A 72,089-nucleotide genomic window follows, 5' to 3' on the forward strand; every position below is an offset into this window, starting at 1 on the left:
ACTGCGCCGCGGCCCGATGTGCGCAAGGGCGCGAAGGCCCGTCCAACGCTGCTTGCAGCTTTAATTAGGGCCCGAGCACCGACCGGTGCGAAGCCCTATTGAAACTGAAGGAGTTATTATTATTATTATTATTATTATTATTATTATTATTCCTCCGAAACAAACGCATTTTTGAGGGCCTAAACATGCACGAAAACTCATGAAAATTTGCACAGATGTCAAGACTGGCGAAAATTGCGATATTTTATGGGTCTCGAAATAAAGCGGGACAAAATGGCTCGACAGCGCCACCTAGAAAGTCAAGAAAATTGAGCCCCTCGATACAGATTGTCGTAGGAGAACGAAATTCGGTATGCATATGTATCATGACCAGACGCACCAAAAAGTCTCAAGGACACATAGCCTAACTCCAACAGGAAGTCGGCCATTTTGTATCAAAGTTGAAATTTTGCACCGATTTTGTCATTTCCAGCCCGCATACTTTAACGAACTCCTCCTAGAGATTTGACCCCAGGACTTTCAAATTCGGTCCGTATCATCTACAGGCATAGGAGATTAAAAGTTATTAAAACAATTCTCATTAGTCTTTCCTAGGGGGCGTGGCTGGGCGGCGAATTTCGATCCTTCGCCATGAAAAATGAAACGGCTATAACTCCGGCATACATGATCCTAAGAGAGCCAAACCTTTTGTGCTTCATAAGAGTCCCGCCCTGAACGGGTCCATGTGACAATACAGGATATGAGTCATAGCGCCACCTCCTGGCAACAGGAAGTTACATGTTTTACGCTCTGACGCCCTGTGGGCAGCACGGTGATGGAATCCAGCTGAAATTTACTGAGAATAGCCTCAAGACCTTGGAGATCTTATATTATGAAGTTGGTGACCCTTCGTTGAAAGGTGTTGCCATGGCGACGCGGCGAATTTCGATGTGACGCCATGAAATTTCAATGCCTTATAACTTGACTCCACGTGGTCTGATCTTTTCCAAATTTCATATGCTTGTTAAGAGTCCCGATCTGAACACATGTTCAGTCTCATATTTAGCGAAAGTCATAGCGCCACCTACTGGCAACAGGAAGTATCATGCGTCGTACTTTGTCTAATTACTCCTAGGAAATTTGGCTGATGCACCTGAAATTAAGTCAGCTAATAAACAAGACCTTGGTGATGCTACATTTGGCAGCTCATGACCCAAAACTGAATGCTGTTACCATGGCGACACATCCTTTGCCATGAAATACGATACTGTTTTTCAGGGAGAAGGGATTGCTCTACAGTCATGAAACTTGACACACATGTCTAGAGTGATGTCAGCTAAAATCCTATGTGGTCACTTTGAATGGGCGTGGCAAAATGGCTCAACAGCGCCCCCTTTAAAATTTCAAAATTGCAGCCCCGCCTTCCAGATTAACGTAGAAAGATGAAATTCACAGGGCACATGTATAATGTCAACACGCACAAAAAAGCCTCTTGAAGCTTTATTGTAAGTGGAACAGGAAGTCGGCCATCTTGACAAAAATGGTACATTTTCGCCTTTTCTTGGCCATTTCGCATACCTTGTATTTTAAAGAACTCCTCCTACAGAATCCATGGTAAGGACTTCAAAATCAGTGTGTGTCATCTAGACTAGTGTATGATCATGATGGTTTGGCCGTGGCGTGGCGTTGAGTTTTGATGTTTCGCCATGACAGAGGAAATTGATATAACTTGAGTGTACACGGTTGGATCTGCCTCAAACTTTACACAAGTCACTGACAAAAGCCCTTCGACTGAGCGTCACTTCGACATGCGCTGGGGTGCGAGGGCCCGATCATCGCTGCTTGCAGCTTTAATTAGGGCCTGAGCCCAAAGGGCGAAGACCCTATTGTTTTTCGTGTGTTTGTTTCTTTCTTCTTATTATTCTTTATTATTACGCCACTTTAACTCTAAATTTGACCCCCTAAACATGCTCAAAAACTCACCAAATTTGGCACGCACATCAGGAATGGTGAAAAATTTGATAAAATGTAAAAATTAAACCCCAAAGTGCCAAAATGTGCTCTCTAGCGCCACCTATGTATCTAAAACGGCCGCCACGGCCCGTAGGAATGTCGTAGAGAGATCGAACCAAAACTCAATTATTCGTCTCATCAAGACCTACAAATCATACGCTGACACCCCTGACCTAAATCCAACAGGAAATCCGCAATGTCAATTTCAAAGTATGATTTTTTGCCAATTTTGGACCTTGAATAAACGCTATCTCCTCCTAGGGCGTTAATGGTATCGGCTTCAAACTTTAATACATGACTTATCACACTGTGTTGAGCAAAAGTTATTAAAAACTTTGTAATAACTCGAACGGTTTAGATTTAGTAAGCCCTGAAAGTTGGAGTGCGACATTACACCTTACAATGTAAACCAATGGGGAGGCAAATTCTGGGCATGGACTTTGTGCCAAACTGGGGCATCTGGCGTCTAAACTATAAGTCCCACCACTTTCAAACCTGTATCAATGGATTCGCGACGAAAATTCCTACAAAAAAATGATATTTTTATGTAGGATTTGGTCAAAGTTATGGGATTTATGAGGATTTTTCACAAGAAGATCAGTTTAAAATCTGTCCTTCCAACTGTGAGGGAGAGAGAGAGAATGGGAGGGGGGGGATGGGTAAAGTAAACATCTACTCCATTTCCAAGGATGCTTTGCGATTTTCACACCTCAGCAGGGAGCAGTCAACATCGGTCCCTCATTGGCGGAGACGCTCCTGCACAGCCATGACATCACCACCCCTTTATAAGCGAGCACGCCCGAAATACACGTCTTTCCCATGTCACTGAGCTCGGGGTAACTCCTGTTCCCCTGTGAGTTAGCTTGACTACCCCACGAACATGTTTTCCCCTCATCGAAGACTCCCCTCGTCGGACGAGACGAGACTTTGCCCGTGTTCACCCGAACACATTCCTGGAGCCGAGAGAGACCGCTGCTGCAACCAGCGTCCTCAAATTCCCCCGAGAAAGAGGAAATGAAGTTACTTACATTCCTTTTTTCCGCAGGTTTCACTTCACTCAGCTGGCCGACAGACCCGCTGATTCTCTCCGCTTTAACCTAAATAGCAATTCGGGACTCGGTGCTCCGTTTGGATCTAAACAGAGACCCGGGGTTAGCTGAGTGGCTAGCAGAGGCTAACTGGTTGTGCTTCTTTCGGTCATGCTGCAGTTAACGCTCCGCTGCTGCCTGTTTGCTGCCTGTTCTCCGCTTTAACCTAAATAACAAATCGGGACTCGGTGCTCCGTTTGGATCTAAACAGAGAGCCGGGGTTAGCTGAGAGGCTAGCAGAGGCTAACTGGTTGTGCTTCTTTCGGTCATGCTGCAGTTAACGCTCCGCTGCTGCCTGTTTGCTGCCTGTTAGTTGTGTTCACCACGCTAGACTATTTTGTGTTTGTCCCGCTCGGGACTACTGTGTTTGTGCTGCCGTGAGTGAGAAAGTAAACTGATTTGTCGATCTGAAACCAGACAACGTGCGTTACAGACTGCCGTCCGTACGTGCGCTCTCTGTGGAAAAAGAACCGCTTCTCTCTCTCTCACGATCGCTTTCCCTCCTCCCTCTTGTGACTAACACTACACTCACGCGCGCACAGATACACGCACCGACATCGTTTTGCACATCTGATGGTCAGATAACGTCGGACAAAAGTGTCCAACCTGCAAGTGTCCAACCCTGTGCAAAGCTGTTTGTGTTTTGTTTGGTAGAATTAGATTTTAGAATAGCTATTTATTGAATGAAGCATTTGTTAACTTTGTTAATTTTGCTGAGTTTAATTAACACTGTTATATCTTTAAAGAGAAGTTCTTTAGTCATTATTGGTAACATATTGTGAAAAGTGGCTGATTGAAGGAGTCAGAGCTCGAATTCAACCCTTCTTTGTTCACCCTTGAATGATTATCTCTCAGATATTAACATTCTAGGTGAACTCCCATTTATGAGATTACCTTGTTCGGTTATTGGTCCCGGTTTCGGGATGGTGCTTCGTATTTGTTAGTTCATATTAATAATTCTGTTATTTGTTATAATTATTTATTATTGATAATTGATAATTATAGCAAATAATCAACTGTGTTCCTTGCAGATCCTACAGTTGGTGCCTGAATTATTGATTAAGGTTAACAATATTTTGATTTCATAATCCATAATTGTCTGTGAGCAGAGGGGTGGGCTCACAGAGAGACACTGGTTAGTATTATGTGTCAAAAGACTCTCACACTGATCATCTCCAAACGTTTTCTTGGTTCCCAGAAGCTCAGCTGACTGCGCCGCCGCCCGCCGTGCGCAAGGGCGCGAAGGCCCGTCCAACGCTGCTTGCAGCTTTAATTAGGGCCTGAGCCCAAAGGGCGAAGACCCTATTGTTTTTCGTGCGTTTGTTTCTTTATTATTATTATTATTATTCTTTCTTTCTTGTTACGCGACTTTAACTCTAAATTTGACCCCCTAAACATGCTCAAAAACTCACCAAATTTGGCACGCACATCAGGAATGGTGAAAAATTTGATAAAATGTAAAAATTAAACCCCAAAGTGCCAAAATGTGCTCTCTAGCGCCACCTATGTATCTAAAACGGCCACCACGGCCCGTAGGAATGTCGTAGAGAGATCGAACCAAAACCCAATTATTCGTCTCATCAAGACCTACAAATCATACGCTGACACCCCTGACCTAAATCCAACAGGAAATCTGCAATGTCCATTTCAAAGTACGATTTTTTGCCAATTTTGGACCTTGAATAAACGCTATCTCCTCCTAGGGCGTTAATGGTATCGGCTTCAAACTTTAATACATGACTTATCACACTGTGTTGAGCAAAAGTTATTAAAAACTTTGTAATAACTCGAACGGTTTAGATTTAGTAAGCCCTGAAAGTTGGAGTGCGACATTACACCTTACAATGTAAACCAATGGGGAGGCAAATTCTGGGCATGGACTTTGTGCCAAACTGGGGCATCTGGCGTCTAAACTATAAGTCCCACCACTTTCAAACCTGTATCAATGGATTCGCGACGAAAATTCCTACAAAAAAATGTGATTTTTATGTAGAATTTGGCCAAAGTTATGGGATTTATGAGGATTTTTCACAAGTAGAGTACACTAATATCCTTCTCTGCAGCTGTGAGGGAGAGAGAGAGAATGGGAGGGGGGGATGGGTAAAGTAAACATCTACTGCCTGTGACAGAAGCCCTTGGACTGGCCACACTCCACTTAGTGTTTCCACATATCTGACAGCAGTGTTCAATCCCTACTTCTTTTCAAGGAGTACATGTGCTCCTAAATGAAAGAAATTAGGAGCATATATATAACTTTAGGAGCACACTGAAAAATGTGCAAGTAAGAGTTTCTTAAAGAAAACAATTCATTATAACATATTTACAATTGATCACATACATATTTAAACTCTGTGTGTGTGTATGTGTGTGTGTGTGTGTGTGTGTGCGTGTGTATGTAAATCACAATTTGCTGTTTTTAGGGGTGCTTGATTATGGCAAAAAATATAATCACGATCATTTTTTTTCAATATTAAGATCATGATTATTTAACATGATTACTTTTTGACTGTCATCTTCTCCAATTGCTGTTGTTCATACATGCACATATTTTTTCTAACTTGGCTGAGGGGACTATTACATATGTGATCATATATTGTACTAATGATCAAGAAAGACTATAGCTGATATGAGGGAAAAACTCAGGGAGAGGGTGGCAGTAATGCACCCAATATGCTGGTTGCCAACCGTTGTTGCCAACCAAAAAGGCGAGGGTAAAATATTTTTCCTCATCGAGTGGTACATCCTGTCAGCCGAGGGATTTCCTATCTGTGCAGCTGAACACGGTAGTTCTCTACGGACTGTTTTACCGTGATGGTCACGGTGTTTTTTCCGCAGGTTTCACTTCACTCAGCTGGCCGACAGATCCGCTGATTCTCTGCGCTTTAACTTAAATAACAAATCGGGAGTTGGTGCTTCGTTTGGATCTAAACAGAGAGTCGGGGTTAGCTGAGAGGCTAGCAGAGGCGAACTGGTTGTGCTTCTTTCGGTCATGCTGCAGTTAACGCTCCGCTGCTGCCTGTTCTCCGCTTTAACCTAAATAACAAATCGGGACTCAGTGCTCCGTTTGGATCTAAACAGAGAGCCAGGGTTAGCTGAGAGGCTAGCAGAGGCGAACTGGTTGTGCTTCTTTCGGTCATGCTGCAGTTAACGCTCCGCTGCTGCCTGTTTGCTGCCTGTTCTCCGCTTTAACCTAAATAACAAATCGGGACTCGGTGCTCCGTTTGGATCTAAACAGATAGCCGGGGTTAGCTGAGAGGCTAGCAGAGGCTAACTGGTTGTGCTTCTTTCGGTCATGCTGCAGTTAACGCTCCGCTGCTGCCTGCTGACATCGTTTTGCACATCTGATGGTCAGATAACGTCGGACAAAAGTGTCCAACTTGCAAGTGTCCAACCCTGTGCAAAGCTGTTTGTGTTTTGTTTGGTAGAATTAGATTTTTGAATAGCTATTTATTGAATGAAGCATTTGTTAACTTTGTTAATTTTGCTAAGTTTAATAAACACTGTTATATCTTCAAAGAGAAGTTCTTTAGTCATTATTGGTAACATATTGTGAAAAGTGGCTGATTGAAGGAGTCAGAGCTCGAATTCAACCCTTCTTTGTTCACCCTTGAATGATTATCTCTCAGATATTAACATTCTAGGTGAACTCCCATTTATGAGACTATTTTGCTCGGTTATTGGTCCCGGTTTCGGGGTGGTGCTTCGTATCTGTTAGTTCATATTAATAATTCTGTTAATTGTTATAATTAATTATTATTGATCATTGATAATTATAGCAAATAATTAACTGTGTTTTTCGCAGATCCTACAGTTGGTACCTGAATTATTGATTAAGGTTAACAATATTTTGATTTCATAATTCATAATTGTCTGTGAACAGAGGGGTGGGCTCACAGAGAGACACTGGTTAGTATTGTGTGTAAAAAGACTCTCACACTGATCATCTCCAAACGTTTTCTTGGTTCCCACAAGCTCAACTGACTGCGCCGCGGCCCGCTGTGCGCAAGGGCGCGAAGGCCCGTCCAACGCTGCTTGCAGCTTTAATTAGGGCCTGAGCCCAAAGGGCGAAGACCCTCTTGTTTTTCGTGTGTTTATTTCTTTATTATTATTATTATTATTATTATTATTATTCTTTCTTTCTTGTTACGCCACTTTAACTCTAAATTTGACCCCCTAAACATGCTCAAAAACTCACCAAATTTGGCACGCACATCAGGAATGGTGAAAAATTTGATAAAATGTAAAAATTAAACCCCAAAGTGCCAAAATGTGCTCTCTAGCGCCACCTATGTATCTAAAACGGCCGCCACGGCCCGTAGGAATGTCGTAGAGAGATCGAACCAAAACTCAATTATTCGTCTCATCAAGACCTACAAATCATACGCTGACACCCCTGACCTAAATCCAACAGGAAATCTGCAATGTCCATTTCAAAGTACGATTTTTTGCCAATTTTGGACCTTGAATAAACGCTATCTCCTCCTAGGGCGTTAATGGTATCGGCTTCAAACTTGAATACATGACTTATCACACTGTGTTGAGCAAAAGTTATTAAAAACTTTGTAATAACTCGAACGGTTTTGATTTAGTAAGCCCTGAAAGTTGGAGTGCGACATTACACCTTACAATGTAAACCAATGGGGAGGCAAATTCTGGGCATGGACTTTGTGCCAAACTGGGGCATCTGGCGTCTAAACTATAAGTCCCACCACTTTCAAACCTGTATCAATGGATTCGCGACGAAAATTCCTACAAAAAAATGTGATTTTTATGTAGGATTTGGCCAAAGTTATGGGATTTATGAGGATTTTTCACAAGAAGATCACTTTGAAATCTTTCCTTCCAACTGTGAGGGAGAGAGAGAGAATGGGAGGGGGGGGATGGGTAAAGTAAACATCTACTGCCTGTGACAGAAGCCCTTGGATTGCACCACACTCCACTTACTTAGTGCTTTCACACATGTGACAGCAGTGTTCAATCCTTACTTCTTTTCAAGGAGCGCATGTGCTCCTAAATGAAAGAAATTAGGAGCATACATATAACTTTAGGAGCACACTGAAAAATGTTCAAGTAAGAGTTTCTTACAGAAAACAATTCATTTCATACATATTTACAATTTATCACATACATATTTAAACTCTGTGTGTGTGTGTGTGTGTGTGTGTATGTAAATCACAATTTGCTGTTTTTAGGGGTGCTTGATTATGGTAAAAATTATAATCACAATCATTTTTGTTCAATATTGAGATCATGATTATTTAACATGATCACTTTTTGACTGTCATCTTCTCCAATTGCTGTTGTTCATACATGCACATATTTTTTCTAACTTGGCTGAGGAGACTATTACATATGTAATCATATATTGTAGTAATGATTAAGAAAAACTATAGCCTATATGAGGGAAAAACTCAGGAAGGCTGGAGTTCCGGAGCTCCGTATTAAAACTGTAATGGACCTGCCATGAGCAAACTCCATTTCCAAGGATGCTTTGCGATTTTCACACTTCAGCAGGGAGCAGTCAACATCGGTCCCTCATTGGCGGAGACGCTCCTGCACAGCGGAGCGTCCTGAGGACGCAGCCATGACATCACCACCCCTTTATAAGCGAGCACGCCCGAAATATACGTCTTTCCCATGTCACTGAGCTAGGGGTAACTCCTGTTTCCCTGTGAGTTAGCTTGACTACCCCACGAACATGTTTTCCCCTCATCGAAGACTCCCCTCGTCGGACGAGACGAGACTTTGCCCGTGTTCACCCGAACACATTCCTGGACCCGAGAGAGACCGCTGCTGCAACCAGCGTCCTCAAATTCCCCCCGAGAAAGAGGAAATGAAGTTACTTCGGGATAACGTGGACCGGCTCTGCCCTGCGCGTCTTCGCCGAGTCATCTCTGCTGTTCTCTCCGCCACTCCACTCAGAGCCAGCTGCCGTGTTTTCGCCGACCTGTTTTACCTTGATGGTCACGGTGTTTTTTCCGCAGGTTTCACTTCACTCAGCTGGCCGACAGACCCGCTGATTCTCTCCGCTTTAACCTAAATAGCAATTCGGGACTCGGTGCTCCGTTTGGATCTAAACAGAGAGCCGGGGTTAGCTGAGAGGCTAGCAGAGGCTAACTGGTTGTGCTTCTTTCGGTCATGCTGCAATTAACGCTCCGCTGCTGCCTGTTTGCTGCCTGTTCTCCGCTTTAACCTAAATAACAAATCGGGACTCGGTGCTCCGTTTGGATCTAAACAGAGAGCCGGGGTTAGCTGAGAGGCTAGCAGAGGCGAACTGGTTGTGCTTCTTTCGGTCATGCTGCAGTTAACGCTCCGCTGCTGCCTGTTTGCTGCCTGTTCTCCGCTTTAACCTAAATAACAAATCGGGACTCGGTGCTCCGTTTGGATCTAAACAGAGAGCCGGGGTTAGCTGAGAGGCTAGCAGAGGCTAACTGTTTGTGCTTCTTTCGGTCATGCTGCAGTTAACGCTCCGCTGCTGCCTGTTTGCTGCCTGTTAGTTGTGTTCACCACGCTAGACTATTTTGTGTTTGTCCCGCTCGGGACTACTGTGTTTGTGCTGCCGTGAGTGAGAAAGTAAACTGATTTGTCGATCTGAAACCAGACAACGTGCGTTACAGACTGCCGTCCATACGTGCGCTCTCTGTGGAAAAAGAGCCGCTTCTCTCCCTCTCACGATCGCTTTCCCTCCTTCCTCTCTTGCTACTAACACACACACACACACACACACACACACACACACACACACACACACACACACACATACATATATACATACATACATACATACACGCATTCCCCTGCAAGTGTCCAACCCTGTGCAAAGCTGTTTGTGTTTTGTTTGGTAGAATTAGATTTTAGAATAGCTATTTATTGAATGAAGCATTTGTTAACTTTGTTAATTTTGCTAAGTTTCATAAACACTGTTATATCTTTAAAGAGAAGTTCTTTTGTCATTATTGGTAACATATTGTGAAAAGTGGCTGATTGAAGGAGTCAGAGCTCGAATTTAACCGTTCTTTTTACCCTTGAATGTTGATATCTCTCAGATATTAACATTCTAGGTGAACTCCCATTTATGAGATTACCCTGTTCGGTTATTAGTCCTGGTTTCGGGATGGTGTTTGTATTTGTTAGTTCATATTAATAAATCTGTTAATTGTTATAATTATTTATTATTGATAATTGATAATTATAGCAAATAATCAACTGTGTTCCTTGCAGATCCTACAGTTGGTGCCTGAATTATTGATTAAGGTTAACAATATTTTGATTTCATAATCTATAATTACCTGTGATAAACAGAGGGGTGCGCTCACGGAGAGAAAGTGGTTAGTATTGTGTGTCAAAAGACTCTCACACTGATCATCTCCAAACGTTTTCTTGGTTCCCAGAAGCTCAGCTGAGTGCGCCGCGGCCGATGTGCGCATGGGCGCGAAGGCCCGTTCAACGCTGCTTGCAGCTTTAATTATTATTATTCTTTATTATTACGCCACTTTAACTCTAAATTTGACCCCCTAAACATGCTCAAAAACTCACCAAATTTGGCACGCACATCAGGAATGGTGAAAAATTTGATAAAATGTAAAAATTAAACCCCAAAGTGCCAAAATGTGCTCTCTAGCGCCACCTATGTATCTAAAACGGCCACCACGGCCCGTAGGAATGTCGTAGAGAGATCGAACCAAAACCCAGTTATTCGTCTCATCAAGACCTACAAATCATACGCTGACACCCCTGACCTAAATCCAACAGGAAATCTGCAATGTCCATTTCAAAGTACGATTTTTTGCCAATTTTGGACCTTGAATAAACGCTATCTCCTCCTAGGGCGTTAATGGTATCGGCTTCAAACTTGAATACATGACTTATCACACTGTGTTGAGCAAAAGTTATTAAAAACTTTGTAATAACTCGAACGGTTTAGATTTAGTAAGCCCTGAAAGTTGGAGTGCGACATTACACCTTACAATGTAAACCAATGGGGAGGCAAATTCTGGGCATGGACTTTGTGCCAAACTGGGGCATGTGGCGTCTAAACTATGAGTCTCACCACTTTTAAACCTGTATCAATGGATTCGCGACGAAAATTCCTACAAAAAAATGATATTTTTATGTAGGATTTGGCCAAAGTTATGGGATTTATGAGGATTTTCCACAAGAAGATCACTTTGAAATCTTTCCTTCCAACTGTGAGGGAGAGAGAGAGAATGGGAGGGGGGGGATGGGTAAAGTAAACATCTACTGCCTGTGACAGAAGCCCTTGGACTGCACCACACTCCACTTACTTAGTGCTTTCACACATGTGACAGCAGTGTTCAATCCTTACTTCTTTTCAAGGAGCGCATGTGCTCCTAAATGAAAGAAATTAGGAGCATACATATAACTTTAGGAGCACACTGAAAAATGTTCAAGTAAGCGTTTCTTACAGAAAACAATTCATTTCATACATATTTACAATTTATCACATACATATTTTAACTCTGTGTGTGTGTGTGTGTGTGTGTGTGTATGTAAATCACAATTTGCTGTTTTTAGGGGTGCTTGATTATGGTAAAAATTATAATCACAATCATTTTTGTTCAATACTGAGATCATGATTATTTAACATGATCACTTTTTGACTGTCATCTTCTCCAATTGCTGTTGTTCATACATGCACATATTTTTTCTAACTTGGCTGAGGAGACTATTACATATGTAATCATATATTGTAGTAATGATTAAGAAAAACTATAGCCTATATGAGGGAAAAACTCAGGAAGGCTGGAGTTCCGGAGCTCCGTATTAAAACTGTAATGGACCTGCCATGAGGGTGGAGCAAACTCCATTTCCAAGGATGCTTTGCGATTTTCACACTTCAGCAGGGAGCAGTCAACATCGGTCCCTCATTGGCGGAGACGCTCCTGCACAGCGGAGCGTCCTGAGGACGCAGCCATGACATCACCACCCCTTTATAAGCGAGCACGCCCGAAATATACGTCTTTCCCATGTCACTGAGCTAGGAGTAACTCCTGTTTCCCTGTGAGTTAGCTTGACTACCCCACGAACATGTTTTCCCCTCATCGAAGACTCCCCTCGTCGGACGAGACGAGACTTTGCCCGTGTTCACCCGAACACATTCCTGGACCCGAGAGAGACCGCTGCTGCAACCAGCGTCCTCAAATTCCCCCGAGAAAGAGGAAATGAAGTTACTTCGGGATAACGTGGACCGGCTCTGCCCTGCGCGTCTTCGCCGAGTCATCTCTGCTGTTCTCTCCGCCACTCCACTCAGAGCCAGCTGCCGTGTTTTCGCCGACCTGTTTTACCTTGATGGTCACGGTGTTTTTTCCGCAGGTTTCACTTCACTCAGCTGGCCGACAGACCCGCTGATTCTCTCCGCTTTAACCTAAATAGCAATTCGGGACTCGGTGCTCCGTTTGGATCTAAACAGAGAGCCGGGGTTAGCTGAGAGGCTAGCAGAGGCTAACTGGTTGTGCTTCTTTCGGTCATGCTGCAATTAACGCTCCGCTGCTGCCTGTTCTCCGCTTTAACCTAAATAACAAATCGGGACTCGGTGCTCCGTTTGGATCTAAACAAAGAGCCGGGGTTAGCTGAGAGGCTAGCAGAGGCTAACTGGTTGTGCTTCTTTCGGTCATGCTGCAGTTAACGCTCCGCTGCTGCCTGTTTGCTGCCTGTTAGTTGTGTTCACCACGCTTGACTATTTTGTGTTTGTCCCGCTCGGGACTACTGTGTTTGTGCTGCCGTGAGTGAGAAAGTAAACTGATTTGTCGATCTTAAAACAGACAACGTGCGTTACAGACTGCCGTCCGTACGTGCGCTCTCTGTGGAAAAAGAACCGCTTCTCTCTCTCTCACGATCGCTTTCCCTCCTCCCTCTCTTGTGACTAACACCATACTCACGTGCGCAAAGATACACGCACCGACATCGTTTTGCACATCTGATGGTCAGATAACGTCGGACAAAAGTGTCCAACCTGCAAGTGTCCAACCCTGTGCAAAGCTGTTTGTGTTTTGTTTGGTAGAATTAGATTTTAGAATAGCTATTTATTGAATGAAGCATTTGTTAACTTTGTTAATTTTGCTAAGTTTCATAAACACTGTTATATCTTTAAAGAGAAGTTCTTTAGTCATTATTGGTAACATATTGTGAAAAGTGGCTGATTGAAGGAGTCAGAGCTCAAATTCAACCCCTCTTTGTTCACCCTTGACTGATTATCTCTCAGATATTAACATTCTAGGTGAACTCCCATTTATGAGACTACCTTGCTCGGTTATTGGCCCCGGTTTCGGGGTGGTGCTTCGTATCTGTTAGTTCATATTAATAATTCTGTTAATTGTTATAATTAATTATTATTGATAATTGATAATTATAGCAAATAATTAACTGTGTTCTTCGCAGATTCCTACAGTTGGTACCTGAATTACTGATTAAGGTTAACAATATTTTGATTTCATAATTCATAATTGTCTGTGAACGGAGGGGTGGGCTCACAGAGAGACACTGGTTAGTATTGTGTGTAAAAAGACTCTCACACTGATCATCTCCAAACGCTTTCTTGGTTCCCACAAGCTCAACTGACTGCGCCGCGGCCCGCTGTGCGCAAGGGCGCGAAGGCCCGTTCAACGCTGCTTGCAGCTTTAATTAGGGCCTGAGCCCAAAGGGCGAAGACCCTATTGTTTTTCGTGTGTTTGTTTCTTTCTTCTTATTATTCTTTATTATTACGCCACTTTAACTCTAAATTTGACCCCCTAAACATGCTCAAAAACTCACCAAATTTGGCACGCACATCAGGAATGGTGAAAAATTTGATAAAATGTAAAAATTAAACCCCAAAGTGCCAAAATGTGCTCTCTAGCGCCACCTATGTATCTAAAACGGCCGCCACGGCCCGTAGGAATGTCGTAGAGAGATCGAACCAAAACTCAATTATTCGTCTCATCAAGACCTACAAATCATACGCTGACACCCCTGACCTAAATCCAACAGGAAATCCGCAATGTCAATTTCAAAGTATGATTTTTTGCCAATTTTGGACCTTGAATAAACGCTATCTCCTCCTAGGGCGTTAATGGTATCGGCTTCAAACTTTAATACATGACTTATCACACTGTGTTGAGCAAAAGTTATTAAAAACTTTGTAATAACTCGAACGGTTTAGATTTAGTAAGCCCTGAAAGTTGGAGTGCGACATTACACCTTACAATGTAAACCAATGGGGAGGCAAATTCTGGGCATGGACTTTGTGCCAAACTGGGGCATCTGGCGTCTAAACTATAAGTCCCACCACTTTCAAACCTGTATCAATGGATTCGCGACGAAAATTCCTACAAAAAAATGTGATTTTTATGTAGGATTTGGTCAAAGTTATGGGATTTATGAGGATTTTTCACAAGAAGATCAGTTTAAAATCTGTCCTTCCAACTGTGAGGGAGAGAGAGAGAATGGGAGGGGGGGGGATGGGTAAAGTAAACATCTACTCCATTTCCAAGGATGCTTTGCGATTTTCACACCTCAGCAGGGAGCAGTCAACATCGGTCCCTCATTGGCGGAGACGCTCCTGCACAGCCATGACATCACCACCCCTTTATAAGCGAGCACGCCCGAAATACACGTCTTTCCCATGTCACTGAGCTCGGGGTAACTCCTGTTCCCCTGTGAGTTAGCTTGACTACCCCACGAACATGTTTTCCCCTCATCGAAGACTCCCCTCGTCGGACGAGACGAGACTTTGCCCGTGTTCACCCGAACACATTCCTGGAGCCGAGAGAGACCGCTGCTGCAACCAGCGTCCTCAAATTCCCCCGAGAAAGAGGAAATGAAGTTACTTACATTCCTTTTTTCCGCAGGTTTCACTTCACTCAGCTGGCCGACAGACCCGCTGATTCTCTCCGCTTTAACCTAAATAGCAATTCGGGACTCGGTGCTCCGTTTGGATCTAAACAGAGACCCGGGGTTAGCTGAGAGGCTAGCAGAGGCTAACTGGTTGTGCTTCTTTCGGTCATGCTGCAATTAACGCTCCGCTGCTGCCTGTTCTCCGCTTTAACCTAAATAACAAATCGGGACTCGGTGCTCCGTTTGGATCTAAACAGAGAGCCGGGGTTAGCTGAGTGGCTAGCAGAGGCTAACTGGTTGTGCTTCTTTCGGTCATGCTGCAGTTAACGCTCCGCTGCTGCCTGTTTGCTGCCTGTTCTCCGCTTTAACCTAAATAACAAATCGGGACTCGGTGCTCCGTTTGGATCTAAACAGAGAGCCGGGGTTAGCTGAGAGGCTAGCAGAGGCTAACTGGTTGTGCTTCTTTCGGTCATGCTGCAATTAACGCTCCGCTGCTGCTTGTTCTCGGCTTTAACCTAAATAACAAATCGGGACTCGGTGCTCCGTTTGGATCTAAACAGAGAGCCGGGGTTAGCTGAGAGGCTAGCAGAGGCTAACTGGTTGTGCTTCTTTCGGTCATGCTGCAGTTAACGCTCCGCTGCTGCCTGTTTGCTGCCTGTTAGTTGTGTTCACCACGCTAGACTATTTTGTGTTTGTCCCGCTCGGGACTACTGTGTTTGTGCTGCCGTGAGTGAGAAAGTAAACTGATTTGTCGATCTGAAACCAGACAACGTGCGTTACAGACTGCTGTCCGTACTTGCGCTCTCTGTGGAAAAAGAACCGCTTCTCTCTCTCTCACGATCGTTTTCCCTACTCCCGCTTGTGACTAACACTACACTCACGCGCGCACAGATACACGCACCGACATCGTTTTGCACATCTGATGGTCAGATAACGTCGGACAAAAGTGTCCAACCTGCAAGTGTCCAACCCTGTGCAAAGCTGTTTGTGTTTTGTTTGGTAGAATTAGATTTTAGAATAGCTATTTATTGAATGAAGCATTTGTTAACTTTGTTAATTTTGCTGAGTTTAATTAACACTGTTATATCTTTAAAGAGAAGTTCTTTAGTCATTATTGGTAACATATTGTGAAAAGTGGCTGATTGAAGGAGTCAGAGCTCGAATTCAACCCTTCTTTGTTCACCCTTGAATGATTATCTCTCAGATATTAACATTCTAGGTGAACTCCCATTTATGAGATTACCTTGTTCGGTTATTGGTCCCGGTTTCGGGATGGTGCTTCGTATTTGTTAGTTCATATTAATAATTCTGTTATTTGTTATAATTATTTATTATTGATAATTGATAATTATAGCAAATAATCAACTGTGTTCCTTGCAGATCCTACAGTTGGTGCCTGAATTATTGATTAAGGTTAACAATATTTTGATTTCATAATCCATAATTGTCTGTGAGCAGAGGGGTGGGCTCACAGAGAGACACTGGTTAGTATTATGTGTCAAAAGACTCTCACACTGATCATCTCCAAACGTTTTCTTGGTTCCCAGAAGCTTAGCTGACTGCGCCGCCGCCCGCCGTGCGCAAGGGCGCGAAGGCCCGTCCAACGCTGCTTGCAGCTTTAATTAGGGCCTGAGCCCAAAGGGCGAAGACCCTATTGTTTTTCGTGTGTTTGTTTCTTTCTTCTTATTATTCTTTATTATTACGCCACTTTAACTCTAAATTTGACCCCCTAAACATGCTCAAAAACTCACCAAATTTGGCACGCACATCAGGAATGGTGAAAAATTTGATAAAATGTAAAAATTAAACCCCAAAGTGCCAAAATGTGCTCTCTAGCGCCACCTATGTATCTAAAACGGCCGCCACGGCCCGTAGGAATGTCGTAGAGAGATCGAACCAAAACTCAATTATTCGTCTCATCAAGACCTACAAATCATACGCTGACACCCCTGACCTAAATCCAACAGGAAATCCGCAATGTCAATTTCAAAGTATGATTTTTTGCCAATTTTGGACCTTGAATAAACGCTATCTCCTCCTAGGGCGTTAATGGTATCGGCTTCAAACTTTAATACATGACTTATCACACTGTGTTGAGCAAAAGTTATTAAAAACTTTGTAATAACTCGAACGGTTTAGATTTAGTAAGCCCTGAAAGTTGGAGTGCGACATTACACCTTACAATGTAAACCAATGGGGAGGCAAATTCTGGGCATGGACTTTGTGCCAAACTGGGGCATCTGGCGTCTAAACTATAAGTCCCACCACTTTCAAACCTGTATCAATGGATTCGCGACGAAAATTCCTACAAAAAAATGATATTTTTATGTAGGATTTGGTCAAAGTTATGGGATTTATGAGGATTTTTCACAAGAAGATCAGTTTAAAATCTGTCCTTCCAACTGTGAGGGAGAGAGAGAGAATGGGAGGGGGGGGATGGGTAAAGTAAACATCTACTCCATTTCCAAGGATGCTTTGCGATTTTCACACCTCAGCAGGGAGCAGTCAACATCGGTCCCTCATTGGCGGAGACGCTCCTGCACAGCGGAGCGTCCTGAGGACGCAGCCATGACATCACCACCCCTTTATAAGCGAGCACGCCCGAAATACACGTCTTTCCCATGTCACTGAGCTCGGGGTAACTCCTGTTCCCCTGTGAGTTAGCTTGACTACCCCACGAACATGTTTTCCCCTCATCGAAGACTCCCCTCGTCGGACGAGACGAGACTTTGCCCGTGTTCACCCGAACACATTCCTGGAGCCGAGAGAGACCGCTGCTGCAACCAGCGTCCTCAAATTCCCCCGAGAAAGAGGAAATGAAGTTACTTACATTCCTTTTTTCCGCAGGTTTCACTTCACTCAGCTGGCCGACAGACCCGCTGATTCTCTCCGCTTTAACCTAAATAGCAATTCGGGACTCGGTGCTCCGTTTGGATCTAAACAGAGACCCGGGGTTAGCTGAGTGGCTAGCAGAGGCTAACTGGTTGTGCTTCTTTCGGTCATGCTGCAGTTAACGCTCCGCTGCTGCCTGTTTGCTGCCTGTTCTCCGCTTTAACCTAAATAACAAATCGGGACTCGGTGCTCCGTTTGGATCTAAACAGAGAGCCGGGGTTAGCTGAGAGGCTAGCAGAGGCTAACTGGTTGTGCTTCTTTCGGTCATGCTGCAGTTAACGCTCCGCTGCTGCCTGTTTGCTGCCTGTTAGTTGTGTTCACCACGCTAGACTATTTTGTGTTTGTCCCGCTCGGGACTACTGTGTTTGTGCTGCCGTGAGTGAGAAAGTAAACTGATTTGTCGATCTGAAACCAGACAACGTGCGTTACAGACTGCCGTCCGTACGTGCGCTCTCTGTGGAAAAAGAACCGCTTCTCTCTCTCTCACGATCGCTTTCCCTCCTCCCTCTTGTGACTAACACTACACTCACGCGCGCACAGATACACGCACCGACATCGTTTTGCACATCTGATGGTCAGATAACGTCGGACAAAAGTGTCCAACCTGCAAGTGTCCAACCCTGTGCAAAGCTGTTTGTGTTTTGTTTGGTAGAATTAGATTTTAGAATAGCTATTTATTGAATGAAGCATTTGTTAACTTTGTTAATTTTGCTGAGTTTAATTAACACTGTTATATCTTTAAAGAGAAGTTCTTTAGTCATTATTGGTAACATATTGTGAAAAGTGGCTGATTGAAGGAGTCAGAGCTCGAATTCAACCCTTCTTTGTTCACCCTTGAATGATTATCTCTCAGATATTAACATTCTAGGTGAACTCCCATTTATGAGATTACCTTGTTCGGTTATTGGTCCCGGTTTCGGGATGGTGCTTCGTATTTGTTAGTTCATATTAATAATTCTGTTATTTGTTATAATTATTTATTATTGATAATTGATAATTATAGCAAATAATCAACTGTGTTCCTTGCAGATCCTACAGTTGGTGCCTGAATTATTGATTAAGGTTAACAATATTTTGATTTCATAATCCATAATTGTCTGTGAGCAGAGGGGTGGGCTCACAGAGAGACACTGGTTAGTATTATGTGTCAAAAGACTCTCACACTGATCATCTCCAAACGTTTTCTTGGTTCCCAGAAGCTTAGCTGACTGCGCCGCCGCCCGCCGTGCGCAAGGGCGCGAAGGCCCGTCCAACGCTGCTTGCAGCTTTAATTAGGGCCTGAGCCCAAAGGGCGAAGACCCTATTGTTTTTCGTGTGTTTGTTTCTTTCTTGTTATTATTATTCTTTATTATTACGCCACTTTAACTCTAAATTTGACCCCCTAAACATGCTCAAAAACTCACCAAATTTGGCACGCACATCAGGAATGGTGAAAAATTTGATAAAATGTAAAAATTAAACCCCAAAGTGCCAAAATGTGCTCTCTAGCGCCACCTATGTATCTAAAACGGCCGCCACGGCCCGTAGGAATGTCGTAGAGAGATCGAACCAAAACTCAATTATTCGTCTCATCAAGACCTACAAATCATACGCTGACACCCCTGACCTAAATCCAACAGGAAATCTGCAATGTCAATTTCAAAGTACGATTTTTTGCCAATTTTGGACCTTGAATAAACGCTATCTCCTCCTAGGGCGTTAATGGTATCGGCTTCAAACTTTAATACATGACTTATCACACTGTGTTGAGCAAAAGTTATTAAAAACTTTGTAATAACTCGAACGGTTTTGATTTAGTAAGCCCTGAAAGTTGGAGTGCGACATTACACCTTACAATGTAAACCAATGGGGAGGCAAATTCTGGGCATGGACTTTGTGCCAAACTGGGGCATCTGGCGTCTAAACTATAAGTCCCACCACTTTCAAACCTGTATCAATGGATTCGCGACGAAAATTCCTACAAAAAAATGTGATTTTTATGTAGGATTTGGCCAAAGTTATGGGATTTATGAGGATTTTTCACAAGATCACTTTGTAATCTTTCCTTCCAACTGTGAGGGAGAGAGAGAGAATGGGAGGGGGGGGATGGGTAAAGTAAACATCTACTCCATTTCCAAGGATGCTTTGCGATTTTCACACCTCAGCAGGGAGCAGTCAACATCGGTCCCTCATTGGCGGAGACGCTCCTGCACAGCCATGACATCACCACCCCTTTATAAGCGAGCACGCCCGAAATACACGTCTTTCCCATGTCACTGAGCTAGGGGTAACTCCTGTTCCCCTGTGAGTTAGCTTGACTACCCTACGAACATGTTTTCCCCTCATCGAAGACTCCCCTCGTCGGACGAGACGAGACTTTTCCCGTGTTCACCCGAACACATTCCTGGACCCGAGAGAGACCGCTGCTGCAACCAGCGTCCTCAAATTCCCCCGAGAAAGAGGAAATGAAGTTACTTCGGGATAACGTGGACCGGCTCTGCCCTGCGCGTCTTCGCCGAGTCGTCTCTGCTGTTCTCTCCGCCACTCCACTCAGAGCCAGCTGCTGTGTTTTCGCCGACCTGTTTTACCTTGATGGTCACGGTGTTTTTTCCGCAGGTTTCACTTCACTCAGCTGGCCGACAGACCCGCTGATTCTCTCCGCTTTAACCTAAATAGCAATTCGGGACTCGGTGCTCCGTTTGGATCTAAACAGAGACCCGGGGTTAGCTGAGAGGCTAGCAGAGGCTAACTGGTTGTGCTTCTTTCGGTCATGCTGCAATTAACGCTCCGCTGCTGCCTGTTCTCCGCTTTAACCTAAATAACAAATCGGGACTCGGTGCTCCGTTTGGATCTAAACAGAGAGCCGGGGTTAGCTGAGAGGCTAGCAGAGGCTAACTGGTTGTGCTTCTTTCGGTCATGCTGCAGTTAACGCTCCGCTGCTGCCTGTTTGCTGCCTGTTCTCCGCTTTAACCTAAATAACAAATCGGGACTCGGTGCTCCGTTTGGATCTAAACAGAGAGCCGGGGTTAGCTGAGAGGCTAGCAGAGGCCAACTGGTTGTGCTTCTTTCAGTCATGCTGCAATTAACGCTCCGCTGCTGCCTGTTCTCGGCTTTAACCTAAATAACAAATCGGGACTCGGTGCTCCGTTTGGATCTAAACAGAGAGCCGGGGTTAGCTGAGAGGCTAGCAGAGGCTAACTGGTTGTGCTTCTTTCGGTCATGCTGCAATTAACGCTCCGCTGCTGCATGTTCTCGGCTTTAACCTAAATAACAAATCGGGACTCGGTGCTCCGTTTGGATCTAAACAGAGAGCCGGGGTTAGCTGAGAGGCTAGCAGAGGCTAACTGGTTGTGCTTCTTTCGGTCATGCTGCAGTTAACGCTCCGCTGCTGCCTGTTTGCTGCCTGTTAGTTGTGTTCACCACGCTAGACTATTTTGTGTTTGTCCCGCTCGGGACTACTGTGTTTGTGCTGCCGTGAGTGAGAAAGTAAACTGATTTGTCGATCTGAAACCAGACAACGTGCGTTACAGACTGCTGTCCGTACTTGCGCTCTCTGTGGAAAAAGAACCGCTTCTCTCTCTCTCACGATCGTTTTCCCTACTCCCTCTTGTGACTAACACTACACTCACGCGCGCACAGATACACGCACCGACATCGTTTTGCACATCTGATGGTCAGATAACGTCGGACAAAAGTGTCCAACCTGCAAGTGTCCAACCCTGTGCAAAGCTGTTTGTGTTTTGTTTGGTAGAATTAGATTTTAGAATAGCTATTTATTGAATGAAGCATTTGTTAACTTTGTTAATTTTGCTGAGTTTCATTAACACTGTTATATCTTTAAAGACAAGTTCTTTTGTCATTATTGGTAACATATTGTGAAAAGTGGCTGATTGAAGGAGTCAGAGCTCGAATTCAACCGTTCTTTGTTCACCCTTGAATGATTATCTCTCAGATATTAACATTCTAGGTGAACTCCCATTTATGAGATTACCTTGTTCGGTTATTGGTCCCGGTTTCGGGATGGTGCTTCGTATTTGTTAGTTCATATTAATAATTCTGTTATTTGTTATAATTATTTATTATTGATAATTGATAATTATAGCAAATAATCAACTGTGTTCCTTGCAGATCCTACAGTTGGTGCCTGAATTATTGATTAAGGTTAATAATATTTTGATTTCATAATCCATAATTGTCTGTGAGCAGAGGGGTGGGCTCACAGAGAGACACTGGTTAGTATTATGTGTCAAAAGACTCTCACACTGATCATCTCCAAACGTTTTCTTGGTTCCCAGAAGCTTAGCTGACTGCGCCGCCGTGCGCAAGGGCGCGAAGGCCCGTTCAACGCTGCTTGCAGCTTTAATTATTATTATTCTTTATTATTACGCCACTTTAACTCTAAATTTGACCCCCTAAACATGCTCAAAAACTCACCAAATTTGGCACGCACATCAGGAATGGTGAAAAATTTGATAAAATGTAAAAATTAAACCCCAAAGTGCCAAAATGTGCTCTCTAGCGCCACCTATGTATCTAAAACGGCCGCCACGGCCCGTAGGAATGTCGTAGAGAGATCGAACCAAAACCCAATTATTCGTCTCATCAAGACCTACAAATCATACGCTGACACCCCTGACCTAAATCCAACAGGAAATCTGCAATGTCCATTTCAAAGTATGATTTTTTGCCAATTTTGGACCTTGAATAAACGCTATTTCCTCCTAGGGCGTTAATGGTATCGGCTTCAAACTTGAATACATGACTTATCACACTGTGTTGAGCAAAAGTTATTAAAAACTTTGTAATAACTCGAACGGTTTAGATTTAGTAAGCCCTGAAAGTTGGAGTGCGACATTACACCTTACAATGTAAACCAATGGGGAGGCAAATTCTGGGCATGGACTTTGTGCCAAACTGGGGCATCTGGCGTCTAAACTATAAGTCCGACCACTTTCAAACCTGTATCAATGGATTCGCGACGAAAATTCCTACAAAAAAATGATATTTTTATGTAGGATTTGGCCAAAGTTATGGGATTTATGAGCATATTTCACAAGTAGAGTACACTAAAATCTTCTCTGCAGCTGTGAGGGAGAGAGAGAGAATGGGAGGGGGGGGATGGGTAAAGTAAACATCTACTGCCTGTGACAGAAGCCCTTGGACTGCAGCAGTGACAGCAGTGTTCAATCCTTACTTTTTTTCAAGGAGTACATGTGCTCCTAAATGACAGAAATTAGGAGCATACATATAACTTTAGGAGCACACTGAAAAATGTTCAAGTAAGAGTTTCTTAAAGAAAACAATTCATTACATACACATTTACAATTTATCACATACATATTTAAACTGTGTGTGTGTGTGTGTGTGTGTGTGTGTGTGTGTATGGGTATGTAAATCACAATTTGCTGTTTTTAGGGGTGCTTGATTATGGCAAAAATTATAATCACAATCATTTTTGTTCAATATTGAGATCATGATTATTTAACATGATTACTTTTTGACTGTCATCTTCTCTAATTGCTGTTGTTCATACATGCACATACTTTTTCTAACTTGGCTGAGGAGACTATTACATATGTAATCATATATTGTAGTAATGATTAAGAAAAACTATAGCCTATATGAGGGAAAAACTCAGGAAGGCTGGAGTTCCGGAGCTCCGTATTAAAACTGTAATGGACCTGCCATGAGGGTGGAGCAAACTCCATTTCCAAGGATGCTTTGCGATTTTCACACTTCAGCAGGGAGCAGTCAACATCGGTCCCTCATTGGCGGAGACGCTCCTGCACAGCGGAGCGTCCTGAGGACGCAGCCATGACATCACCACCCCTTTATAAGCGAGCACGCCCAAACTACACGTCTTTCCCATGTCACTGAGCTAGGGGTAACTCCTGTTCCCCTGTGAGTTAGCTTGACTACCCCACGAACATGTTTTCCCCTCATCGAAGACTCCCCTCGTCGGACGAGACGAGACTTTGCCCGTGTTCACCCGAACACATTCCTGGACCCGAGAGAGACCGCTGCTGCAACCAGCGTCCTCAAATTCCCCCGAGAAAGAGGAAATGAAGTTACTTCGGGATAACGTGGACCGGCTCTGCCCTGCGCGTCTTCGCCGAGTTGTCTCTGCTGTTCTCTCCGCCATTCCACTCAGAGCCAGCTGCCGTGTTTTCGACGACGTGCGAGAACGGCACCGTCTGCCTCCGAGCCAAGAACAAAGATGGACATTAAGACGGACTACACACACACACAACCTGCGCACTTTCTGAAGCGACCAAGTAAGAGGCATAAGTCTGGGCATAGGCAGTGTTAGTTGTGTGTTCTTTTCAGCATCAGTTGCTGTTGTTTAGCATTTAGCCTTTTTAGCTTTATCGCTGTTGTTCTTGTTGTGTGAGTTGACGGACCGCCGAGTCCATTTTTCTCTGCTTTACTCTGAGGAGTATTTTAAGTTTGCTGCCTGTTAGTTGTGTTCACCACGCTAGACTATTTTGTGTTTTTCCCGGTCGGGACAACTGCTACTTTTGTGCCACCGTGAGTGAGAAAGTAAATTGATTTGTCGATCAGAAACCAGACAACGTACGTTACAGACTGCCGTCCGTACGTGCGCTCTCTGTGGTCAAAAGAGCCGCTTCTCTCCCTCTCACGATCGCTTTCCCTCCTTCCTCTCTTGCTACTAACACACACACACACACACACACACACACACACACGCATTCCCCTGCAAGTGTCCAACTCTGTGCAAAGCTGTTTGTGTTTTGTTTGGTAGAATTAGATTTTAGAATAGCTGTTTATTGAATGAAGTATTTGTTAACTTTGTTAATTTTGCTAAGTTTAATAAACAATGTTATATCTTTATAGAGAAGTTCTTTTGTCATTATTGTGTGTAACATATTGTGAGAAGTGGCTGATTAAAGGAGTCAGAGCTTGAATTCAACCCTTCTTTGTTCACCCTTGAATGTTGATATCTCGCAGATATTAGCATTCTAGGTGAAATCCCATTTATGAGATTACCTTGTTCGGTTATTGGTCCTGGTTTCCGGGTGGTGCTCCGTGCTTGTTAGTTCATATTAATAATTCTATTAATTATTATAATTAGTTAATTATCTTAGATAATTGATAATTATGGCAAATAATCAACTGTGTTCCTCATACATGCTACAGTTGGTGCCTGAATTATTGATTAAGGTTAACAATATTTTAATTTCATAAGCCATAATTATCTGTGATAAACAGAGGCGTGCGCTCACGGAGAGAAAGTAGTTAGTATTGTGTGTCAAAAGACTCTCACACTGATCATCTCCAAACGTTTTCTTGGTTCCCACAAGCTCAACTGACTGCGCCGCGGCCCGACGTGCGCAAGGGCGCGAAGGCCCGTCCAACGCTGCTTGCAGCTTTAATTATTAGGGCCTGAGCCCAAAGGGCGAAGACCCTCTTGTTTTTCGTGTGTTTGTTTGTTTCTTATTAGGGCCTGAGCCCAAAGGGCGAAGACCCTATTGTTTTTCGTCCGTTTGTTTCTTTATTATTATTCTTTCTTGTTACGCCACTTTAACTCTAAATTTGACCCCCTAAACATGCTCAAAAACTCACCAAATTTGGCACGCCCATCAGGAATGGTGAAAAATTTGATAAAATGTAAAAATTAAACCCCAAAGTGCCAAAATGTGCTCTCTAGCGCCACCTATGTATCTAAAACGGCCGCCACGGCCCGTAGGAATGTCGTAGAGAGATCGAACCAAAACTCAATTATTCGTCTCATCAAGACCTACAAATCATACGCTGACACCCCTGACCTAAATCCAACAGGAAATCTGCAATGTCCATTTCAAAGTATGATTTTTTGCCAATTTTGGACCTTGAATAAACGCTATCTCCTCCTAGGGCGTTAATGGTATCGGCTTCAAACTTTAATACATGACTTATCACACTGTGTTGAGCAAAAGTTATTAAAAACTTTGTAATAACTCGAACGGTTTAGATTTAGTAAGCCCTGAAAGTTGGAGTGCGACATTACACCTTACAATGTAAACCAATGGGGAGGCAAATTCTGGGCATGGACTTTGTGCCAAACTGGGGCATCTGGCGTCTAAACTATAAGTCCCACCACTTTCAAACCTGTATCAATGGATTCGCGACGAAAATTCCTACAAAAAAATGTGATTTTTATGTAGAATTTGGCCAAAGTTATGGGATTTATGAGGATTTTTCACAAGTAGAGTACACTAATATCCTTCTCTGCAGCTGTGAGGGAGAGAGAGAGAATGGGAGGGGGGGATGGGTAAAGTAAACATCTACTGCCTGTGACAGAAGCCCTTGGACTGGCCACACTCCACTTAGTGTTTCCACATATCTGACAGCAGTGTTCAATCCCTACTTCTTTTCAAGGAGTACATGTGCTCCTAAATGAAAGAAATTAGGAGCATATATATAACTTTAGGAGCACACTGAAAAATGTGCAAGTAAGAGTTTCTTAAAGAAAACAATTCATTATAACATATTTACAATTGATCACATACATATTTAAACTCTGTGTGTGTGTATGTGTGTGTGTGTGTGTGTGTGTGCGTGTGTATGTAAATCACAATTTGCTGTTTTTAGGGGTGCTTGATTATGGCAAAAAATATAATCACGATCATTTTTTTTCAATATTAAGATCATGATTATTTAACATGATTACTTTTTGACTGTCATCTTCTCCAATTGCTGTTGTTCATACATGCACATATTTTTTCTAACTTGGCTGAGGGGACTATTACATATGTGATCATATATTGTACTAATGATCAAGAAAGACTATAGCTGATATGAGGGAAAAACTCAGGGAGAGGGTGGCAGTAATGCACCCAATATGCTGCTTGCCAACCGTTGTTGCCAACCAAAAAGGCGAGGGTAAAATATTTTTCCTCATCGAGTGGTACATCCTGTCAGCCGAGGGATTTCCTATCTGTGCAGCTGAACACGGTAGTTCTCTACGGACTGTTTTACCGTGATGGTCACGGTGTTTTTTCCGCAGGTTTCACTTCACTCAGCTGGCCGACAGATCCGCTGATTCTCTGCGCTTTAACTTAAATAACAAATCGGGAGTTGGTGCTTCGTTTGGCTCTAAACAGAGAGTCGGGGTTAGCTGAGAGGCTAGCAGAGGCGAACTGGTTGTGCTTCTTTCGGTCATGCTGCAGTTAACGCTCCGCTGCTGCCTGTTCTCCGCTTTAACCTAAATAACAAATCGGGACTCAGTGCTCCGTTTGGATCTAAACAGAGAGCCAGGGTTAGCTGAGAGGCTAGCAGAGGCGAACTGGTTGTGCTTCTTTCGGTCATGCTGCAGTTAACGCTCCGCTGCTGCCTGTTTGCTGCCTGTTCTCCGCTTTAACCTAAATAACAAATCGGGACTCGGTGCTCCGTTTGGATCTAAACAGAGAGCCGGGGTTAGCTGAGAGGCTAGCAGAGGCTAACTGGTTGTGCTTCTTTCGGTCATGCTGCAGTTAACGCTCCGCTGCTGCCTGCTGACATCGTTTTGCACATCTGATGGTCAGATAACGTCGGACAAAAGTGTCCAACTTGCAAGTGTCCAACCCTGTGCAAAGCTGTTTGTGTTTTGTTTGGTAGAATTAGATTTTTGAATAGCTATTTATTGAATGAAGCATTTGTTAACTTTGTTAATTTTGCTAAGTTTAATAAACACTGTTATATCTTCAAAGAGAAGTTCTTTAGTCATTATTGGTAACATATTGTGAAAAGTGGCTGATTGAAGGAGTCAGAGCTCGAATTCAACCCTTCTTTGTTCACCCTTGAATGATTATCTCTCAGATATTAACATTCTAGGTGAACTCCCATTTATGAGACTATTTTGCTCGGTTATTGGTCCCGGTTTCGGGGTGGTGCTTCGTATCTGTTAGTTCATATTAATAATTCTGTTAATTGTTATAATTAATTATTATTGATCATTGATAATTATAGCAAATAATTAACTGTGTTTTTCGCAGATCCTACAGTTGGTACCTGAATTATTGATTAAGGTTAACAATATTTTGATTTCATAATTCATAATTGTCTGTGAACAGAGGGGTGGGCTCACAGAGAGACACTGGTTAGTATTGTGTGTAAAAAGACTCTCACACTGATCATCTCCAAACGTTTTCTTGGTTCCCACAAGCTCAACTGACTGCGCCGCGGCCCGCTGTGCGCAAGGGCGCGAAGGCCCGTCCAACGCTGCTTGCAGCTTTAATTAGGGCCTGAGCCCAAAGGGCGAAGACCCTATTGTTTTTCGTGCGTTTGTTTCTTTATTATTATTCTTTCTTGTTACGCCACTTTAACTCTAAATTTGACCCCCTAAACATGCTCAAAAACTCACCAAATTTGGCACGCACATCAGGAATGGTGAAAAATTTGATAAAATGTAAAAATTAAACCCCAAAGTGCCAAAATGTGCTCTCTAGCGCCACCTATGTATCTAAAACGGCCGCCACGGCCCGTAGGAATGTCGTAGAGAGATCAAACCAAAACCCAATTATTCGTCTCATCAAGACCTACAAATCATACGCTGACACCCCTGACCTAAATCCAACAGGAAATCCGCAATGTCCATTTCAAAGTATGATTTTTTGCCAATTTTGGACCTTGAATAAACGCTATCTCCTCCTAGGGCGTTAATGGTATCGGCTTCAAACTTTAATACATGACTTATCACACTGTGTTGAGCAAAAGTTATTAAAAACTTTGTAATAACTCGAACGGTTTAGATTTAGTAAGCCCTGAAAGTTGGAGTGCGACATTACACCTTACAATGTAAACCAATGGGGAGGCAAATTCTGGGCATGGACTTTGTGCCAAACTGGGGCATCTGGCGTCTAAACTATAAGTCCCACCACTTTCAAACCTGTATCAATGGATTCGCGACGAAAATTCCTACAAAAAAATGATATTTTTATGTAGGATTTGGTCAAAGTTATGGGATTTATGAGGATTTTTCACAAGAAGATCAGTTTAAAATCTGTCCTTCCAACTGTGAGGGAGAGAGAGAGAATGGGAGGGGGGGGATGGGTAAAGTAAACATCTACTCCATTTCCAAGGATGCTTTGCGATTTTCACACCTCAGCAGGGAGCAGTCAACATCGGTCCCTCATTGGCGGAGACGCTCCTGCACAGCCATGACATCACCACCCCTTTATAAGCGAGCACGCCCGAAATACACGTCTTTCCCATGTCACTGAGCTCGGGGTAACTCCTGTTCCCCTGTGAGTTAGCTTGACTACCCCACGAACATGTTTTCCCCTCATCGAAGACTCCCCTCGTCGGACGAGACGAGACTTTTCCCGTGTTCACCCGAACACATTCCTGGAGCCGAGAGAGACCGCTGCTGCAACCAGCGTCCTCAAATTCCCCCGAGAAAGAGGAAATGAAGTTACTTACATTCCTTTTTTCCGCAGGTTTCACTTCACTCAGCTGGCCGACAGACCCGCTGATTCTCTCCGCTTTAACCTAAATAGCAATTCGGGACTCGGTGCTCCGTTTGGATCTAAACAGAGACCCGGGGTTAGCTGAGAGGCTAGCAGAGGCTAACTGGTTGTGCTTCTTTCGGTCATGCTGCAATTAACGCTCCGCTGCTGCCTGTTCTCCGCTTTAACCTAAATAACAAATCGGGACTCGGTGCTCCGTTTGGATCTAAACAGAGAGCCGGGGTTAGCTGAGTGGCTAGCAGAGGCTAACTGGTTGTGCTTCTTTCGGTCATGCTGCAGTTAACGCTCCGCTGCTGCCTGTTTGCTGCCTGTTAGTTGTGTTCACCACGCTTGACTATTTTGTGTTTGTCCCGCTCGGGACTACTGTGTTTGTGCTGCCGTGAGTGAGAAAGTAAACTGATTTGTCGATCTTAAACCAGACAACGTGCGTTACAGACTGCCGTCCATACGTGCGCTCTCTGTGGAAAAAGAACCGCTTCTCTCTCTCTCACGATCGCTCTCCCTCCTATCTGTACAGCTGAACACGGTAGTTCTCTACGGACTGTTTTACCGTGATGGTCACGGTGTTTTTTCCGCAGGTTTCACTTCACTCAGCTGGCCGACAGACCCGCTGATTCTGTCCGCTTTAACCTAAATAACAAATCGGGACTCGGTGCTGAGAGGCTAGCAGAGGCGAACTGGTTGTGCTTCTTTCGGTCATGCTGCAATTAACGCTCCGCTGCTGCCTGTTCTCCGCTTTAACCTAAATAACAAATCGGGACTCAGTGCTCCGTTTGGATCTAAACAGAGAGCCAGGGTTAGCTGAGAGGCTAGCAGAGGCGAACTGGTTGTGCTTCTTTCGGTCATGCTGCAGTTAACGCTCCGCTGCTGCCTGTTTGCTGCCTGTTCTCCGCTTTAACCTAAATAACAAATCGGGACTCAGTGCTCCGTTTGGATCTAAACAGAGAGCCAGGGTTAGCTGAGAGGCTAGCAGAGGCGAACTGGTTGTGCTTCTTTCGGTCATGCTGCAGTTAACGCTCCGCTGCTGCCTGTTTGCTGCCTGTTAGTTGTGTTCACCACGCTAGACTATTTTGTGTTTGTCCCGCTCGGGACTACTGTGTTTGTGCTGCCGTGAGTGAAAAAGTAAACTGATTTGTCGATCTGAAACCAGACAACGTGCGTTACAGACTGCCGTCCGTACGTGCGCTCTCTGTGGAAAAAGAACCGCTTCTCTCTCTCTCTCACGATCGCTTTCCCTCCTCCGTCTCTTGTGACTAACACCACACTCACGCGCGCACAGATACACGCACCGACATCGTTTTGCACATCTGATGGTCAGATAACGTCGGACAAAAGTGTCCAACCTGCAGGTGTCCAACCCCGTGCAAAGCTGTTTGTGTTTTGTTTGGTAGAATTAGATTTTAGAATAGCTATTTATTGAGTGAAGCATTTGTTAACTTTGTTAATTTTGCTAAGTTTAATAAACACTGTTATATCTTTAAAGAGAAGTTATTTAGTCATTATTGGTAACATATTGTGAAAAGTGGCTGATTGAAGGAGTCAGAGCTCGAATTCAACCCTTCTTTGTTCACCCTTGAATGATTATCTCTCAGATATGAACATTCTAGGTGAACTCCCATTTATGAGACTACCTTGCTCGGTTATTGGTCCCGGTTTCGGGGTGGTGCTTCGTATCTGTTAGTTCATATTAATAACTCTGTTAATTGTTATAATTAATTATTATTGATAATTGATAATTATAGCAAATAATTAACTGTGTTCTTCGCAGATCCTACAGTTGGTACCTGAATTATTGATTAAGGTTAACAATATTTTGATTTCATAATTCATAATTGTCTGTGAACGGAGGGGTGGGCTCACAGAGAGACACTGGTTAGTATTGTGTGTAAAAAGACTCTCACACTGATCATCTCCAAACGTTTTCTTGGTTCCCACAAGCTCAACTGACTGCGCCGCGGCTTGACGTGCGCAAGGGCGCGAAGGCCCGTCCAACGCTGCTTGCAGCTTTAATTATTATTATTCTTTATTATTACGCCACTTTAACTCTAAATTTGACCCCCTAAACATGCTCAAAAACTCACCAAATTTGGCACGCACATCAGGAATGGTGAAAAATTTGATAAAATGTAAAAATTAAACCCCAAAGTGCCAAAATGTGCTCTCTAGCGCCACCTATGTATCTAAAACGGCCGCCACGGCCCGTAGGAATGTCGTAGAGAGATCGAACCAAAACCCAATTATTCGTCTCATCAAGACCTACAAATCATACGCTGACACCCCTGACCTAAATCCAACAGGAAATCTGCAATGTCCATTTCAAAGTATGATTTTTTGCCAATTTTGGACCTTGAATAAACGCTATCTCCTCCTAGGGCGTTAATGGTATCGGCTTCAAACTTGAATACATGACTTATCACACTGTGTTGAGCAAAAGTTATTAAAAACTTTGTAATAACTCGAACGGTTTAGATTTAGTAAGCCCTGAAAGTTGGAGTGCGACATTACACCTTACAATGTAAACCAATGGGGAGGCAAATTCTGAGCATGGACTTTGTGCCAAACTGGGGCATCTGGCGTCTAAACTATAAGTCCCACCACTTTCAAACCTGTATCAATGGATTCGCGACGAAAATTCCTACAAAAAAATGATATTTTTATGTAGGATTTGGCCAAAGTTATGGGATTTATGAGCATATTTCACAAGTAGAGTACACTAAAATCTTCTCTGCAGCTGTGAGGGAGAGAGAGAGAATGGGAGGGGGGGGATGGGTAAAGTAAACATCTACTGCCTGTGACAGAAGCCCTTGGACTGCAGCAGTGACAGCAGTGTTCAATCCTTACTTTTTTTCAAGGAGTACATGTGCTCCTAAATGACAGAAATTAGGAGCATACATATAACTTTAGGAGCACACTGAAAAATGTTCAAGTAAGAGTTTCTTAAAGAAAACAATTCATTACATACATATTTACAATTTATCACATACATATTTAAACTGTGTGTGTGTGTGTGTGTGTGTGTGTGTGTGTATGTGTATGTAAATCACAATTTGCTGTTTTTAGGGGTGCTTGATTATGGCAAAAATTATAATCACAATCATTTTTGTTCAATATTGAGATCATGATTATTTAACATGATTACTTTTTGACTGTCATCTTCTCTAATTGCTGTTGTTCATACATGCACATACTTTTTCTAACTTGGCTGAGGAGACTATTACATATGTAATCATATATTGTAGTAATGATTAAGAAAAACTATAGCCTATATGAGGGAAAAACTCAGGAAGGCTGGAGTTCCGGAGCTCCGTATTAAAACTGTAATGGACCTGCCATGAGGGTGGAGCAAACTCCATTTCCAAGGATGCTTTGCGATTTTCACACTTCAGCAGGGAGCAGTCAACATCGGTCCCTCATTGGCGGAGACGCTCCTGCACAGCGGAGCGTCCTGAGGACGCAGCCATGACATCACCACCCCTTTATAAGCGAGCACGCCCAAACTACACGTCTTTCCCATGTCACTGAGCTAGGGGTAACTCCTGTTCCCCTGTGAGTTAGCTTGACTACCCCACGAACATGTTTTCCCCTCATCGAAGACTCCCCTCGTCGGACGAGACGAGACTTTGCCCGTGTTCACCCGAACACATTCCTGGACCCGAGAGAGACCGCTGCTGCAACCAGCGTCCTCAAATTCCCCCGAGAAAGAGGAAATGAAGTTACTTCGGGATAACGTGGACCGGCTCTGCCCTGCGCGTCTTCGCCGAGTTGTCTCTGCTGTTCTCTCCGCCATTCCACTCAGAGCCAGCTGCCGTGTTTTCGCCGACCTGTTTTACCTTGATGGTCACGGTGTTTTTTCCGCAGGTTTCACTTCACTGAGCTGGCCGACAGACCCGCTGATTCTCTCCGCTTTAACCTAAATAGCAATTCGGGACTCCGTGCTCCGTTTGGATCTAAACAGAGACCCGGGGTTAGCTGAGAGGCTAGCAGAGGCTAACTGGTTGTGCTTCTTTCGGTCATGCTGCAATTAACGCTCCGCTGCTGCCTGTTTGCTGCCTGTTCTCCGCTTTAACCTAAATAACAAATCGGGACTCAGTGCTCCGTTTGGATCTAAACAGAGAGCCGGGGTTAGCTGAGAGGCTAGCAGAGGCGAACTGGTTGTGCTTCTTTCGGTCATGCTGCAGTTAACGCTCCGCTGCTGCCTGTTTGCTGCCTGTTCTCCGTTTTAACCTAAATATCAAATCGGGACTCGGTGCTCCGTTTGGATCTAAACAGAGAGCCGGGGTTAGCTGAGAGGCTAGCAGAGGCTAACTGGTTGTGCTTCTTTCGGTCATGCTGCAGTTAACGCTCCGCTGCTGCCTGCTGACATCGTTTTGCACATCTGATGGTCAGATAACGTCGGACAAAAGTGTCCAACTTGCAAGTGTCCAACCCTGTGCAAAGCTGTTTGTGTTTTGTTTGGTAGAATTAGATTTTTGAATAGCTATTTATTGAATGAAGCATTTGTTAACTTTGTTAATTTTGCTAAGTTTAATAAACACTGTTATATCTTCAAAGAGAAGTTCTTTAGTCATTATTGGTAACATATTGTGAAAAGTGGCTGATTGAAGGAGTCAGAGCTCGAATTCAACCCTTCTTTGTTCACCCTTGAATGATTATCTCTCAGATATTAACATTCTAGGTGAACTCCCATTTATGAGACTATTTTGCTCGGTTATTGGTCCCGGTTTCGGGGTGGTGCTTCGTATCTGTTAGTTCATATTAATAATTCTGTTAATTGTTATAATTAATTATTATTGATCATTGATAATTATAGCAAATAATTAACTGTGTTTTTCGCAGATCCTACAGTTGGTACCTGAATTATTGATTAAGGTTAACAATATTTTGATTTCATAATTCATAATTGTCTGTGAACAGAGGGGTGGGCTCACAGAGAGACACTGGTTAGTATTGTGTGTAAAAAGATTCTCACACTGATCATCTCCAAACGTTTTCTTGGTTCCCACAAGCTCAACTGACTGCGCCGCGGCCCGCTGTGCGCAAGGGCGCGAAGGCCCGTCCAACGCTGCTTGCAGCTTTAATTAGGGCCCGAGCACCGACCGGTGCGAAGCCCTATTGAAACTGAAGGAGTTATTATTATTATTCCTCCGAAACAAACGCATTTTTGAGGGCCTAAACATGCACGAAAACTCATGAAAATTTGCACAGATGTCAGGACTGGCGAAAATTTCGATATTTTATGGGTCTCGAAATAAAGCGGGACAAAATGGCTCGACAGCGCCACCTAGAATTGATCCCCTCGATACAGATTGTCGTAGGAGAACGAAATTCGGTATGCATATGTATCATGACCAGACGCACCAAAAAGTCCCAAGGACACATAGCCTAACTCCAACAGGAAGTCGGCCATTTTGTATCAAAGTTGAAATTTTGCACCGATTTTGTCATTTCCAGCCCGCATACTTTAACGAACTCCTCCTAGAGATTTGACCCCAGGACTTTCAAATTCGGTCCGTATTATCTACAGGCATAGGAGATTAAAAGTTATTAAAACAATTCTCATTAGTCTTTCCTAGGGGGCGTGGCTGGGCGGCGAATTTCGATCCTTCGCCATGAAAAATGAAACGGCTATAACTCCGGCATACATGATCCTAAGAGAGCCAAACCTTTTGTGCTTCATAAGAGTCCCGCCCTGAACGGGTCCATGTGACAATACAGGATATGAGTCATAGCGCCACCTCCTGGCAACAGGAAGTTACATGTTTTACGCTCTGACGCCCTGTGGGCAGCACGGTGATGGAATCCAGCTGAAATTTACTGAGAATAGCCTCAAGACCTTGGAGATCTTATATTATGAAGTTGGTGACCCTTCGTTGAAAGGTGTTGCCATGGCGACGCGGCGAATTTCGATGTGACGCCATGAAATTTCAATGCCTTATAACTTGACTCCACGTGGTCTGATCTTTTCCAAATTTCATATGCTTGTTAAGAGTCCCAATCTGAACACATGTTCAGTCTCATATTTAGCGAAAGTCATAGCGCCACCTACTGGCAACAGGAAGTATCATGCGTCGTACTTTGTCTAATTACTCCTAGGAAATTTGGCTGATGCACCTGAAATTAAGTCAGCTAATAAACAAGACCTTGGTGATGCTACATTTGGCAGCTCATGACCCAAAACTGAATGCTGTTACCATGGCGACACATCCTTCGCCATGAAATATGATACTGTTTTTCAGGGAGAAGGGATTGCTCTACAGTCATGAAACTTGACACACATGTCTAGAGTGATGTCAGCTAAAATCCTATGTGGTCGCTTTGAATGGGCGTGGCAAAATGGCTCAACAGCGCCCCCTTTAAAATTTCAAAATTGCAGCCCCGCCTTCCAGATTAACGTAGAGAGATGAAATTCACAGGGCACATGTATAATGTCAAGACGCACAAAAAAGTCTGTTGACGCCTTATTGTAAGTCGAACAGGAAGTCGGCCATCTGGAAAAACTGGTCAATTTTCGCCTTTTTTTGGCCATTTCGCATACCTTGTATTTTAACGCACTCCTCCTACAGATGTCATCGTAAGGACTTCAAAATCAGTGTGTGTCATCTAGAGTAGTGTATGATCATGATGGTTTGGCCGTGGCGTGGCGTTGAGTTTTGATGTTTCGCCATGACAGAGGAAATTGATATAACTTGAGTGTACATGGTTGGATCTGCCTCAAACTTTACACAACAAGTCACTGACAAAAGCCCTTCGACTGAGCGTCACTTCGACATGCGCTGGGGTGCGAGGGCCCGATCATCGCTGCTTGCAGCTTTAATTATTATTATTCTTTATTATTACGCCACTTTAACTCTAAATTTGACCCCCTAAACATGCTCAAAAACTCACCAAATTTGGCACGCACATCAGGAATGGTGAAAAATTTGATATAATGTAAAAATTAACACCCAAAGTGCCAAAATGTGCTCTCTAGCGCCACCTATGTATCTAAAACGGCTGCCACGGCTCGTAGGCATGTCGTAGAGAGATCGAACCAAAACTCAATTATTCGTCTCATCAAGACCTACAAATCATACGCTGACACCCCTGATCTAAATCCAACAGGAAATCTGCAATGTCAATTTCAAAATACGAATTTTTGCCAATTTTGGACCTTGAATAAACGCTATCTCCTCCTAGGGCGTTAATGGTATCGGCTTCAAACTTTAATACATGACTTATCACACTGTGTTGAGCAAAAGTTATTAAAAACTTTGTAATAACTCGAACGGTTTAGATTTAGTAAGCCCTGAAAGTTGGAGTGCGACATTACACCTTACAATGTAAACCAATGGGGAGGCAAATTCTGGGCATGGACTTTGTGCCAAACTGGGGCATCTGGTGTCTAAACTATAAGTCCCACCACTTTCAAACCTGTATCAATGGATTCGCGACGAAAATTCCTACAAAAAAAATGATATTTTTATGAAGGATTTGGCCAAAGTTATGGGATTTATGAGCATATTTCACAAGTAGAGTACACTAAAATCTTCTCTGCAGCTGTGAGGGAGAGAGAGAGAATGGGAGGGGGGGGATGGGTAAAGTAAACATCTACTGCCTGTGACAGAAGCCCTTGGACTGCAGCAGTGACAGCAGTGTTCAATCATTACTTTTTTTCAAGGAGTACATGTGCTCCTAAATGACAGAAATTAGGAGCATACATATAACTTTAGGAGCACACTGAAAAATGTTCAAGTAAGAGTTTCTTAAAGAAAACAATTCATTACATACACATTTACAATTTATCACATACATATTTAAACTTTGTGTGTGTGTATGTGTGTACGTAAATCACAATTTGCTGTTTTTAGGGGTGCTTGATTATGGCAAAAATTATAATCACAATCATTTTTGTTCAATATTGAGATCATGATTATTTAACATGATTACTTTTTGACTGTCATCTTCTCCAATTGCTGTTGTTCATACATGCACATATTTTTTCTAACTTGGCTGAGGAGACTATTACATATGTAATCATATATTGTAGTAATGATTAAGAAAAACTATAGCCTATATGAGGGAAAAACTCAGGAAGGCTGGAGTTCCGGAGCTCCGTATTAAAACTGTAATGGACCTGCCATGAGGGTGGAGCAAACTCCATTTCCAAGGATGCTTTGCGATTTTCACACTTCAGCAGGGAGCAGTCAACATCGGTCCCTCATTGGCGGAGACGCTCCTGCACAGCGGAGCGTCCTGAGGACGCAGCCATGACATCACCACCCCTTTAAAACACAAAATAGTCTAGCGTGGTGAACACAACTAACAGGCAGCAAACTTAAAATACTCCTCAGAGTAAAGCAGAGAAAAATGGACTCGGCGGTCCGTCAACTCACACAACAAGAACAATAGCGATAAAGCTAAAAAGGCTAAATGCTAAACAACAGCAACTGATGCTGAAAAGAACACACAACTAACACTGCCTATGCCCAGACTTATGCCTCTTACTTGGTCGCTTCAGAAAGTGCGCAGGTTGTGTGTGTGTGTAGTCCGTCTTAATGTCCATCTTTGTTCTTGGCTCGGAGGCAGACGGTGCCGTTCTCGCACGTCGTCGAAAACACGGCAGCTGGCTCTGAGTGGAGTGGCGGATAGAACAGCAGAGACGACTCGGCGAAGACGCGCAGGGCAGAGCCGGTCCACGTTATCCCAAAGTAACTTCATTTCCTCTTTCTCGGGGGAATTTGAGGACGCTGGTTGCAGCAGCGGTCTCTCTCGGGTCCAGGAATGTGTTCGGGTGAACACGGGCAAAGTCTCGTCTCGTCCGACGAGGGGAGTCTTCGATGAGGGGAAAACATGTTCGTGGGGAAGTCAAGCTAACTCACAGGGGAACAGGAGTTACCCCTAGCTCAGTGACATGGGAAAGACGTGTAGTTTGGGCGTGCTCGTTAATAATTCTATTAATTATTATAATTAGTTAATTTATCTTAGATAATTGATAATTATGGCAAATAATCAACTGTGTTCCTCATACATGCTACAGTTGGTGCCTGAATTATTGATTAAGGTTAACAATATTTTAATTTCATAAGCCATAATTATCTGTGATAAACAGAGGGGTGCGCTCACGGAGAGAAAGTAGTTAGTATTGTGTGTCAAAAGACTCTCACACTGATCATCTCCAAACGTTTTCTTGGTTCCCACAAGCTCAACTGACTGCGCCGCGGCCCGACGTGCGCAAGGGCGCGAAGGCCCGTTCAACGCTGCTTGCAGCTTTAATTAGGGCCTGAGCCCAAAGGGCGAAGACCCTCTTGTTTTTCGTCCGTTTGTTTCTTTATTATTATTATTATTATTATTAGGGCCTGAGCCCAAAGGGCGAAGACCCTATTGTTTTTCGTGTGTTTGTTTCTTTCTTTATTATTACGCCACTTTAACTCTAAATGTGACCCCCTAAACATGCTCAAAAACTCACCAAATTTGGCACGCACATCAGGAATGGTGAAAAATTTGATAAAATGTAAAAATTAAACCCCAAAGTGCCAAAATGTGCTCTCTAGCGCCACCTATGTATCTAAAACGGCCGCCACGGCCCGTAGGAATGTCGTAGAGAGATCGAACCAAAACTCAATTATTCGTCTCATCAAGACCTACAAATCATACGCTGACACCCCTGACCTAAATCCAACAGGAAATCTGCAATGTCCATTTCAAAGTATGATTTTTTGCCAATTTTGGACCTTGAATAAACGCTATCTCCTCCTAGGGCGTTAATGGTATCGGCCTCAAACTTTAATACATGACTTATCACACTGTCTTGAGCAAAAGTTATTAAAAACTTTGTAATAACTCGAACGGTTTAGATTTAGTAAGCCCTGAAAGTTGGAGTGCGACATTACACCTTACAATGTAAACCAATGGGGAGGCAAATTCTGGGCATGGCCTTTGTGCCAAACTGGGGCATCTGGCGTCTAAACTATAAGTCCGACCACTTTCAAACCTGTATCAATGGATTCGCGACGAAAATTCCTACAAAAAAATGATATTTTTATGTAGGATTTGGCCAAAGTTATGGGAATTATGAGGATTTTTCACAAGAAGATCACTTTGAAATCTTTCCTTTCAACTGTGAGGGAGAGAGAGAGAATGGGAGGGGGGGGATGGGTAAAGTAAACATCTACTGCCTGTGACAGAAGCCCTTGGACTGCACCACACTCCAGTTACTTAATGCTTCTACATATCTGACAGCAGTGTTCAATCCTTACTTTTTTTCAAGGCGTACATGTGCTCCTAAACGACAGAAATTAGGAGCATACATATAACTTTAGGAGCACACTGAAAAATGTTCAAGTAAGAGTTTCTTTAAGAAAACAATTCATTACATACATATTTACAATTGATCACATACATATTTAAACTCTCTGTGTGTGTGTGTGTGTGTGTGTGTGTGTGTGTGTATGTAAATCACAATTTGCTGTTTTTAGGGGTGCTTGATTATGGCAAAAATTATAATCACAATCATTTTTGTTCAATATTGAGATCATGATTATTTAACATGATTACTTTTTGACTGTCATCTTCTCCAATTGCTGTTGTTCATACATGCACATATTTTTTCTAACTTGGCTGAGGAGACTATTACATATGTAATCATATATTGTAGTAATGATTAAGAAAAACTATAGCCTATATGAGGGAAAAACTCAGGAAGGCTGGAGTTCCGGAGCTCCGTATTAAAACTGTAATGGACCTGCCATGAGGGTGGAGCAAACTCCATTTCCAAGGATGCTTTGCGATTTTCACACTTCAGCAGGGAGCAGTCAACATCGGTCCCTCATTGGCGGAGACGCTCCTGCACAGCGGAGCGTCCTGAGGACGCAGCCATGACATCACCACCCCTTTATAAGCGAGCACGCCCAAACTACACGTCTTTCCCATGTCACTGAGCTAGGGGTAACTCCTGTTCCCCTGTGAGTTAGCTTGACTACCCCACGAACATGTTTTCCCCTCATCGAAGACTCCCCTCGTCGGACGAGACGAGACTTTGCCCGTGTTCACCCGAACACATTCCTGGACCCGAGAGAGACCGCTGCTGCAACCAGCGTCCTCAAATTACCCCGAGAAAGAGGAAATGAAGTTACTTCGGGATAACGTGGACCGGCTCTGCCCTGCGCGTCTTCGCCGAGTCATCTCTGCTGTTCTCTCCGCCACTCCACTCAGAACCAGCTGCCGTGTTTTCGCCGACCTGTTTTACCTTGATGGTCACGGTGTTTTTTCCGCAGGTTTCACTTCACTCAGCTGGCCGACAGACCCGCTGATTCTCTCCGCTTTAACCTAAATAGCAATTCGGGACTCGGTGCTCCGTTTGGATCTAAACAGAGAGCCGGGGTTAGCTGAGAGGCTAGCAGAGGCTAACTGGTTGTGCTTCTTTCGGTCATGCTGCAGTTAACGCTCCGCTGCTGCCTGTTTGCTGCCTGTTAGTTGTGTTCACCACGCTTGACTATTTTGTGTTTGTCCCGCTCGGGACTACTGTGTTTGTGCTGCCGTGAGTGAGAAAGTAAACTGATTTGTCGATCTTAAACCAGACAACGTGCGTTACAGACTGCCGTCCATACGTGCGCTCTCTGTGGAAAAAGAACCGCTTCTCTCTCTCTCACGATCGCTCTCCCTCCTCCCTCTCTTGTGACTAACACCATACTCACGCGCGCACAGATACACGCACCGACATCGTTTTGCACATCTGATGGTCAGATAACGTCGGACAAAAGTGTCCAACCTGCAAGTGTCCAACCCTGTGCAAAGCTGTTTGTGTTTTGTTTGGTAGAATTAGATTTTAGAATAGCTATTTATTGAATGAAGCATTTGTTAACTTTGTTAATTTTGCTAAGTTTCATAAACACTGTTATATCTTTAAAGAGAAGTTCTTTAGTCATTATTGGTAACATATTGTGAAAAGTGGCTGATTGAAGGAGTCAGAGCTCGAATTCAACCCTTCTTTGTTCACCCTTGACTGATTATCTCTCAGATATTAACATTCTAGGTGAACTCCCATTTATGAGTCTACCTTGCTCGGTTATTGGCCCCGGTTTCGGGGTGGTGCTTCGTATCTGTTAGTTCATATTAATAATTCTGTTAATTGTTATAATTAATTATTATTGATAATTGATAATTATAGCAAATAATTAACTGTGTTCTTCGCAGATTCCTACAGTTGGTACCTGAATTACTGATTAAGGTTAACAATATTTTGATGTCATAATTCATAATTGTCTGTGAACGGAGGGGTGGGCTCACAGAGAGACACTGGTTAGTATTGTGTGTAAAAAGACTCTCACACTGATCATCTCCAAACGTTTTCTTGGTTCCCACAAGCTCAACTGACTGCGCCGCGGCCCGCTGTGCGCAAGGGCGCGAAGGCCCGTTCAACGCTGCTTGCAGCTTTAATTATTATTATTCTTTCTTTCTTGTTACGCCACTTTATCTCTAAATTTGACCCCCTAAACATGCTCAAAAACTCACCAAATTTGGCACGCACATCAGGAATGGTGAAAAATTTGATAAAATGTAAAAATTAAACCCCAAAGTGCCAAAATGTGCTCTCTAGCGCCACCTATGTATCTAAAACGGCCACCACGGCCCGTAGGAATGTCGTAGAGAGATCGAACCAAAACCCAATTATTCGTCTCATCAAGACCTACAAATCATACGCTGACACCCCTGACCTAAATCCAACAGGAAATCTGCAATGTCCATTTCAAAGTACGATTTTTTGCCAATTTTGGACCTTGAATAAACGCTATCTCCTCCTAGGGCGTTAATGGTATCGGCTTCAAACTTTAATACATGACTTATCACACTGTGTTGAGCAAAAGTTATTAAAAACTTTGTAATAACTCGAACGGTTTAGATTTAGTAAGCCCTGAAAGTTGGAGTGCGACATTACACCTTACAATGTAAACCAATGGGGAGGCAAATTCTGGGCATGGACTTTGTGCCAAACTGGGGCATCTGGCGTCTAAACTATAAGTCCCACCACTTTCAAACCTGTATCAATGGATTCGCGACGAAAATTCCTACAAAAAAATGTGATTTTTATGTAGAATTTGGCCAAAGTTATGGGATTTATGAGGATTTTTCACAAGTAGAGTACACTAATATCCTTCTCTGCAGCTGTGAGGGAGAGAGAGAGAATGGGAGGGGGGGATGGGTAAAGTAAACATCTACTGCCTGTGACAGAAGCCCTTGGACTGGCCACACTCCACTTAGTGTTTCCACATATCTGACAGCAGTGTTCAATCCCTACTTCTTTTCAAGGAGTACATGTGCTCCTAAATGAAAGAAATTAGGAGCATATATATAACTTTAGGAGCACACTGAAAAATGTGCAAGTAAGAGTTTCTTAAAGAAAACAATTCATTATAACATATTTACAATTGATCACATACATATTTAAACTCTGTGTGTGTGTGTGTGTGTGCGTGTGTATGTAAATCACAATTTGCTGTTTTTAGGGGTGCTTGATTATGGCAAAAAATATAATCACGATCATTTTTTTTCAATATTGAGATCATGATTATTTAACATGATTACTTTTTGACTGTCATCTTCTCCAATTGCTGTTGTTCATACATGCACATATTTTTTCTAACTTGGCTGAGGGGACTATTACATATGTGATCATATATTGTACTAATGATCAAGAAAGACTATAGCTGATATGAGGGAAAAACTCAGGGAGAGGGTGGCAGTAATGCACCCAATATGCTGGTTGCCAACCGTTGTTGCCAACCAAAAAGGCGAGGGTAAAATATTTTTCCTCATCGAGTGGTACATCCTGTCAGCCGAGGGATTTCCTATCTGTGCAGCTGAACACGGTAGTTCTCTACGGACTGTTTTACCGTGATGGTCACGGTGTTTTTTCCGCAGGTTTCACTTCACTCAGCTGGCCGAAAGATCCGCTGATTCTCTGCGCTTTAACTTAAATAACAAATCGGGAGTTGGTGCTTCGTTTGGATCTAAACAGAGAGTCGGGGTTAGCTGAGAGGCTAGCAGAGGCGAACTGGTTGTGCTTCTTTCGGTCATGCTGCAGTTAACGCTCCGCTGCTGCCTGTTCTCCGCTTTAACCTAAATAACAAATCGGGACTCAGTGCTCCGTTTGGATCTAAACAGAGAGCCAGGGTTAGCTGAGAGGCTAGCAGAGGCGAACTGGTTGTGCTTCTTTCGGTCATGCTGCAGTTAACGCTCCGCTGCTGCCTGTTTGCTGCCTGTTCTCCGCTTTAACCTAAATAACAAATCGGGACTCGGTGCTCCGTTTGGATCTAAACAGATAGCCGGGGTTAGCTGAGAGGCTAGCAGAGGCTAACTGGTTGTGCTTCTTTCGGTCATGCTGCAGTTAACGCTCCGCTGCTGCCTGCTGACATCGTTTTGCACATCTGATGGTCAGATAACGTTGGACAAAAGTGTCCAACTTGCAAGTGTCCAACCCTGTGCAAAGCTGTTTGTGTTTCGTTTGGTAGAATTAGATTTTTGAATAGCTATTTATTGAATGAAGCATTTGTTAACTTTGTTAATTTTGCTAAGTTTAATAAACACTGTTATATCTTCAAAGAGAAGTTCTTTAGTCATTATTGGTAACATATTGTGAAAAGTGGCTGATTGAAGGAGTCAGAGCTCGAATTCAACCCTTCTTTGTTCACCCTTGAATGATTATCTCTCAGATATGAACATTCTAGGTGAACTCCCATTTATGAGACTACCTTGCTCGGTTATTGGTCCCGGTTTCGGGGTGGTGCTTCGTATCTGTTAGTTCATATTAATAATTCTGTTAATTGTTATAGTTAATTATTATTGATCATTGATAATTATAGCAAATAATTAACTGTGTTCTTCGCAGATCCTACAGTTGGTACCTGAATTATTGATTAAGGTTAACAATATTTTGATTTCATAATTCATAATTGTCTGTGAACAGAGGGGTGGGCTCACAAAGAGACACTGGTTAGTATTGTGTGTCAAAAGACTCTCACACTAATCATCTCCAAACGTTTTCTTGGTTCCCACAAGCTCAACTGACTGCGCCGCGGCTCGACGTGCGCAAGGGCGCGAAGGCCCGTCCAACGCTGCTTGCAGCTTTAATTAGGGCCTGAGCCCAAAGGGCGAAGACCCTATTGTTTTTCGTGTGTTTGTTTCTTTCTTCTTATTATTATTCTTTATTATTACGCCACTTTAACTCTAAATTTGACCCCCTAAACATGCTCAAAAACTCACCAAATTTGGCACGCACATCAGGAATGGTGAAAAATTTGATAAAATGTAAAAATTAAACCCCAAAGTGCCAAAATGTGCTCTCTAGCGCCACCTATGTATCTAAAACGGCCGCCACGGCCCGTAGGAATGTCGTAGAGAGATCGAACCAAAACTCAATTATTCGTCTCATCAAGACCTACAAATCATACGCTGACACCCCTGACCTAAATCCAACAGGAAATCCGCAATGTCAATTTCAAAGTATGATTTTTTGCCAATTTTGGACCTTGAATAAACGCTATCTCCTCCTAGGGCGTTAATGGTATCGGCTTCAAACTTTAATACATGACTTATCACACTGTGTTGAGCAAAAGTTATTAAAAACTTTGTAATAACTCGAACGGTTTAGATTTAGTAAGCCCTGAAAGTTGGAGTGCGACATTACACCTTACAATGTAAACCAATGGGGAGGCAAATTCTGGGCATGGACTTTGTGCCAAACTGGGGCATCTGGCGTCTAAACTATAAGTCCCACCACTTTCAAACCTGTATCAATGGATTCGCGACGAAAATTCCTACAAAAAAATGATATTTTTATGTAGGATTTGGTCAAAGTTATGGGATTTATGAGGATTTTTCACAAGAAGATCAGTTTAAAATCTGTCCTTCCAACTGTGAGGGAGAGAGAGAGAATGGGAGGGGGGGGATGGGTAAAGTAAACATCTACTCCATTTCCAAGGATGCTTTGCGATTTTCACACCTCAGCAGGGAGCAGTCAACATCGGTCCCTCATTGGCGGAGACGCTCCTGCACAGCCATGACATCACCACCCCTTTATAAGCGAGCACGCCCGAAATACACGTCTTTCCCATGTCACTGAGCTCGGGGTAACTCCTGTTCCCCTGTGAGTTAGCTTGACTACCCCACGAACATGTTTTCCCCTCATCGAAGACTCCCCTCGTCGGACGAGACGAGACTTTGCCCGTGTTCACCCGAACACATTCCTGGAGCCGAGAGAGACCGCTGCTGCAACCAGCGTCCTCAAATTCCCCCGAGAAAGAGGAAATGAAGTTACTTACATTCCTTTTTTCCGCAGGTTTCACTTCACTCAGCTGGCCGACAGACCCGCTGATTCTCTCCGCTTTAACCTAAATAGCAATTCGGGACTCGGTGCTCCGTTTGGATCTAAACAGAGACCCGGGGTTAGCTGAGAGGCTAGCAGAGGCTAACTGGTTGTGCTTCTTTCGGTCATGCTGCAATTAACGCTCCGCTGCTGCCTGTTCTCCGCTTTAACCTAAATAACAAATCGGGACTCGGTGCTCCGTTTGGATCTAAACAGAGAGCCGGGGTTAGCTGAGTGGCTAGCAGAGGCTAACTGGTTGTGCTTCTTTCGGTCATGCTGCAGTTAACGCTCCGCTGCTGCCTGTTTGCTGCCTGTTCTCCGCTTTAACCTAAATAACAAATCGGGACTCGGTGCTCCGTTTGGATCTAAACAGAGAGCCGGGGTTAGCTGAGAGGCTAGCAGAGGCTAACTGGTTGTGCTTCTTTCGGTCATGCTGCAATTAACGCTCCGCTGCTGCCTGTTCTCGGCTTTAACCTAAATAACAAATCGGGACTCGGTGCTCCGTTTGGATCTAAACAGAGAGCCGGGGTTAGCTGAGAGGCTAGCAGAGGCTAACTGGTTGTGCTTCTTTCGGTCATGCTGCAGTTAACGCTCCGCTGCTGCCTGTTTGCTGCCTGTTAGTTGTGTTCACCACGCTAGACTATTTTGTGTTTGTCCCGCTCGGGACTACTGTGTTTGTGCTGCCGTGAGTGAGAAAGTAAACTGATTTGTCGATCTGAAACCAGACAACGTGCGTTACAGACTGCTGTCCGTACTTGCGCTCTCTGTGGAAAAAGAACCGCTTCTCTCTCTCACGATCGTTTTCCCTACTCCCTCTTGTGACTAACACTACACTCACGCGCGCACAGATACACGCACCGACATCGTTTTGCACATCTGATGGTCAGATAACGTCGGACAAAAGTGTCCAACCTGCAAGTGTCCAACCCTGTGCAAAGCTGTTTGTGTTTTGTTTGGTAGAATTAGATTTTAGAATAGCTATTTATTGAATGAAGCATTTGTTAACTTTGTTAATTTTGCTGAGTTTAATTAACACTGTTATATCTTTAAAGAGAAGTTCTTTAGTCATTATTGGTAACATATTGTGAAAAGTGGCTGATTGAAGGAGTCAGAGCTCGAATTCAACCCTTCTTTGTTCACCCTTGAATGATTATCTCTCAGATATTAACATTCTAGGTGAACTCCCATTTATGAGATTACCTTGTTCGGTTATTGGTCCCGGTTTCGGGATGGTGCTTCGTATTTGTTAGTTCATATTAATAATTCTGTTATTTGTTATAATTATTTATTATTGATAATTGATAATTATAGCAAATAATCAACTGTGTTCCTTGCAGATCCTACAGTTGGTGCCTGAATTATTGATTAAGGTTAACAATATTTTGATTTCATAATCCATAATTGTCTGTGAGCAGAGGGGTGGGCTCACAGAGAGACACTGGTTAGTATTATGTGTCAAAAGACTCTCACACTGATCATCTCCAAACGTTTTCTTGGTTCCCAGAAGCTTAGCTGACTGCGCCGCCGCCCGCCGTGCGCAAGGGCGCGAAGGCCCGTCCAACGCTGCTTGCAGCTTTAATTAGGGCCTGAGCCCAAAGGGCGAAGACCCTATTGTTTTTCGTGCGTTTGTTTGTTTATTATTAGGGCCTGAGCCCAAAGGGCGAAGACCCTATTGTTTTTCGTGCGTTTGTTTCTTTATTATTATTATTCTTTCTTTCTTGTTACGCGACTTTAACTCTAAATTTGACCCCCTAAACATGCTCAAAAACTCACCAAATTTGGCACGCACATCAGGAATGGTGAAAAATTTGATAAAATGTAAAAATTAAACCCCAAAGTGCCAAAATGTGCTCTCTAGCGCCACCTATGTATCTAAAACGGCCGCCACGGCCCGTAGGAATGTCGTAGAGAGATCGAACCAAAACCCAATTATTCGTCTCATCAAGACCTACAAATCATATGCTGACACCCCTGACCTAAATCCAACAGGAAATCTGCAATGTCCATTTCAAAGTATGATTTTTTGCCAATTTTGGACCTTGAATAAACGCTATCTCCTCCTAGGGCGTTAATGGTATCGGCTTCAAACTTTAATACATGACTTATCACACTGTGTAGAGCAAAAGTTATTAAAAACTTTGTAATAACTCGAACGGTTTAGATTTAGTAAGCCCTGAAAGTTGGAGTGCGACATTACACCTTACAATGTAAACCAATGGGGAGGCAAATTCTGGGCATGGACTTTGTGCCAAACTGGGGCATCTGGCGTCTAAACTATGAGTCCCACCACTTTCAAACCTGTATCAATGGATTCGCGACAAAAATTCCTACAAAAAAATGATATTTTTATGTAGGATTTGGCCAAAGTTATGGGATTTATGAGGATTTTCCACAAGAAGATCACTTTGAAATCTTTCCTTCCAACTGTGAGGGAGAGAGAGAGAATGGGAGGGGGGGGATGGGTAAAGTAAACATCTACTGCCTGTGACAGAAGCCCTTGGACTGTACCACACTCCACTTAGTTAATGCTTCTATATATCTGACAGCAGTGTTCAATCATTACTTCTTTTCAAGGAGTACATGTGCTCCTAAATGACAGAAATTAGGAGCATACATATAACTTTAGGAGCACACTGAAAAATGTTCAAGTAAGAGTTTCTTAAAGAAAACAATTCATTACATACATATTTACAATTGATCACATACATATTTAAACTGTGTGTGTGTGTGTGTGTGTGTGTATGTGTATGTAAATCACAATTTGCTGTTTTTAGGGGTGCTTGATTATGGCAAAAATTATAATCACAATCATTTTTGTTCAATATTGAGATCATGATTATTTAACATGATTACTTTTTGACTGTCATCTTCTCCAACTGCTGTTGTTCATACATGCACATACTTTTTCTAACTTGGCTGAGGAGACTATTACATATGTAATCATATATTGTAGTAATGATTAAGAAAAACTATAGCCTATATGAGGGAAAAACTCAGGAAGGCTGGAGTTCCGGAGCTCCGTATTAAAACTGTAATGGACCTGCCATGAGGGTGTAGCAAACTCCATTTCCAAGGATGCTTTGCGATTTTCACACTTCAGCAGGGAGCAGTCAACATCGGTCCCTCATTGGCGGAGACGCTCCTGCACAGCGGAGCGTCCTGAGGACTCAGCCATGACATCACCACCCCTTTATAAGCGAGCACGCCCAAACTACACGTCTTTCCCATGTCACTGAGCTAGGGGTAACTCCTGTTCCCCTGTGAGTTAGCTTGACTACCCCACGAACATGTTTTCCCCTCATCGAAGGCTCCCCTCGTCGGACGAGACGAGACTTTGCCCGTGTTCACCCGAACACATTCCTGGACCCGAGAGAGACCGCTGCTGCAACCAGCGTCCTCAAATTCCCCCGAGAAAGAGGAAATGAAGTTACTTCGGGATAACGTGGACCGGCTCTGCCCTGCGCGTCTTCGCCGAGTTGTCTCTGCTGTTCTCTCCGCCATTCCACTCAGAGCCAGCTGCCGTGTTTTCGACGACGTGCGAGAACGGCACCGTCTGCCTCCGAGCCAAGAACAAAGATGGACATTAAGACGGACTACACACACACACAACCTGCGCACTTTCTGAAGCGACCAAGTAAGAGGCATAAGTCTGGGCATAGGCAGTGTTAGTTGTGTGTTCTTTTCAGCATCAGTTGCTGTTGTTTAGCATTTAGCCTTTTTAGCTTTATTGCTGCTGTTCTTGTTGTGTGAGTTGACGGACCGCCGAGTCCATTTTTCTCTGCTTTACTCTGAGGAGTATTTTAAGTTTGCTGCCTGTTAGTTGTGTTCACCACGCTAGACTATTTTGTGTTTTTCCCGGTCGGGACAACTGCTACTTTTGTGCCACCGTGAGTGAGAAAGTAAATTGATTTGTCGATCAGAAACCAGACAACGTACGTTACAGACTGCCGTCCGTACGTGCGCTCTCTGTGGTCAAAAGAGCCGCTTCTCTCCCTCTCACGATCGCTTTCCCTCCTTCCTCTCTTGCTACTAACACACACACACACACACACACACACACACACGCATTCCCCTGCAAGTGTCCAACTCTGTGCAAAGCTGTTTGTGTTTTGTTTGGTAGAATTAGATTTTAGAATAGCTGTTTATTGAATGAAGTATTTGTTAACTTTGTTAATTTTGCTAAGTTTAATAAACAATGTTATATCTTTAAAGAGAAGTTCTTTTGTCATTATTGTGTGTAACATATTGTGAGAAGTGGCTGATTAAAGGAGTCAGAGCTTGAATTCAACCCTTCTTTGTTCACCCTTGAATGTTGATATCTCGCAGATATTAGCATTCTAGGTGAAATCCCATTTATGAGATTACCTTGTTCGGTTATTGGTCCTGGTTTCCGGGTGGTGCTCCGTGCTTGTTAGTTCATATTAATAATTCTATTAATTATTATAATTAGTTAATTATCTTAGATAATTGATAATTATGGCAAATAATCAACTGTGTTCCTCATACATGCTACAGTTGGTGCCTGAATTATTGATTAAGGTTAACAATATTTTAATTTCATAAGCCATAATTATCTGTGATAAACAGAGGCGTGCGCTCACGGAGAGAAAGTAGTTAGTATTGTGTGTCAAAAGACTCTCACACTGATCATCTCCAAACGTTTTCTTGGTTCCCACAAGCTCAACTGACTGCGCCGCGGCCCGACGTGCGCAAGGGCGCGAAGGCCCGTCCAACGCTGCTTGCAGCTTTAATTAGGGCCTGAGCCCAAAGGGCGAAGACCCTATTGTTTTTCGTGCGTTTGTTTGTTTATTATTATTCTTTCTTTCTTGTTACGCGACTTTAACTCTAAATTTGACCCCCTAAACATGCTCAAAAACTCACCAAATTTGGCACGCACATCAGGAATGGTGAAAAATTTGATAAAATGTAAAAATTAAACCCCAAAGTGCCAAAATGTGCTCTCTAGCGCCACCTATGTATCTAAAACGGCCGCCACGGCCCGTAGGAATGTCGTAGAGAGATCGAACCAAAACCCAATTATTCGTCTCATCAAGACCTACAAATCATACGCTGACACCCCTGACCTAAATCCAACAGGAAATCTGCAATGTCCATTTCAAAGTATGATTTTTTGCCAATTTTGGACCTTGAATAAACGCTATCTCCTCCTAGGGCGTTAATGGTATCGGCTTCAAACTTTAATACATGACTTATCACACTGTGTAGAGCAAAAGTTATTAAAAACTTTGTAATAACTCGAACGGTTTAGATTTAGTAAGCCCTGAAAGTTGGAGTGCGACATTACACCTTACAATGTAAACCAATGGGGAGGCAAATTCTGGGCATGGACTTTGTGCCAAACTGGGGCATCTGGCGTCTAAACTATGAGTCCCACCACTTTCAAACCTGTATCAATGGATTCGCGACAAAAATTCCTACAAAAAAATGATATTTTTATGTAGGATTTGGCCAAAGTTATGGGATTTATGAGGATTTTCCACAAGAAGATCACTTTGAAATCTTTCCTTCCAACTGTGAGGGAGAGAGAGAGAATGGGAGGGGGGGGATGGGTAAAGTAAACATCTACTGCCTGTGACAGAAGCCCTTGGACTGTACCACACTCCACTTAGTTAATGCTTCTATATATCTGACAGCAGTGTTCAATCATTACTTCTTTTCAAGGAGTACATGTGCTCCTAAATGACAGAAATTAGGAGCATACATATAACTTTAGGAGCACACTGAAAAATGTTCAAGTAAGAGTTTCTTAAAGAAAACAATTCATTACATACATATTTACAATTGATCACATACATATTTAAACTGTGTGTGTGTGTGTGTGTGTGTGTGTGTGTGTGTATGTAAATCACAATTTGCTGTTTTTAGGGGTGCTTGATTATGGCAAAAATTATAATCACAATCATTTTTGTTCAATATTGAGATCATGATTATTTAACATGATTACTTTTTGACTGTCATCTTCTCCAATTGCTGTTGTTCATACATGCACATACTTTTTCTAACTTGGCTGAGGAGACTATTACATATGTAATCATATATTGTAGTAATGATTAAGAAAAACTATAGCCTATATGAGGGAAAAACTCAGGAAGGCTGGAGTTCCGGAGCTCCGTATTAAAACTGTAATGGACCTGCCATGAGGGTGTAGCAAACTCCATTTCCAAGGATGCTTTGCGATTTTCACACTTCAGCAGGGAGCAGTCAACATCGGTCCCTCATTGGCGGAGACGCTCCTGCACAGCGGAGCGTCCTGAGGACTCAGCCATGACATCACCACCCCTTTATAAGCGAGCACGCCCAAACTACACGTCTTTCCCATGTCACTGAGCTAGGGGTAACTCCTGTTCCCCTGTGAGTTAGCTTAACTACCCCACGAACATGTTTTCCCCTCATCGAAGGCTCCCCTCGTCGGACGAGACGAGACTTTGCCCGTGTTCACCCGAACACATTCCTGGACCCGAGAGAGACCGCTGCTGCAACCAGCGTCCTCAAATTCCCCCGAGAAAGAGGAAATGAAGTTACTTCGGGATAACGTGGACCGGCTCTGCCCTGCGCGTCTTCGCCGAGTTGTCTCTGCTGTTCTCTCCGCCATTCCACTCAGAGCCAGCTGCCGTGTTTTCGACGACGTGCGAGAACGGCACCGTCTGCCTCCGAGCCAAGAACAAAGATGGACATTAAGACGGACTACACACACACACAACCTGCGCACTTTCTGAAGCGACCAAGTAAGAGGCATAAGTCTGGGCATAGGCAGTGTTAGTTGTGTGTTCTTTTCAGCATCAGTTGCTGTTGTTTAGCATTTAGCCTTTTTAGCTTTATTGCTGCTGTTCTTGTTGTGTGAGTTGACGGACCGCCGAGTCCATTTTTCTCTGCTTTACTCTGAGGAGTATTTTAAGTTTGCTGCCTGTTAGTTGTGTTCACCACGCTAGACTATTTTGTGTTTTTCCCGGTCGGGACAACTGCTACTTTTGTGCCACCGTGAGTGAGAAAGTAAATTGATTTGTCGATCAGAAACCAGACAACGTACGTTACAGACTGCCGTCCGTACGTGCGCTCTCTGTGGTCAAAAGAGCCGCTTCTCTCCCTCTCACGATCGCTTTCCCTCCTTCCTCTCTTGCTACTAACACACACACACACACACACACACACACACACGCATTCCCCTGCAAGTGTCCAACTCTGTGCAAAGCTGTTTGTGTTTTGTTTGGTAGAATTAGATTTTAGAATAGCTGTTTATTGAATGAAGTATTTGTTAACTTTGTTAATTTTGCTAAGTTTAATAAACAATGTTATATCTTTAAAGAGAAGTTCTTTTGTCATTATTGTGTGTAACATATTGTGAGAAGTGGCTGATTAAAGGAGTCAGAGCTTGAATTCAACCCTTCTTTGTTCACCCTTGAATGTTGATATCTCGCAGATATTAGCATTCTAGGTGAAATCCCATTTATGAGATTACCTTGTTCGGTTATTGGTCCTGGTTTCCGGGTGGTGCTCCGTGCTTGTTAGTTCATATTAATAATTCTATTAATTATTATAATTAGTTAATTATCTTAGATAATTGATAATTATGGCAAATAATCAACTGTGTTCCTCATACATGCTACAGTTGGTGCCTGAATTATTGATTAAGGTTAACAATATTTTAATTTCATAAGCCATAATTATCTGTGATAAACAGAGGCGTGCGCTCACGGAGAGAAAGTAGTTAGTATTGTGTGTCAAAAGACTCTCACACTGATCATCTCCAAACGTTTTCTTGGTTCCCACAAGCTCAACTGACTGCGCCGCGGCCCGACGTGCGCAAGGGCGCGAAGGCCCGTCCAACGCTGCTTGCAGCTTTAATTAGGGCCTGAGCCCAAAGGGCGAAGACCCTCTTGTTTTTCGTGTGTTTGTTTCTTTCTTATTAGGGCCTGAGCCCAAAGGGCGAAGACCCTCTTGTTTTTCGTGTGTTTGTTTGTTTCTTATTATTATTATTATTATTATTATTATTATTCTTTATTATTACGCCACTTTAACTCTAAATTTGACCCCCTAAACATGCTCAAAAACTCACCAAATTTGGCACGCACATCAGGAATGGTGAAAAATTTGATAAAATGTAAAAATTAAACCCCAAAGTGCCAAAATGTGCTCTCTAGCGCCACCTATGTATCTAAAACGGCCACCACGGCCCGTAGGAATGTCGTAGAGAGATCGAACCAAAACCCAATTATTCGTCTCATCAAGACCTACAAATCATACGCTGACACCCCTGACCTAAATCCAACAGGAAATCTGCAATGTCCATTTCAAAGTACGATTTTTTGCCAATTTTGGACCTTGAATAAACGCTATCTCCTCCTAGGGCGTTAATGGTATCGGCTTCAAACTTTAATACATGACTTATCACACTGTGTTGAGCAAAAGTTATTAAAAACTTTGTAATAACTCGAACGGTTTAGATTTAGTAAGCCCTGAAAGTTGGAGTGCGACATTACACCTTACAATGTAAACCAATGGGGAGGCAAATTCTGGGCATGGACTTTGTGCCAAACTGGGGCATCTGGCGTCTAAACTATAAGTCCCACCACTTTCAAACCTGTATCAATGGATTCGCGACGAAAATTCCTACAAAAAAATGATATTTTTATGTAGGATTTGGCCAAAGTTATGGGATTTATGAGCATATTTCACAAGTAGAGTACACTAAAATCTTCTCTGCAGCTGTGAGGGAGAGAGAGAGAATGGGAGGGGGGGGATGGGTAAAGTAAACATCTACTGCCTGTGACAGAAGCCCTTGGACTGGCCACACTCCACTTAGTGTTTCCACATATCTGACAGCAGTGTTCAATCCCTACTTCTTTTCAAGGAGTACATGTGCTCCTAAATGAAAGAAATTAGGAGCATATATATAACTTTAGGAGCACACTGAAAAATGTGCAAGTAAGAGTTTCTTAAAGAAAACAATTCATTATAACATATTTACAATTGATCACATACATATTTAAACTCTGTGTGTGTGTATGTGTGTGTGTGTGTGTGTGTGTGCGTGTGTATGTAAATCACAATTTGCTGTTTTTAGGGGTGCTTGATTATGGCAAAAAATATAATCACGATCATTTTTTTTCAATATTAAGATCATGATTATTTAACATGATTACTTTTTGACTGTCATCTTCTCCAATTGCTGTTGTTCATACATGCACATATTTTTTCTAACTTGGCTGAGGGGACTATTACATATGTGATCATATATTGTACTAATGATCAAGAAAGACTATAGCTGATATGAGGGAAAAACTCAGGGAGAGGGTGGCAGTAATGCACCCAATATGCTGGTTGCCAACCGTTGTTGCCAACCAAAAAGGCGAGGGTAAAATATTTTTCCTCATCGAGTGGTACATCCTGTCAGCCGAGGGATTTCCTATCTGTGCAGCTGAACACGGTAGTTCTCTACGGACTGTTTTACCGTGATGGTCACGGTGTTTTTTCCGCAGGTTTCACTTCACTCAGCTGGCCGACAGATCCGCTGATTCTCTGCGCTTTAACTTAAATAACAAATCGGGAGTTGGTGCTTCGTTTGGATCTAAACAGAAAGTCGGGGTTAGCTGAGAGGCTAGCAGAGGCGAACTGGTTGTGCTTCTTTCGGTCATGCTGCAGTTAACGCTCCGCTGCTGCCTGTTCTCCGCTTTAACCTAAATAACAAATCGGGACTCAGTGCTCCGTTTGGATCTAAACAGAGAGCCAGGGTTAGCTGAGAGGCTAGCAGAGGCGAACTGGTTGTGCTTCTTTCGGTCATGCTGCAGTTAACGCTCCGCTGCTGCCTGTTTGCTGCCTGTTCTCCGCTTTAACCTAAATAACAAATCGGGACTCGGTGCTCCGTTTGGATCTAAACAGATAGCCGGGGTTAGCTGAGAGGCTAGCAGAGGCTAACTGGTTGTGCTTCTTTCGGTCATGCTGCAGTTAACGCTCCGCTGCTGCCTGCTGACATCGTTTTGCACATCTGATGGTCAGATAACGTCGGACAAAAGTGTCCAACTTGCAAGTGTCCAACCCTGTGCAAAGCTGTTTGTGTTTTGTTTGGTAGAATTAGATTTTTGAATAGCTATTTATTGAATGAAGCATTTGTTAACTTTGTTAATTTTGCTAAGTTTAATAAACACTGTTATATCTTCAAAGAGAAGTTCTTTAGTCATTATTGGTAACATATTGTGAAAAGTGGCTGATTGAAGGAGTCAGAGCTCGAATTCAACCCTTCTTTGTTCACCCTTGAATGATTATCTCTCAGATATTAACATTCTAGGTGAACTCCCATTTATGAGACTATTTTGCTCGGTTATTGGTCCCGGTTTCGGGGTGGTGCTTCGTATCTGTTAGTTCATATTAATAATTCTGTTAATTGTTATAATTAATTATTATTGATCATTGATAATTATAGCAAATAATTAACTGTGTTTTTCGCAGATCCTACAGTTGGTACCTGAATTATTGATTAAGGTTAACAATATTTTGATTTCATAATTCATAATTGTCTGTGAACAGAGGGGTGGGCTCACAGAGAGACACTGGTTAGTATTGTGTGTAAAAAGACTCTCACACTGATCATCTCCAAACGTTTTCTTGGTTCCCACAAGCTCAACTGACTGCGCCGCGGCCCGCTGTGCGCAAGGGCGCGAAGGCCCGTCCAACGCTGCTTGCAGCTTTAATTAGGGCCTGAGCCCAAAGGGCGAAGACCCTATTGTTTTTCGTGTGTTTGTTTCTTTATTATTATTATTCTTTCTTGTTACGCCACTTTAACTCTAAATTTGACCCCCTAAACATGCTCAAAAACTCACCAAATTTGGCACGCACATCAGGAATGGTGAAAAATTTGATAAAATGTAAAAATTAAACCCCAAAGTGCCAAAATGTGCTCTCTAGCGCCACCTATGTATCTAAAACGGCCGCCACGGCCCGTAGGAATGTCGTAGAGAGATCGAACCAAAACCCAATTATTCGTCTCATCAAGACCTACAAATCATACGCTGACACCCCTGACCTAAATCCAACAGGAAATCTGCAATGTCAATTTCAAAGTATGATTTTTTGCCAATTTTGGACCTTGAATAAACGCTATCTCCTCCTAGGGCGTTAATGGTATCGGCTTCAAACTTTAATACATGACTTATCACACTGTGTTGAGCAAAAGTTATTAAAAACTTTGTAATAACTCGAACGGTTTAGATTTAGTAAGCCCTGAAAGTTGGAGTGCGACATTACACCTTACAATGTAAACCAATGGGGAGGCAAATTCTGGGCATGGACTTTGTGCCAAACTGGGGCATCTGGCGTCTAAACTATAAGTCCCACCACTTTCAAACCTGTATCAATGGATTCGCGACGAAAATTCCTACAAAAAAATGATATTTTTATGTAGGATTTGGCCAAAGTTATGGGATTTATGAGCATATTTCACAAGTAGAGTACACTAAAATCTTCTCTGCAGCTGTGAGGGAGAGAGAGAGAATGGGAGGGGGGGGATGGGTAAAGTAAACATCTACTGCCTGTGACAGAAGCCCTTGGACTGCAGCAGTGACAGCAGTGTTCAATCCTTACTTTTTTTCAAGGAGTACATGTGCTCCTAAATGACAGAAATTAGGAGCATACATATAACTTTAGGAGCACACTGAAAAATGTTCAAGTAAGAGTTTCTTAAAGAAAACAATTCATTACATACATATTTACAATTTATCACATACATATTTAAACTGTGTGTGTGTGTGTGTGTATGTAAATCACAATTTGCTGTTTTTAGGGGTGCTTGATTATGGCAAAAATTATAATCACAATCATTTTTGTTCAATATTGAGATCATGATTATTTAACATGATTACTTTTTGACTGTCATCTTCTCCAATTGCTGTTGTTCATACATGCACATACTTTTTCTAACTTGGCTGAGGAGACTATTACATATGTAATCATATATTGTAGTAATAATTAAGAAAAACTATAGCCTATATGAGGGAAAAACTCAGGAAGGCTGGAGTTCCGGAGCTCCGTATTAAAACTGTAATGGACCTGCCATGAGGGTGGAGCAAACTCCATTTCCAAGGATGCTTTGCGATTTTCACACTTCAGCAGGGAGCAGTCAACATCGGTCCCTCATTGGCGGAGACGCTCCTGCACAGCGGAGCGTCCTGAGGACGCAGCCATGACATCACCACCCCTTTATAAGCGAGCACGCCCAAACTACACGTCTTTCCCATGTCACTGAGCTAGGGGTAACTCCTGTTCCCCTGTGAGTTAGCTTGACTACCCCACGAACATGTTTTCCCCTCATCGAAGACTCCCCTCGTCGGACGAGACGAGACTTTGCCCGTGTTCACCCGAACACATTCCTGGACCCGAGAGAGACCGCTGCTGCAACCAGCGTCCTCAAATTCCCCCGAGAAAGAGGAAATGAAGTTACTTCGGGATAACGTGGACCGGCTCTGCCCTGCGCGTCTTCGCCGAGTTGTCTCTGCTGTTCTCTCCGCCATTCCACTCAGAGCCAGCTGCCGTGTTTTCGACGACGTGCGAGAACGGCACCGTCTGCCTCCGAGCCAAGAACAAAGATGGACATTAAGACGGACTACACACACACACAACCTGCGCACTTTCTGAAGCGACCAAGTAAGAGGCATAAGTCTGGGCATAGGCAGTGTTAGTTGTGTGTTCTTTTCAGCATCAGTTGCTGTTGTTTAGCATTTAGCCTTTTTAGCTTTATCGCTGTTGTTCTTGTTGTGTGAGTTGACGGACCGCCGAGTCCATTTTTCTCTGCTTTACTCTGAGGAGTATTTTAAGTTTGCTGCCTGTTAGTTGTGTTCACCACGCTAGACTATTTTGTGTTTTTCCCGGTCGGGACAACTGCTACTTTTGTGCCACCGTGAGTGAGAAAGTAAATTGATTTGTCGATCAGAAACCAGACAACGTACGTTACAGACTGCCGTCCGTACGTGCGCTCTCTGTGGTCAAAAGAGCCGCTTCTCTCCCTCTCACGATCGCTTTCCCTCCTTCCTCTCTTGCTACTAACACACACACACACACACACACACACACACACACACACACACACACACACACACACACACACACACACACACACACACGCATTCCCCTGCAAGTGTCCAACTCTGTGCAAAGCTGTTTGTGTTTTGTTTGGTAGAATTAGATTTTAGAATAGCTGTTTATTGAATGAAGTATTTGTTAACTTTGTTAATTTTGCTAAGTTTAATAAACAATGTTATATCTTTAAAGAGAAGTTCTTTTGTCATTATTGTGTGTAACATATTGTGAGAAGTGGCTGATTAAAGGAGTCAGAGCTTGAATTCAACCCTTCTTTGTTCACCCTTGAATGTTGATATCTCGCAGATATTAGCATTCTAGGTGAAATCCCATTTATGAGATTACCTTGTTCGGTTATTGGTCCTGGTTTCCGGGTGGTGCTCCGTGCTTGTTAGTTCATATTAATAATTCTATTAATTATTATAATTAGTTAATTATCTTAGATAATTGATAATTATGGCAAATAATCAACTGTGTTCCTCATACATGCTACAGTTGGTGCCTGAATTATTGATTAAGGTTAACAATATTTTAATTTCATAAGCCATAATTATCTGTGATAAACAGAGGCGTGCGCTCACGGAGAGAAAGTAGTTAGTATTGTGTGTCAAAAGACTCTCACACTGATCATCTCCAAACGTTTTCTTGGTTCCCACAAGCTCAACTGACTGCACCGCGGCCCGACGTGCGCAAGGGCGCGAAGGCCCGTCCAACGCTGCTTGCAGCTTTAATTATTAGGGCCTGAGCCCAAAGGGCGAAGACCCTCTTGTTTTTCGTGTGTTTGTTTCTTTCTTATTATTATTATTAGGGCCTGAGCCCAAAGGGCGAAGACCCTATTGTTTTTCGTGTGTTTGTTTGTTTCTTATTATTATTATTATTATTCTTTATTATTACGCCACTTTAACTCTAAATTTGACCCCCTAAACATGCTCAAAAACTCACCAAATTTGGCACGCACATCAGGAATGGTGAAAAATTTGATAAAATGTAAAAATTAAACCCCAAAGTGCCAAAATGTGCTCTCTAGCGCCACCTATGTATCTAAAACGGCCACCACGGCCCGTAGGAATGTCGTAGAGAGATCGAACCGAAACTCAATTATTCGTCTCATCAAGACCTATAAATCATACGCTGACACCCCTGACCTAAATCCAACAGGAAATCTGCAATGTCCATTTCAAAGTACGATTTTTTGCCAATTTTGGACCTTGAATAAACGCTATCTCCTCCTAGGGCGTTAATGGTATCGGCTTCAAACTTTAATACATGACTTATCACACTGTGTTGAGCAAAAGTTATTAAAAACTTTGTAATAACTCGAACGGTTTAGATTTAGTAAGCCCTGAAAGTTGGAGTGCGACATTACACCTTACAATGTAAACCAATGGGGAGGCAAATTCTGGGCATGGACTTTGTGCCAAACTGGGGCATCTGGCGTCTAAACTGTAAGTCCGACCACTTCCAAACCTGTATCAATGGATTCGCGACGAAAATTCCTACAAAAAAATGATATTTTTATGTAGGATTTGGCCAAAGTTATGGGATTTATGAGGATTTTTCACAAGAAGATCACTTTGAAATCTTTCCTTCCAACTGTGAGGGAGAGAGAGAGAATGGGAGGGGGGGGATGGGTAAAGTAAACATCTACTGCCTGTGACAGAAGCCCTTGGACTGCACCACACTCCACTTACTTAGTGCTTTCACACATGTGACAGCAGTGTTCAATCCTTACTTCTTTTCAAGGAGCGCATGTGCTCCTAAATGAAAGAAATTAGGAGCATACATATAACTTTAGGAGCACACTGAAAAATGTTCAAGTAAGAGTTTCTTACAGAAAACAATTCATTTCATACATATTTACAATTTATCACATACATATTTAAACTCTGTGTGTGTGTGTGTGTGTGTGTGTGTATGTAAATCACAATTTGCTGTTTTTAGGGGTGCTTGATTATGGTAAAAATTATAATCACAATCATTTTTGTTCAATATTGAGATCATGATTATTTAACATGATCACTTTTTGACTGTCATCTTCTCCAATTGCTGTTGTTCATACATGCACATATTTTTTCTAACTTGGCTGAGGAGACTATTACATATGTAATCATATATTGTAGTAATGATTAAGAAAAACTATAGCCTATATGAGGGAAAAACTCAGGAAGGCTGGAGTTCCGGAGCTCCGTATTAAAACTGTAATGGACCTGCCATGAGGGTGGAGCAAACTCCATTTCCAAGGATGCTTTGCGATTTTCACACTTCAGCAGGGAGCAGTCAACATCGGTCCCTCATTGGCGGAGACGCTCCTGCACAGCGGAGCGTCCTGAGGACGCAGCCATGACATCACCACCCCTTTATAAGCGAGCACGCCCGAAATATACGTCTTTCCCATGTCACTGAGCTAGGGGTAACTCCTGTTTCCCTGTGAGTTAGCTTGACTACCCCACGAACATGTTTTCCCCTCATCGAAGACTCCCCTCGTCGGACGAGACGAGACTTTGCCCGTGTTCACCCGAACACATTCCTGGACCCGAGAGAGACCGCTGCTGCAACCAGCGTCCTCAAATTCCCCCCGAGAAAGAGGAAATGAAGTTACTTCGGGATAACGTGGACCGGCTCTGCCCTGCGCGTCTTCGCCGAGTCATCTCTGCTGTTCTCTCCGCCACTCCACTCAGAGCCAGCTGCCGTGTTTTCGCCGACCTGTTTTACCTTGATGGTCACGGTGTTTTTTCCGCAGGTTTCACTTCACTCAGCTGGCCGACAGACCCGCTGATTCTCTCCGCTTTAACCTAAATAGCAATTCGGGACTCGGTGCTCCGTTTGGATCTAAACAGAGAGCCGGGGTTAGCTGAGAGGCTAGCAGAGGCTAACTGGTTGTGCTTCTTTCGGTCATGCTGCAATTAACGCTCCGCTGCTGCCTGTTTGCTGCCTGTTCTCCGCTTTAACCTAAATAACAAATCGGGACTCGGTGCTCCGTTTGGATCTAAACAGAGAGCCGGGGTTAGCTGAGAGGCTAGCAGAGGCGAACTGGTTGTGCTTCTTTCGGTCATGCTGCAGTTAACGCTCCGCTGCTGCCTGTTTGCTGCCTGTTCTCCGCTTTAACCTAAATAACAAATCGGGACTCGGTGCTCCGTTTGGATCTAAACAGAGAGCCGGGGTTAGCTGAGAGGCTAGCAGAGGCTAACTGGTTGTGCTTCTTTCGGTCATGCTGCAGTTAACGCTCCGCTGCTGCCTGTTTGCTGCCTGTTAGTTGTGTTCACCACGCTAGACTATTTTGTGTTTGTCCCGCTCGGGACTACTGTGTTTGTGCTGCCGTGAGTGAGAAAGTAAACTGATTTGTCGATCTGAAACCAGACAACGTGCGTTACAGACTGCCGTCCATACGTGCGCTCTCTGTGGAAAAAGAGCCGCTTCTCTCCCTCTCACGATCGCTTTCCCTCCTTCCTCTCTTGCTACTAACACACACACACACACACACACACACACACACACACACACACATACATATATACATACATACATACATACACGCATTCCCCTGCAAGTGTCCAACCCTGTGCAAAGCTGTTTGTGTTTTGTTTGGTAGAATTAGATTTTAGAATAGCTATTTATTGAATGAAGCATTTGTTAACTTTGTTAATTTTGCTAAGTTTCATAAACACTGTTATATCTTTAAAGAGAAGTTCTTTTGTCATTATTGGTAACATATTGTGAAAAGTGGCTGATTGAAGGAGTCAGAGCTCGAATTTAACCGTTCTTTTTACCCTTGAATGTTGATATCTCTCAGATATTAACATTCTAGGTGAACTCCCATTTATGAGATTACCCTGTTCGGTTATTAGTCCTGGTTTCGGGATGGTGCTTCGTATTTGTTAGTTCATATTAATAAATCTGTTAATTGTTATAATTATTTATTATTGATAATTGATAATTATAGCAAATAATCAACTGTGTTCCTTGCAGATCCTACAGTTGGTGCCTGAATTATTGATTAAGGTTAACAATATTTTGATTTCATAATCTATAATTACCTGTGATAAACAGAGGGGTGCGCTCACGGAGAGAAAGTGGTTAGTATTGTGTGTCAAAAGACTCTCACACTGATCATCTCCAAACGTTTTCTTGGTTCCCAGAAGCTCAGCTGAGTGCGCCGCGGCCGATGTGCGCATGGGCGCGAAGGCCCGTTCAACGCTGCTTGCAGCTTTAATTATTATTATTCTTTCTTGTTACGCCACTTTAACTCTAAATTTGACCCCCTAAACATGCTCAAAAACTCACCAAATTTGGCACGCACATCAGGAATGGTGAAAAATTTGATAAAATGTAAAAATTAAACCCCAAAGTGCCAAAATGTGCTCTCTAGCGCCACCTATGTATCTAAAACGGCCACCACGGCCCGTAGGAATGTCGTAGAGAGATCGAACCAAAACCCAATTATTCGTCTCATCAAGACCTACAAATCATACGCTGACACCCCTGACCTAAATCCAACAGGAAATCTGCAATGTCCATTTCAAAGTACGATTTTTTGCCAATTTTGGACCTTGAATAAACGCTATCTCCTCCTAGGGCGTTAATGGTATCGGCTTCAAACTTTAATACATGACTTATCACACTGTGTTGAGCAAAAGTTATTAAAAACTTTGTAATAACTCGAACGGTTTAGATTTAGTAAGCCCTGAAAGTTGGAGTGCGACATTACACCTTACAATGTAAACCAATGGGGAGGCAAATTCTGGGCATGGACTTTGTGCCAAACTGGGGCATCTGGCGTCTAAACTATAAGTCCCACCACTTTCAAACCTGTATCAATGGATTCGCAACGAAAATTCCTACAAAAAAATGTGATTTTTATGTAGAATTTGGCCAAAGTTATGGGATTTATGAGGATTTTTCACAAGTAGAGTACACTAATATCCTTCTCTGCAGCTGTGAGGGAGAGAGAGAGAATGGGAGGGGGGGATGGGTAAAGTAAACATCTACTGCCTGTGACAGAAGCCCTTGGACTGGCCACACTCCACTTAGTGTTTCCACATATCTGACAGCAGTGTTCAATCCCTACTTCTTTTCAAGGAGTACATGTGCTCCTAAATGAAAGAAATTAGGAGCATATATATAACTTTAGGAGCACACTGAAAAATGTGCAAGTAAGAGTTTCTTAAAGAAAACAATTCATTATAACATATTTACAATTGATCACATACATATTTAAACTCTGTGTGTGTGTATGTGTGTGTGTGTGTGTGTGTGTGCGCGTGTGTATGTAAATCACAATTTGCTGTTTTTAGGGGTGCTTGATTATGGCAAAAAATATAATCACGATCATTTTTTTTCAATATTGAGATCATGATTATTTAACATGATTACTTTTTGACTGTCATCTTCTCCAATTGCTGTTGTTCATACATGCACATATTTTTTCTAACTTGGCTGAGGGGACTATTACATATGTGATCATATATTGTACTAATGATCAAGAAAGACTATAGCTGATATGAGGGAAAAACTCAGGGAGAGGGTGGCAGTAATGCACCCAATATGCTGGTTGCCAACCGTTGTTGCCAACCAAAAAGGCGAGGGTAAAATATTTTTCCTCATCGAGTGGTACATCCTGTCAGCCGAGGGATTTCCTATCTGTGCAGCTGAACACGGTAGTTCTCTACGGACTGTTTTATCGTGATGGTCACGGTGTTTTTTCCGTAGGTTTCACTTCACTCAGCTGGCCGACAGATCCGCTGATTCTCTGCGCTTTAACTTAAATAACAAATCGGGAGTTGGTGCTTCGTTTGGATCTAAACAGAGAGTCGGGGTTAGCTGAGAGGCTAGCAGAGGCGAACTGGTTGTGCTTCTTTCGGTCATGCTGCAGTTAACGCTCCGCTGCTGCCTGTTCTCCGCTTTAACCTAAATAACAAATCGGGACTCAGTGCTCCGTTTGGATCTAAACAGAGAGCCAGGGTTAGCTGAGAGGCTAGCAGAGGCGAACTGGTTGTGCTTCTTTCGGTCATGCTGCAGTTAACGCTCCGCTGCTGCCTGTTTGCTGCCTGTTCTCCGCTTTAACCTAAATAACAAATCGGGACTCGGTGCTCCGTTTGGATCTAAACAGATAGCCGGGGTTAGCTGAGAGGCTAGCAGAGGCTAACTGGTTGTGCTTCTTTCGGTCATGCTGCAGTTAACGCTCCGCTGCTGCCTGCTGACATCGTTTTGCACATCTGATGGTCAGATAACGTCGGACAAAAGTGTCCAACTTGCAAGTGTCCAACCCTGTGCAAAGCTGTTTGTGTTTTGTTTGGTAGAATTAGATTTTTGAATAGCTATTTATTGAATGAAGCATTTGTTAACTTTGTTAATTTTGCTAAGTTTAATAAACACTGTTATATCTTCAAAGAGAAGTTCTTTAGTCATTATTGGTAACATATTGTGAAAAGTGGCTGATTGAAGGAGTCAGAGCTCGAATTCAACCCTTCTTTGTTCACCCTTGAATGATTATCTCTCAGATATGAACATTCTAGGTGAACTCCCATTTATGAGACTATTTTGCTCGGTTATTGGTCCCGGTTTCGGGGTGGTGCTTCGTATCTGTTAGTTCATATTAATAATTCTGTTAATTGTTATAATTAATTATTATTGATCATTGATAATTATAGCAAATAATTAACTGTGTTTTTCGCAGATCCTACAGTTGGTACCTGAATTATTGATTAAGGTTAACAATATTTTGATTTCATAATTCATAATTGTCTGTGAACAGAGGGGTGGGCTCACAGAGAGACACTGGTTAGTATTGTGTGTAAAAAGACTCTCACACTGATCATCTCCAAACGTTTTCTTGGTTCCCACAAGCTCAACTGACTGCGCCGCGGCCCGCTGTGCGCAAGGGCGCGAAGGCCCGTCCAACGCTGCTTGCAGCTTTAATTAGGGCCTGAGCCCAAAGGGCGAAGACCCTATTGTTTTTCGTGCGTTTGTTTGTTTATTATTATTCTTTCTTGTTACGCCACTTTAACTCTAAATTTGACCCCCTAAACATGCTCAAAAACTCACCAAATTTGGCACGCACATCAGGAATGGTGAAAAATTTGATAAAATGTAAAAATTAAACCCCAAAGTGCCAAAATGTGCTCTCTAGCGCCACCTACGTATCTAAAACGGCCACCACGGCCCGTAGGAATGTCGTAGAGAGATCGAACCAAAACTCAATTATTCGTCTCATCAAGACCTACAAATCATACGCTGACACCCCTGACCTAAATCCAACAGGAAATCTGCAATGTCAATTTAAAGTATGATTTTTTTGCCAATTTTGGACCTTGAATAAACGCTATCTCCTCCTAGGGCGTTAATGGTATCGGCTTCAAACTTTAATACATGACTTATCACACTGTGTTGAGCAAAAGTTATTAAAAACTTTGTAATAACTCGAACGGTTTAGATTTAGTAAGCCCTGAAAGTTGGAGTGCGACATTACACCTTACAATGTAAACCAATGGGGAGGCAAATTCTTGGCATGGACTTTGTGCCAAACTGGGGCATCTGGCGTCTAAACTATAAGTCCGACCACTTTCAAACCTGTATCAATGGATTCGCGACGGAAATTCCTACAAAAAAATGATATTTTTATGTAGGATTTGGCTAAAGTTATGGGATTTATGAGGATTTTTCACAAGAAGATCACTTTGAAATCTTTCCTTCCAACTGTGAGGGAGAGAGAGAGAATGGGAGGGGGGGGATGGGTAAAGTAAACATCTACTGCCTGTGACAGAAGCCCTTGGACTGCACCACACTCCAGCTACTTAATGCTTCTACATATCTGACAGCAGTGTTCAATCCTTACTTTTTTTCAAGGAGTACATGTGCTCCTAAACGACAGAAATTAGGAGCATACATATAACTTTAGGAGCACACTGAAAAATGTTCAAGTAAGAGTTTCTTAAAGAAAACAATTCATTACATACATATTTACAATTGATCACATACATATTTAAACTCTTTGTGTGTGTGTGTGTGTGTGTGTATGTAAATCACAATTTGCTGTTTTTAGGGGTGCTTGATTATGGTAAAAATTATAATCACAATCATTTTTGTTCAATACTGAGATCATGATTATTTAACATGATCACTTTTTGACTGTCATCTTCTCCAATTGCTGTTGTTCATACATGCACATATTTTTTCTAACTTGGCTGAGGAGACTATTACATATGTAATCATATATTGTAGTAATGATTAAGAAAAACTATAGCCTATATGAGGGAAAAACTCAGGAAGGCTGGAGTTCCGGAGCTCCGTATTAAAACTGTAATGGACCTGCCATGAGGGTGGAGCAAACTCCATTTCCAAGGATGCTTTGCGATTTTCACACTTCAGCAGGGAGCAGTCAACATCGGTCCCTCATTGGCGGAGACGCTCCTGCACAGCGGAGCGTCCTGAGGACGCAGCCATGACATCACCACCCCTTTATAAGCGAGCACGCCCGAAATATACGTCTTTCCCATGTCACTGAGCTAGGAGTAACTCCTGTTTCCCTGTGAGTTAGCTTGACTACCCCACGAACATGTTTTCCCCTCATCGAAGACTCCCCTCGTCGGACGAGACGAGACTTTGCCCGTGTTCACCCGAACACATTCCTGGACCCGAGAGAGACCGCTGCTGCAACCAGCGTCCTCAAATTCCCCCGAGAAAGAGGAAATGAAGTTACTTCGGGATAACGTGGACCGGCTCTGCCCTGCGCGTCTTCGCCGAGTCATCTCTGCTGTTCTCTCCGCCACTCCACTCAGAGCCAGCTGCCGTGTTTTCGCCGACCTGTTTTACCTTGATGGTCACGGTGTTTTTTCCGCAGGTTTCACTTCACTCAGCTGGCCAACAGACCCGCTGATTCTCTCCGCTTTAACCTAAATAGCAATTCGGGACTCGGTGCTCCGTTTGGATCTAAACAGAGAGCCGGGGTTAGCTGAGAGGCTAGCAGAGGCTAACTGGTTGTGCTTCTTTCGGTCATGCTGCAGTTAACGCTCCGCTGCTGCCTGTTTGCTGCCTGTTAGTTGTGTTCACCACGCTTGACTATTTTGTGTTTGTCCCGCTCGGGACTACTGTGTTTGTGCTGCCGTGAGTGAGAAAGTAAACTGATTTGTCGATCTTAAAACAGACAACGTGCGTTACAGACTGCCGTCCGTACGTGCGCTCTCTGTGGAAAAAGAACCGCTTCTCTCTCTCTCACGATCGCTTTCCCTCCTCCCTCTCTTGTGACTAACACCATACTCACGCGCGCACAGATACACGCACCGACATCGTTTTGCACATCTGATGGTCAGATAACGTCGGACAAAAGTGTCCAACCTGCAAGTGTCCAACCCTGTGCAAAGCTGTTTGTGTTTTGTTTGGTAGAATTAGATTTTAGAATAGCTATTTATTGAATGAAGCATTTGTTAACTTTGTTAATTTTGCTAAGTTTCATAAACACTGTTATATCTTTAAAGAGAAGTTCTTTAGTCATTATTGGTAACATATTGTGAAAAGTGGCTGATTGAAGGAGTCAGAGCTCAAATTCAACCCCTCTTTGTTCACCCTTGACTGATTATCTCTCAGATATTAACATTCTAGGTGAACTCCCATTTATGAGACTACCTTGCTCGGTTATTGGCCCCGGTTTCGGGGTGGTGCTTCGTATCTGTTAGTTCATATTAATAATTCTGTTAATTGTTATAATTAATTATTATTGATAATTGATAATTATAGCAAATAATTAACTGTGTTCTTCGCAGATTCCTACAGTTGGTACCTGAATTACTGATTAAGGTTAACAATATTTTGATGTCATAATTCATAATTGTCTGTGAACGGAGGGGTGGGCTCACAGAGAGACACTGGTTAGTATTGTGTGTAAAAAGACTCTCACACTGATCATCTCCAAACGCTTTCTTGGTTCCCACAAGCTCAACTGACTGCGCCGCGGCCCGCTGTGCGCAAGGGCGCGAAGGCCCGTTCAACGCTGCTTGCAGCTTTAATTAGGGCCTGAGCCCAAAGGGCGAAGACCCTCTTGTTTTTCGTGTGTTTGTTTGTTTCTTATTATTATTATTAGGGCCTGAGCCCAAAGGGCGAAGACCCTATTGTTTTTCGTCCGTTTGTTTCTTTATTATTATTATTCTTTCTTGTTACGCCACTTTAAGTCTAAATTTGACCCCCTAAACATGCTCAAAAACTCACCAAATTTGGCACGCCCATCAGGAATGGTGAAAAATTTGATAAAATGTAAAAATTAAACCCCAAAGTGCCAAAATGTGCTCTCTAGCGCCACCTATGTATCTAAAACGGCCGCCACGGCCCGTAGGAATGTCGTAGAGAGATCGAACCAAAACCCAATTATTCGTCTCATCAAGACCTACAAATCATACGCTGACACCCCTGACCTAAATCCAACAGGAAATCCGCAATGTCCATTTCAAAGTACGATTTTTTGCCAATTTTGGACCTTGAATAAACGCTATCTCCTCCTAGGGCGTTAATGGTATCGGCTTCAAACTTGAATACATGACTTATCACACTGTGTTGAGCAAAAGTTATTAAAAACTTTGTAATAACTCGAACGGTTTAGATTTAGTAAGCCCTGAAAGTTGGAGTGCGACATTACACCTTACAATGTAAACCAATGGGGAGGCAAATTCTGGGAATGGACTTTGTGCCAAACTGGGGCATCTGGTGTCTAAACTATAAGTCCCACCACTTTCAAACCTGTATCAATGGATTCGCGACGAAAATTCCTACAAAATAATGATATTTTTATGTAGGATTTGGCCAAAGTTATGGGATTTATGAGGATTTTTCACAAGAAGATCACTTTGAAATCTTTCCTTCCAACTGTGAGGGAGAGAGAGAGAATGGGAGGGGGGGGATGGGTAAAGTAAACATCTACTGCCTGTGACAGAAGCCCTTGGACTGCACCACACTCCACTTACTTAGTGCTTTCACACATGTGACAGCAGTGTTCAATCCTTACTTCTTTTCAAGGAGCGCATGTGCTCCTAAATGAAAGAAATTAGGAGCATACATATAACTTTAGGAGCACACTGAAAAATGTTCAAGTAAGAGTTTCTTACAGAAAACAATTCATTTCATACATATTTACAATTTATCACATACATATTTAAACTCTGTGTGTGTGTGTGTGTGTGTGTGTGTGTGTGTGTGTGTGTATGTAAATCACAATTAGCTGTTTTTAGGGGTGCTTGTTTATGGCAAAAATTATAATCACAATCATTTTTGTTCAATATTGAGATCATGATTATTTAACATGATTACTTTTTGCCTGTCATCTTCTGCAATTGCTGTTGTTCATACATGCACATATTTTTTCTAACTTGGCTGAGGAGACTATTACACATCTAATCATATATTGTAGTAATGATTAAGAAAAAGTATAGCCTATATGAGGGAAAAACTCAGGAAGGCTGGAGCTCCGGAGCTCCGTATTAAAACTGTAATGGACCTGCCATGAGGGTGGAGCAAACTCCATTTCCAAGAATGCTTTGCGATTTTCACACCTCAGCAGGGAGCAGTCAATATCGGTCCCTCATTGGCGGAGACGCTCCTGCACAGCGGAGCGTCCTGAGGACGCAGCCATGACATCACCACCCCTTTATAAGCGAGCACGCCCGAAATATACGTCTTTCCCATGTCACTGAGCTAGGGTTAACTCCTGTTCCCCTGTGAGTTAGCTTGACTACCCCACGAACATGTTTTCCCCTCATCGAAGACTCCCCTCGTCGGACGAGACGAGACTTTGCCCGTGTTCACCCGAACACATTCCTGGACCCGAGAGAGACCGCTGCTGCAACCAGCGTCCTCAAATTCCCCCGGAGAAAGAGGAAATGAAGTTACTTCGGGATAACGTGGACCGGCTCTGCCCTGCGCGTCTTCGCCGAGTCATCTCTGCTGTTCTCTCCGCCACTCCACTCAAAGCCAGCTGCCGTGTTTTCGCCGACCTGTTTTACCTTGATGGTCACGGTGTTTTTTCCGCAGGTTACACTTCACTCAGCTGGCCGACAGACCCGCTGATTCTCTCCGCTTTAACCTAAATAGCAATTCGGGACTCGGTGCTCCGTTTGGATCTAAACAGAGAGCCGGGGTTAGCTGAGAGGCTAGCAGAGGCTAACTGGTTGTGCTTCTTTCGGTCATGCTGCAGTTAACGCTCCGCTGCTGCCTGTTTGCTGCCTGTTAGTTGTGTTCACCACGCTTGACTATTTTGTGTTTGTCCCGCTCGGGACTACTGTGTTTGTGCTGCCGTGAGTGAGAAAGTAAACTGATTTGTCGATCTTAAACCAGACAACGTGCGTTACAGACTGCCGTCCATACGTGCGCTCTCTGTGGAAAAAGAACCGCTTCTCTCTCTCTCACGATCGCTCTCCCTCCTCCCTCTCTTGTGACTAACACCATACTCACGTGCGCACAGATACACGCACCGACATCGTTTTGCACATCTGATGGTCAGATAACGTCGGACAAAAGTGTCCAACCTGCAAGTGTCCAACCCTGTGCAAAGCTGTTTGTGTTTTGTTTGGTAGAATTAGATTTTAGAATAGCTATTTATTGAATGAAGCATTTGTTAACTTTGTTAATTTTGCTAAGTTTCATAAACACTGTTATATCTTTAAAGAGAAGTTCTTTAGTCATTATTGGTAACATATTGTGAAAAGTGGCTGATTGAAGGAGTCAGAGCTCGAATTCAACCCTTCTTTGTTCACCCTTGACTGATTATCTCTCAGATATTAACATTCTAGGTGAACTCCCATTTATGAGACTACCTTGCTCGGTTATTGGCCCCGGTTTCGGGGTGGTGCTTCGTATCTGTTAGTTCATATTAATAATTCTGTTAATTGTTATAATTAATTATTATTGATAATTGATAATTATAGCAAATAATTAACTGTGTTCTTCGCAGATTCCTACAGTTGGTACCTGAATTACTGATTAAGGTTAACAATATTTTGATGTCATAATTCATAATTGTCTGTGAACGGAGGGGTGGGCTCACAGAGAGACACTGGTTAGTATTGTGTGTAAAAAGACTCTCACACTGATCATCTCCAAACGCTTTCTTGGTTCCCACAAGCTCAACTGACTGCGCCGCGGCCCGCTGTGCGCAAGGGCGTGAAGGCCCGTCCAACGCTGCTTGCAGCTTTAATTATTATTATTCTTTATTATTACGCCACTTTAACTCTAAATTTGACCCCCTAAACATGCTCAAAAACTCACCAAATTTGGCACGCACATCAGGAATGGTGAAAAATTTGATAAAATGTAAAAATTAAACCCCAAAGTGCCAAAATGTGCTCTCTAGCGCCACCTATGTATCTAAAACGGCCACCACGGCCCGTAGGAATGTCGTAGAGAGATCGAACCAAAACCCAATTATTCGTCTCATCAAGACCTACAAATCATACGCTG

Source organism: Thunnus thynnus, chromosome 2, assembly GCF_963924715.1.
Source record: "Thunnus thynnus chromosome 2, fThuThy2.1, whole genome shotgun sequence".
Taxonomy (NCBI): Eukaryota; Metazoa; Chordata; class Actinopteri; order Scombriformes; family Scombridae; genus Thunnus; species Thunnus thynnus.